The sequence below is a fragment of the Equus przewalskii genome, chromosome 2, assembly GCF_037783145.1.
Source record: "Equus przewalskii isolate Varuska chromosome 2, EquPr2, whole genome shotgun sequence".
In the NCBI taxonomy this organism is placed as follows: Eukaryota; Metazoa; Chordata; class Mammalia; order Perissodactyla; family Equidae; genus Equus; species Equus przewalskii.
Genome location: NC_091832.1, coordinates 120,076,967 through 120,149,055, shown reverse-complemented (window position 1 = coordinate 120,149,055; position 72,089 = coordinate 120,076,967).

Below are 72,089 nucleotides of genomic sequence, written 5' to 3'. Positions count from 1 at the left end.
GCAGCAACATAATCTCCAGCCTGAACAGTAGCTGCCTAAGGACCCCTGGCCATGTCTTCCCAAGTGGAGTAGTAACTTTTAAATCCCCAGAGGTGAGGCTACATGAGTCTCCGAAGAATTTTTTCCTTTCCGGTATGACCAATGCATGTTTAGGATATACTTAATAGATGCTAGCTGACATACAAAATTTCCAGGAGGATATGCTAATCTTCATATTTTCAATTTGATGTACACAGACTTGTAAATAGATCTCAATGTTCCTTAGTCCACACGATTCTGGTCAGCCTGCCAAATTGTTCTTGGTTCACTCACGTTTCTCAGTGTCTCAAACTCTACGCTTAACTGATCGCCCTTTGTGCTCTTCTTTAAATCATCGGAGTAACGTCAATTCTCTAGCAGTCCATGACTTTATTTCTTTTTAACAACATAGGGAGTTGAGTTAAAGCATTACAATGCATTGGTCTGAAATATGCTTGTATGGTATTTTGTCTTGAATCCCTCAGTTTCATATTAATTGATCACTCATTCATTGATCCAACGTAAGTAATCTGACTTTTATGATGCAATGTTTAAATTTCAGGAAAGCAGTTTCCATTAAGGAACCAATTGTATGAGTCTTACAATATAAACAATGCAGTAAACCCCCTGTGTTTTAGATTTACTTTTGAATTTTGGTGTTAATCTGAAAGGTGCCAAGCCAGTCAAAGTCACAGGACTGAGTTGTGAAATCAGTGTCTCACTGGTGAGCCCTAAGACTTGAACACATTCAGAAGATTGTTTATACTCACAATGAAGAAGAATTTGAATAAAAAAGTCAAAAATGGAAAAAAAAGTACATACTTGTGTGTAGTTATAGGGATGTTAGATGCTGTGATCTTATGTAATCACGTTTCATCCTTAATTGTTACAAATTGATGAAGCATCTTTTAATCAGTGGATCTCAGCATCAGTGAAAGATGGTACCAACTTTCTCGAGAGCTGTAATAAGAGTCATAGGTCATGGTGCCTGAGCCACAGCAGGCAGACCCACTGTTAGCTCCACGTGAATTATTCCCTGAAAAACAGGAAATTGCCTTTTCTCTCTAAACACATAGAGTCTAACGGTACAGACGGACATGTCTTAGGGTCTCTCCCTTCAGGAAACCAGACACTTGTTTGCATCAGACTTACTAGAACTCTCCAGTTACAACTAGGAAGCAGCACTGTGCAGATGCGACAGCGAGCTCAGTTCACCCCCAGGGCACTCTGGGGCTGAGCGCCCCTTCAGAGCTCTCCTCACTTGGAGCAAATGGCCAGGCCTTTGTGCTCCTGCACAGTCACTGGATGTGACTTCCCTGGGGAAAAGGGCAAGGTGGTTTCGCTCAGCTGAGAGCCGTTCTCGGAGGGGACGGGTGTAAGGAGTGAGCAGGCAAACCCTCCGCCAACTGGAGGAACCAGCGTCTCGTCCCGACAGGTGTGCACACAGTGCACGACAGAGGCCACTGCACACGCTTGCAGCCGCTGTCGACACACTCACGCCACCAGGAGAGCGGAGCAAATACTTACCGTGGAAACCCAGAGGAGAGAATGTCTGAATTTGTGGAGTGGGGGAAGGAAATGCTTCAGGAAGGGGCGATATTTGAGGCTGATTTTGAGTCCAGTTAGCAGAATTAGAACACACATGCATTTCCAAAAGGGCGACAAGCCTTGGGTCTTTAATCGTAATCAAGCGCTGTTCCTTTTTCTCCAAGAGCAGGACAGCTCGCGTTTTCACTGCTGGGGGTCACGTGAGCTGGGACTGAGACGACACTTCCCAAGCTCTCCTACTCCTTTGCTTACAGTTTACCTATAGCTTCACTGTGAGGAACACCTTTTACAGGAATTCTGTTTCTCTTCAAATTACCTATGAGCTCCTCAACATGGATCAAAACCAGTGTGTTTCCTATCCAGCTGGCTGATCACCTGCTGACGTCTAATTTATGCCCCAGTTTCTTCTGCTGCAATGTCCTTCGTCCTTCTGCACCACACAGATTATCATCACCGTTAAGTGCACACACTCGGACCCTGTCCTACTTGGACTCAAACGCGGGCCCAGCCACTCACAAGTGGTGCGGCTTTGGATAATATGCTTGGTGTCTCCACTGCCTGGAGTGACAGGAACAGTACCCACTTTGTGGGTTGTTCTTGGACTTAAGTGAGTCAATATGCATACTGTGCTTGAAGGAGCGCCCGGCATGTGGGAGGAATGCTCACTGTCACCCTCACTTTTTATTCTATTCTCTTTTAGGTGTCACTTCTGTCTTTTAAAGCAGATGAAAACCCAGCTCCTGGGTCCCTTGTCAGGTCTCGTTGGACTAATATAAGGCCTCTACATGGATCACATCCTTCCGGTTTATTCCATATACACTCAGCATCATGGTCCCTCTCTCGTCACATATCCCAGAAGGGAACTTCCTGTCAGTCCCAAGGTCATTCTGGCCATTTGTGCTGAATGGTGTGTCGTCAGCTTGGCTCCACTGCTCCCATCTAAAGTTGAGAGCCACAGGTTTAGGTTAGTGTCCAAGAGAGCAACTCACAAGAGACATGGAAGGTGGAGGGGAGCAGGAGCCAGCACCGCAGAGGTTTGGGCCATCACACACAGAACCACAGGCCCGGCCGAGCTCAGCAGGACCCGGCTTTCTCTCACTCTCCTCATGCTCCTCGTCCAGCTCATCTTCCAGGTTGCTGGTCCAGACAACCCACAGCAGCCCAAAGCCCACCATCCCCGCTTGACTCCAGCCATACATCCGTGACCTGCTCCAACAAAAGGAGGCCAAAAGGCTCCTAGATTAGTACCCTGGATGGCCTGTGCCTCCCTCCAAGATACCAGCATGCAGTCCTCAGGCGCACGACTGTAAACATCTCTCCATCTATTTAGATTCTGGAAGGCAACTGGCTACGGTGAAGATTTGGCTCCACACACACGAGGTTTGTGTGTGATCTTCATTAGCATGCATTTATGGTAGTTTTTACACCAGGGCTGGTTTCGTTCTCCTGCCAGGGACGGACACTGCTGAGATCTGTCCTGAATGCTCCCAGTATTGGGGGAAGACTTCATTCTGGCCGACTGTGACTTGAAAATCCCAGACTGTGCAATCTCTGGGTCACTGTTCAGGTCCCAGCTCTCCAGTCTTTCTGTGCTGCGGCTACGTGTGTATGGCCTCACGTTCGGCGACATCTTCAACCCCACACAGATTTCCCCAGCCCTCTCTGCGTGCCACCTTCCCTCCCTATTTGCTGCACAGTTCCAGCCGCCTCCGTCCTCCTGAAGCCCAGCTGCTCTCAGCTCCTCGTGGTCTCCCATCCTCGTGGGCAGTGTCGCAAGGCAGAAAGCCCGCAGAATTGTTGAGACTGCCTGGTTCATATCCCTTTTCTCGGGAACGACAGCCCTGTGACACCTATTGCTCAACGTTTGACAACAATTGCTTTATACATTTTACCCAGGTTTTCAGTTGTTTATGGCAGAGAGGTTAAGTCTTGTAGGTCCCACCCAGTTAGTGTGTTGTGGACAGAAGCAGAGGAGCTCCCATCCTCTCTTGAACCAAATCGCAGTGTCCTGACTGTTAGCTCTCTGTCCTCACTTACTCCCCTGGTTGTGACACAGTCGCTAAATCTCAACTTTGTGAAACACGCCCCTGGCCTGTGGACGCCGCTCTCCCTCTGCTTCCCTGCTTCCCTGGACACGCATTCTACTTCTCCAGTGGGCATCACGCATCTCCAGAGCCTCAAACATTCACGTTCCCAGGGGCCAGGTATTTGGTCAACGTTATTCCAGTGTCTCTGCAAAGGTGCTTTGGGATGAGATCAACGTTTGAATCTGCAGATGAGTGAAGCCTGGACGCTCCAGTAAAGCATCCAGTCAAGCAAAGACCTGCCTGACTAGAACCCCAAGGCCGAGGAAGAGGGTTAGGACAACTGTTGAGCTGGAAGTTGGTCCTTTCTGGCCTTTGGACTGGATAAAAACAGTGGCTCTTCCTTTGTCTCAAGCCTGTCGACTTTCAGAGTGGAACTCACATCACTGGCCCTCCTTGACCGCAGGCCTTTGAGCTCAGACCGTAACTCCACGGAGACTCTCCCGGGCCGCCAGCCTGCCAGCCTCAGATCTCGGGAATCCTCAGCCTCCATAGTCAAGTGAGCCAATTCTGTAAATAAATCCCTTTCTATATATACACACATATACACGTCTGGAGGTGTACACACACACGTCCTCCTGGTTCTGGCTCTCTGGAGACCCTAATACAATAGGAACCCTGGACGTTTTATCTTAAGTCTGGACTTCTCAAGAGGCCCCCTAGCTGCTGACTTGTCTGCATTTGAAGATGTAATTTGTATCTCCAAATTAACATGATTGAATCTCTTTTCCCAAATTCAACCTGCTCCTCCTCCAGTCCTCACCATCTCAATAAATGGCAACTCCATTTTTCCATTTACTCAAGGAGATGAAGACAAAAACCAAATCACTGGAGAAATTCAGCATATGCTACCAAAAAAAAAGCCATCGATGGCCAAGAGATGTTAAAAGTCTAAAAATTATATCTGACATCCACTGGCATAAAATACTTTCTCTTTTCCTCAATATTTTAAACTTACTTTTAATTTTTTTGATCTTTCAATCACTTGGAATAAAAAAGTAATTATAATTCACATATATTATATATAAATACAGTTATTTATTGTTTATGTATATTATTACTTAGCTATGAATATATATCGCTATTTATATCCAACATATTTAAGCTCCTTCAAGTAGAAGAAACACCGTAATGACAGCAAACGTCAATGTCAGCCGTGAATCTTTCAACAGGGTTAGACTGAAGTTATTAGCTTAGATGAGACCAGGGTGTGGGAACGTGGTGTGCGTGCCTGTTCTTTGGAGGATGAGGTGAGCAAAGAGGTGGCAGAGGTCTACACAGGAATTATACATTAAGAAAGATGGATTGGGGGCTGGCCCCGTGGTCTAGTGGTTAAGATCAGCGTGCTCTGCTTTGATGGCCCAGATTGGGTTCCTGGGTGTGGACCTACGCCACTTGTCAATGGCCATGCTGTGGTGGCATCCCACATACAAAATAGAGGGAGATTGGCACAGGTGTTAGGTCAGGGACAATCTTCCTCAGCAAAAAAAAAAGGGGGAAAAATTCACTAAACAAAAGAAAAGGTGGACTGGTACTTTGAGAAAGGTTTGTTTTCGTGTCTCCTTCCCACCTGGAGGAGTGGATGGAAGTGCTGAGGGTGAGGGAGGAGGCGCAGCCTCCACACTCAACATCTCTGCCCCTCTTCAACCCCTCGCTCAGTCCCCTGCCTTTGCCTGCCGGCTCCTCTACTTGTCTCCCTTCTTTGTTCTTTGTGGTGTTGACTCCTTCCTCACCTCCATCTAGCGACTTCTAGATAGGAATTAAATAAGCAGTTAGAAGAGGCTTTTACTCATGGTTGAAGATAATTATTTTTCTGGAAAAGATGTTCTTTGCTGTAGGGTGTCCTATAAAAAGAGGAAAGTATGTGAGATCTCTGTCAATCAATTTAATGCATCCCCTGTGAACTTCACAGGTCTTTCTGTCTTATTTTTCCCTTGCGCTTCTTGAGACCAGCTCTTGGGGCCATGCTCATTTCCTTCGTGAGACTGCATTCCCAGACACAGATGCACGTTACCAGGTTTCTTGAGATTTGCACTAAGCATTTTGCATATGTTACTCATTGATTCCTCATCAGAACCCCATGGAGTAGGTATTATTACCCTAATTACAAATTACTCCAGATCAAGAATGGACAGGGTTTTCTCTTGGATAGGAACACGCAGGAACGCTGGATATCAAATGCCGCAGGTACGTAGCTTACAGATCACATTATCCTAGTGGAAAAGCTGTGTCTGAACAAGGCAGGTTATCTGAAGTTGTGCTGACGATTTTCTGTAACTGTTTTTACCACGTTGTTCCTACATGAGTTTAGATTGCAAAACTTATCAAACACGAGGCAGGTGGAAGTCTGAGTGCCTGACAATTCATCGCTGCAAACTTCGATCTTGAAAGCATCCTTCAAAGTGATCGGAGCAAATATTTTGAGATAAAAATGAAACATAGGCAATAACAATAATTATAAAACGTACCCTTGGACAAGGGTTTATGGCATCTCTCACAAGCACATGTATTACCTTATCTCATTTGAATCTCACAGGATCTCTGAAGAAGGGCTTATTACAACCTCTTCTTCACAGATGAAGAAAATGACGTTCAGACCAGATAAAGGACCTAAACCCACTCAGCAAGTAGCCAAGCTGAATCTTACGTCAAACTTGTCTGACTCCAAGTTGTATATGATTGTTTATTGTGTGTTTATTGTAGAGAGAGAGGAGGTATGGACTGATTCTAGCCTTTGAGCTCCCAGCCCTAACCGTGTGCTCTGGTGGTTTGGGTTGCTATAAAATGTATATGTTTGATTTTGAAAAGTCGAGCCTACATTCAGTACTAGATGAATGACAATAAATAACGCCATCTTTAGGTAAAACATCCCCAATCTTCACGCAGTTCTGAGATCTATACGGGCTCTGCTGCTGCTGCTAAGAAGTAACATCTATACCTTTGCATTGTCCCCTGAAATGCAATGCTTCCTTTGTGTAAATGTGATGCATTCTCATCAGTAAAAGGAAAATCAAAGTCAAGATGGGTAGATACGCTTGGATATTCATGAGACAGCTCACACTAGGTAGTAATTCATAAGGACCTGATGCCTTGAAATAAGCCATGATAATCCCTCGTGCCAGCTCCCTGTGTTCTCCTTGGGCAGACAAATGCTATCTTGACCACTAGTAGTGATCACAGAGAGAGTTTGAATCTTTGCAGACATCAGACTTACTGGAAGCAGGAAGATCTAGGGCAGAGCTGGATGGCTGGACAGCAGCGAATTCTGAATAATGCCTTTCAGTCTGCCATATTAAAAATGCAGTATGTGTCAGTCACGCAAAACCCGGTTTTCACAGAGGGATCCTTTTCCATTCTCCACTGTGACTTACAACAGGCAGAGAAATTTTTCACAAATTAAAGCTGAAATTCATAATATTCCCCTCCTCTCTTTCCAACTTCCTGGCAAAGATTTAAATTAGGTACTTAGTTTAGTGTATTAATTGAGGGTGTCTGAAATACTGCATGTGCTGAAGCTCATGAGTGCATTTGTATGTGTGTGCTGACTGTAGAGGTGAGCTAATGTTAGCAGGGGAAGACAAGAAGGGAAACAACCAGCTCATCTGTGTACACAGGCTCTGCCTCGCTCCCTGTTTAACCTTAGCAATATAGACCAGAAATTAAGCATTATAGATGCATTTCTTTAAGAGACCGATGTTTAGGAAAAGAAGAGAGTGAATGGTAGAAATTCTAGCTTACACTGTTCCTATCTTTCTTGAAAATGCATGCACAGAAATCAGAACTAAGGTCCAGAAAGCAGCAGTAGATTTAAATATATTCAATTTAGAACCTGCCACAAGAGTGAGCATCCTCTTCTCTAAGAGCTATTCCTGCAGGCGGGCGTTTTCCTGTCACTTGACTGCAAACAGAAATGCTGCTGGCTCCTCAGAGTCCAGGGCTGCCTCTGTCCACACCGTCCGCTCCCTTGCTCTGCCTTGTCGACCATTCTGATCTGCAGTGGCCGGCTGTCTCCCTCCCTCCCCTTCTGGGTGCGTTTCTCCGAGTTGCTTCCCTGCTCTGAGCAGGCAACCAGATTACTCTCACTTTGTGGTACTTAACAAATTGTTTGTGATTTTTTTCCAGATTGTTTCTTTGGCCACAGCAAAGTGAGGGAAACAGAATGAAGAGAATCAAAGATTTTTCTGAAAAAGAGTGTTCCAGTGGAAACACTGAAGACAAATGTCGATTCCTCACTGCCTTGTAAAGTGGGGAGTGGTATTTTGGCAGAGAATTCCTTTAATTGTGAGGGGCTTTTTGCCACTAAGCTCCTCTTCTAAAAAGAAGGATTTTCTCCATGTGCTTGCAGGAAAGTGTCCCTGTTTACACGGGCTTCACCTGACACGTTTTGCCAGTCTTCTTGGAGAGTGCATCCATTTTTGATGATCAGATGAAGCATCACTTAATTTATAGAATATTTTATAACTGTCCCATGAAGAATTTTGAGACCTCTTTTTTAATCTCCTACTCTACCTCATTCTCGCATTTATCATAACGTTTACAATACTCATCTTTATTAGGTATGCGATAGCCCAGACTAAGTATCCTAAAGTATAAACTTCTTAAACACAGAACCGTATTTGATTCTTCTCTTCATGCCAAGAGCCAACAACACTGTCAGGCCCCTAGAAGGGGCTGCATAAATGTTTGTTGTTTAAAGACTGACAAGAAGGAAAAATATTTTAAAATTGGAGTGAACAAAGATATAGAGAGCTTCCTGGAGAAGACTTAGGAGCCAGATGAAAAGGTTATTGGGTTAGGAAAATTAAGAAGAGAGTAAAAATGGCAGTTAAAACTTGCATACTTGCATTTTCTCATCCACCATTAAAGATCAAAAACTGTATGTGTGGACTGGATCGAAACGTAGGTTACCACAGCATTCTTCTCAGCTCTAAGTGCACGAAGTAGTAACAAAAATAAGTATAACTTTTACTGAGTTTTTTCCAAATAAATTTATGACATGGGAGAACCACCATGGTCCTCACTTTACGGACAAGCAAAGTGAGGCTCAGAAAGTTGAAGGAACTGACCCACAGGCACTAAGTGACAGGGCTTGGAATAGAAACCAGGTGTTCCTGTCTCAGAGTTTGGATTCTCAGCCCGGTGGTCCTGCCCCTCGAAAGCTACCAAGAGATGGGGTGCAGGTGATGTGGATTAAGGCTGCCCCAGCTAGAGAAGCCCAAGGTGACCTGGGCTGCATGCTGAACTATATGACCCCGTGGATTTTTATGGTATGAATTAGGACTGCCCCAGGGAGAGAAGCCCAGGGCATCCTCACCTATGTGCCGATCTATATGACCAGATTCATATCTAAAGTTATATCACCACACAATAACCAGACCCCATCTGCACTGAAATCATATAATGGCTTTATACATCATGTTTTCTTTTTCCAGTAAAAATAAGTCACGTACCCATGCCTTATAAATTTAGCCCTAACCCTCAACTCGGGGCAGCAGCAGGAGCTCTGACTGCCCATGGGTCCTGTCCCCATGCAGCAGCAGCACAAGCTCTTCACTGCCCATGGGTCCTGTCCCCATGCTATTCTGTACTATTCTCTAAATAAAAGAGCACCACTGCCAGACTTTGAGAGTCCAAGAAATCTTTCTTTCGACTCCTCGGCTCACCAGCCCTGCATCACAGGGACCTCGAGATCTGTGTCCAACTCAAGCGAGACACCTGTGTTTATAACTCGAATTTCTGTCCATCCCCTCACAGGACCTGTGGAATGCACGGAAGAGGTGTAAGGGTATAATCTCAGATTAAAGACACTGGTCACCAGGAAAACAAAATCTAGAATTGGGCCTTATCAGTAATATATTCCAAATAACTGAATATGTCCCTAGCAACAACTATTTGATCCCATTTGAAGGTATAAAATGCACATTGTTATTTAGACCAACCCTTCTTAAACTGAAGGACTGGTTTTGACCTCCCCACCCCCATTCTGCATGGACTGAAACAAACTTCTCCTATGTACACCGATCATACAGCTTTGACCACACACACATGGTCACGAGTTTGGCGTCAGCACAGCCAGTCTGCATCCTGCGTAAGACGACTGGTTCACTCGCCACATGTTTGGATGTGTCTGCGGTGTCAGACTGTAAGGATTTCTGATCACCCCATTGCTGGGCTTTGCCTCCAGAGACAGTCGCAAGCAGTTTGGGGCTGGCCTTGCTCCAGATGGCACCGTGAGCCCCGCTGACTTAGACAGTGGAACACACACTGGCGAGGTCTGGGGACGCCGATACTGGGAGTGAAATGAACCCCAACCTGGTGTGGTCCCTAATAAATGCTTTCAGAAAACCCTCCCAAACGGAAGGCCAAATGACGGCGTTACTACCGTTTGCCAATGTTAGTGATTTATAGGTAAAACTTTAGGACACACGATGGAGTAATGTGAAGAAATACTACTTCAATTGATGTCACGGACATCTATTTTAGAGCCCAGATTTTCTTTGCTTAAAATAATACCTTGTTAGGCTTCTTTGTGCAGAGAAGCTAAGACAGAAGAAATATTTACAGAACTGAGGACTGAGCGTCTCTGCCAGAGAAATGAGAGGAAACACGTGGTGAGTGAGAGGAAGAAGGAGCAGCTACACTCCTGGGAACAGGGGAGACCAGCCACCCCAGAAGCACCCTGTCCACAGAACACTAAATGAAACTAGGGGAGACAGGGATTTTTTTTTCTGCTTTATCTCCCCAAGCCCCCCCACCCCTGTACATAGTTGTATATCTTAGTTGTGGGTCCTTCTAGTTGTGGCATGTGGGACGCCGCCTCAACACAACCTAACGAGCAGTGCCAAGTCCGCGCCCAGGATCCGAACCCTGGGCCGCTGCAGCGGAGAACACGAACCCAACCACTTGGCCACGGGGCCGGCCCCAGAGACAGGGATTTTTAATTTTCTTAAATTCGTGTCTGAGCTGACAGAAGACAAAAACGAGTGAAAGCCTGAATCCATGCGTCAAAGCAGGCACTAGAGCTGGCCACGACTTGCCACCAATTCCTGTGTGTGATTCAGAGTCTTGGGGGTTTTGGTGAGGAAGATTGTCCCTGAGCTAACTAACGTCTGTGCCCATCCTCCTCTATTTTATATGAGGGATGCCACCACAGATGGGTTGAGGAGCAGTGTCTAGGTCGGCGCCCAGGATCCAAACCTGTGAACCCCCGGCCACAGAAGCGGAGTGCACAAACTTAACCACTGCGCCACCGGGCCGGCCCCCAGAGTCTTGGGTTTAAAAAGACACACGCAGAAAAGGGCACATGATCTTGGACCCAGGCACAGTGAGGAGTTGGACTAAGATGCCAATAAAAAGCCAAAGCATTTAAAGTGAAAAGGTGGACCTGAAAATCGTCTCCCACCAAGGGAGATCCAGGGAAACTGGCTAGCTCAGCCTCATGTTTGAGTGTGTGAAAATAATCTATCTTCTGAGAATTAGGAGTGTGGGTTTCAGATTCTCACAAATCTCATGACCGGGAAAAGTCCATTTTAAGATTTCATTTAAAATGGTCGTGGAGTGATGGCCCCTCAACGCCAACCATAAGAACATCATCTTGAAAGGGCACATTTAAAACCCAGTTCATAGAGTTACATCACGTATAACATGTGTTCACAATAAAACAAAACACCCGAGGAAAGAAAAACTGGGGAGAGGCAGAGTGCAAGGGAACTTAGTGGCCAATTATGTGGCTACAGTCTGCAGAGGAAGTCTGCCAGCGAGAAATTGCAGTGACCCGTGTCCAAAGAATTTTAAGAACAAAGATGACTGCTATTTAATATTAAGGAGTTTGAATTTTTATGATTAAAATCCCCCTGCCAACTTTCAACAAGCTCTACCTTCACGCAAAGCCTGGAGTGAATGATTTTTCAGGAGAAAATTTAGGAAAAGGGGTCTAGATCCAAACGTAGTTCACTGTTGAGCGGAGATGGGAACAGCAGTGGGAGGTCAATTCAAGGGAGAGAACCCGATGGAGCAGACACTCAGATGATCGATTCTAAACCACGGGTTCTGGGTTTCTCCAGAGCTCCCCAAAACTGATTATCTGTTTTCAGTGTTCATTTGCTTGGGTTAGGTCTACACCATGCGTTTCTCATTTAGTAGAATATCTACCTTAATTATAGAATCCATCAGGAAAAGGTCAACAGGGAAGGCTGGGAGCTGTGGGGAGGCGTCTCCAGGGGCCCCCAGCTCTGCAAGGACCAGAAGCCACGTTTCTGTGACATGAGCTGGGGATGATGCTGGCAGCATCCTTGAGTTTATATTAACATGTCAGACTTGGAGGGTTTTAAATATGTGTAAAATGCATACATTATAGCGTTATTTTCTACAATTGCAACATCAACCTCAACAGATTCTTGAGCCTCTGGTTCATTTGATGGGTGCTGGGATGGCGAGACTAACTCATGCCCTTACAGAAGGGACTTTGGCTTTTTTATTTAAAATTATGTCTCAAAGATAAACACAAAAACAAAAAAAAAGAAGACTTTTGTTACAACAGTCAGTGCTCTTTTGTTCCCACATCTCCTGCCCGAATCGCCGAGGGCTGACTCCTTGGATGGCTGTGTGTTTGGGTGGTGTGAGGGAAGGGTATATTCGCTGGCCTCTGTCTGACGGGTCGTCCTCGTCCTGATCAACCTCGCTTCTCCCTTGGCTGGTGTAATTAAAGTGCTCTTGTCTCTTTGTGGAACAGTCGTGGTCTTCCTCTCAGAGGCTTCAGACAAGTCCCCACCTTGTACTCTGTCTGGTCGCACTGCTGACCTCTTGACACCCATCCAACCACGTCCTTCTCCGGGTCTTACCAGTTGCCTTCTATGCCCTCCCACCTTTGTAAATCTTTGTATTTCTGCAAAGAAAATCCCCTCTCATGGGTGTCCTTCCACTTCTAAGCAAGCAGCTATTTGGGGATCTGGTGCAAAGGTCTTGTTTTGTCTGGGCATTTTTTTCTTTTTTATTTCTTGACATTATCCCTTCTCCCTACTCATCCTGGGGCTCTCTTCCCTTCAGATCAATGACATTTGTTTTGTCAGAGAGAAGATATAGATAGCATAGAACAAAGAGACCACTTCTAGAAAACAGCCTGAGACCTAGGGAGGAGCAAAGCCCTTTATGATCTGTTAAGGAGAAGCTGGATAAACACATGGTAGGTGAGACCAGAGTGAGCGCACTGCCGAGTCACTGAGAAAGGAGCCGGTGTGTCGGTGCTGTCATCCTGTAAGCCCAAGGTCTGGGGAGGACTAGATGATAAAACCTCAGGTCAGCTGAGGGGAAAACAAAAGTAGGGAAACTGAGATGCTCTTCCACTTTGGGATTTTGGAAAGAAACGCCTTGCAGGTTGTCGTTTGCCAGAGGTCAGTGGACAGGGTAGAATAAAAATAGTAGTGTGATGTATTTAGGTAAAGAAACATCTGAAACAAACTTCACACACATCACCTCCAGATTTCCTCATAAAAATCACATGACGTTGGGGAAGATCTAGAATTTGCAAAAAGATCTTATGAGGGACTCGGTGCTGAGAGTGCTGGCGAAAGAGACTGGACGGGAAGCGGTTCCAAGGTAAGGAAGGGGCTGTGTGCTCTTGGCAGGGGGAGGACATAGGGGAACTGAGGACATTGGCAGTGAAAGCCCCAACACCCTAGCAGGGCGGAGGCCAGGACACACCATGGAGGCCAGGAAGGATTCAGCTACGCCCCTACGGCAGAAGGAGGTGGGGTGCAGACACCTGTTCCCAAATCCTGGATGAAACCTGCACATCCTGCTGTGCCTGGAGGACAGCTGGGGGCAAGTGAAGAAAAGGGTACCAGACAGGAAACCCTTAATGCCAGAAATAACTGAAAAGAGATTATTTCTTGAACTGGGCCACTAAGTTCAAATCTTGAATTCCTAAATGTTGAGCCACAAGAGGGGATTTCCTGAGCAAATTCAGTTCAGTTAAATAAAACAAATTCACATTTTTGCACCTCCCTGTCACATTGTGTGTTCAACCTTATGATGATTTGTTTCCATCCATAGAGAATTTTGCCTGTACTTGTGTACCTGAAATTGAAGAAGAAATGTTGGTACAGTTTTGATTAAAATCTTGATAGCTAAAGTCAAGAAAAAAATCTACTATGTCCTAAAATTTTACATAATTGTGCAATTTTTAACTTTATATTTCATATGTGGATATGACGCAAATAGAGTATATTGACAGCTTTCCCATAAAAAGTGTCAGTGTGTCCTTTAAACAATGATTATCTGGCCAAAGAAGACAGAGCCACAAAAGTAGTGAACTGTGAAATGCTGCCTTTTTCTGGAGGTGAGCAGCATTAGAGAATTCCAGCATGTTCTCTTACTATTAAATTAATGCCACAAGCACTGCCAAGTCTGACCTGAACAAGAGACATACAACCTGTGCGAGAAATCCTTGCTCAGAAAGGGCAGTGCAGAACATGAGAATAAGACAAATTGTCTTTCTGCCGTGGAGTAGTACCCTTTGTGAGCTCTACAACATCTGCCTGTGTTCTTTCCAAACAGGAGAATTCTCGAAAATTGCATCTGTCCATCATTGTCTTTGAGCCTCCTTAGCCTTGACCAGGTTGCCTTTTTGCAGTCGAGAAGAATTTGAAATTCTTCTTCACTACGTGTGGCAGAGGTTGTAGTTTATTATCCCACAAATATATACAATAGAGTAGTAGCTGGCTGAATTAATGCATAATAATATGGAACAGGAAGAAGGAGACGTGGCTTTAGTCTCTGACTGTCTTTGCTTCACTCTGATTGTAAAAAACCATATCAATGCACCTGTCAAGGCAGTAGTTTAGTCTAGCAGAACACGCCCTGAGACCACTCTGCTTAGTACATTGGTCACCACTAGTCACATGTGGCAACTGGCCACTTGAAATGTGGAACACAGGACTAATCAATTGAAATGTAGATTTTAATTAGTTTAAATTTAAATTAAAAATGGAAGCAGTGTAAAATGCTTTCCCATTAAATGTAATTTTGTTATTTTTGTTGGACTACATTTCACTTAAACATTGCATCATTTAAGACATCACTGTTGTATCATAGTGTTAGGAGTCTCTATCTTTTCTCATATTACCTATATCCAGATGATTTCTAGTACTAGACATAAACAGATCAGCCATCTAGTTGGTGTCCACTGATTGATTCAGTTCAAATCATTATTTGTAGACATTGATGTAACATTATTAAAATAGCAAGAGTAATATATCTATTTTAACATGTTATTCAGACAATATAAGTTATAGTCATACTTACATAAATGCAAACCATTATACTAGATATCTGTTGCTGTGTAACAAGTTACTCCAAAATTTAGTGGATTAAAACAACAGCTACTTACTATCTCACAGGTGGTGTGGCTTGGCGGGGTGCCTGTGACTTGGGGTCACTCACAAGGCTGCCAACAAGGTGTTGGTTAGGGTTGAAGCCTCTTGATTCTTGATGGGAGGAGGATTTACTTCTTCTAAGTTCACTCGAGTAAATATCATCGGGTGTCAAGTCCTGGCTGGGTCTGTTGGCCCGAGACAAAAGATCCTGGCTACGTGGGGCCTTTCCATCTGTGGAGAGCTTGATTCTTTCAGAAGCGGGGCCCCAAGACAAAGAGGCAGACAGAGTCATACCAAGTCCAATAGTATCAGAAATATAAAATAGGACAAGTTGACACAAAAGGTATACAAGACCTGTGCACTGGGAGAGAGTTTACGGAAGACCCAAGTCAATGGAGAGAGACAGTGTGTTTATGAACTAGAGGGCTCAATATTCTGAAGATGTTAACTCTGCCTACATTGATCTATAGATTGAATGCAATACCAATCAAAATCCCAGTGGGTTTTTTGTACATATTGACCAGCTACTTCTAAAATACTTATGGAAATGCCAAGGACCTAGATTATCCTGGATAACATTGAAAAATGAGAACACCAAACAATGTTGGAAGACTTTATCACACAGATACAGTGTGCTATTGATGCACAGCTGGACAGACAGTTCAATGGAAGAGAACGTCGATTCTGGAAACAGACCTACACGGCCATGGACAAGTATGAGAAGGGAGGGTCAGGCTGAGGAGGGGTGAGTGAGGCACCAGGACTCTTCCCAGGAGACAGCATCCCAGCTGAAGGAGAGGCTGTGATAGAGGTCGGGGGAAGTGTCTTTCCCAGGGTGGCTCTTACTGGCTCAGGTAGTGAGCGAATTCTGGAAGGCAGCAGGAAGTAGAATGTGAAGAACTTTCCTGCTGTGCTGGCATGCTGAGCCAGAATAACTTTAATAGGCTGTCAGCTTTAAATCTCTTGGGAGCTGCTGAATGTGGTAGCCCCATGTGCTGGGAGTGAAGACTCACCAGGTAGGATATGAATGACTGACTCCTGCCTGAAAAATGCCCTACACGCCCCAGAAGCCATATCGACAAGTTGCACCATACAGTGAAACTGACCACACTGCCCAGACTGCAGCGTCGGGAGCCTGAATTTCCTCATCAGGCCACACCTCAGGGGGTGTGAACGTAAAGTCCTGCTCCAGAAAAGCATAGAGTCCTCTAGTTTCCATTCAATGTGAACAAGTTTTTCAATTGTCGAGTGTCTTCTTCTTCTTTAGCTGTTCAGGTGACACATAGAACAAAACAGCAAGTAGGAGACTTAATCGTTCCTGTGTCTTACATGAGATTCAGGAGTAAGAATAATTGAAAGTTGGGTTCTTCAGTGAAATAGGAACAAAACAATATGTGACCTATTTGTTGATGGTGTTCTTACCATTAGATCACATTGGATCAATTGGAAGTTGGTTAGGTTTCGTAAAAATGTGTCAGCAATGATATAAATGACTTAATTTAATAAATAATGATAAAAGTTTTGTTCTGGAATGATGCTAATTTTCTATATAATTCAAGCTAAAACGATTACAATTCTATCAAATTATATATACCATAGATTTATTCTCACATATTTATTTTTTTAACTTCTACGTTACAAGATTGTGCGTATATTAAAAAGTATAAAGAAAAAAGATAAAAAGAGAGAAATAGAGTAAAACTGATATTCTAGATTTTATATGAAATCTTGGATTTATATGAAACCTCCTTGTAAGGAAATGTGAGCATTCCTCCCACAGCAAGGCTGTGACCTCTACGGTTATCTCTGACCTCCATTATCTGAAAAAGTAAACTTAGTCCTGTGTCCTGAAGTTGAAAAAACAGACATTGATGCATGAGTATGTGGTGACATTTAAAAAATATGCAATGACTCTTGGGAAATATCCTCCCTCCATTAGAGAGAAGAAATGAGAGAGGGGGAGAGCCCAACATCCCTCTCTGCTCCGTGAGTTGTCAGTGCACAGCTGAGTCGTCGCAGTGTTCCCTGTGACAATGGCTTAGCCGCTTTCTATTTTCAGTCCTACTGTGCCTCTGAAACAGACGGGCTGCTCCTCTGTGAGAGTGTTCTCCTCACCTCTTCTACAACCTGGACAGCCGCTTAAGCAAGCTCTCGACTGTTGGTAACAATTAACATTTTCTCAGTTTTAAGTGTATAAAATTCAGTCACTGTCTCTCAACAAACACACAAAAAAATCTTCAAAGGCAAATCACTTCCCAGCTCCCGTGTGTCATGAAATGTAGACTGCACTGAGCGGCCTATACTTGCAGCTATGGATATTTTCCCATTGCCAGCAGACTTCCTCCTGAAAGTCACCTTTTATTCTCATCTAAGGTGCCCAGTCACAATCACAGAGACCTCTCTAACCTGGGAGCTAATGACCCGCCCTGCTGGAATGAATGCACTGGGTTTTCAGGTAAGGATAGGGCTCCAGGATAGACCAGAAGCTCAGGGACCTGTACACAGGTTTTGTTAGGTTCACGTAGTGTTTCTTTGTTCATTAAATTCGGCCAATATTTTTAAAACAGATGATTTAATATGAAAATATACATTTCTGGTTTCTCCTCAAAAATAGAAAGTCTCACAGCTGTGAGCCAGAATCCTGTCTGGGAATCATTAACGGAGTCCGGGAGGTGCTTCCATCTTCTTATAAGTGAGACTCCCTCACTGTCGCTCTTCTTTCGTGGAGTAGCTTCATTCACTGTGCTCTTTACCCTACTCCTAGTGGCCGTGGCTTCTGGAATCTCTAGAGAAACTCTCCAGAATGACTGAGAATTAGAGCTAATAAATCAGGTGCTGCTCCCCCTCCTGAACTCATAAGCCATTGAAAAAGAAAGAATTCAGAAGCAAAAGATCAAAACACCAGCTTTAGTTTTAATAAAAACTGATTAAAAGGTGTGGTTTGCAAATGTGCCCACTGCCATCAATCCCACCTCCAAGTATGGACTATGTGACACCCACTCAAGGGTCTGACGAACAGACTCAGACAAGATCTTTGCCTCGTGTTGGTCTCAGGCCGAGAGGGAAGAAAAGAATACTAATCTACAGGGAGTTCATTTTCTTTTTAGATTAGCTCTGTCCAAAAAAGAAACTTGGACAATGAATGTCAGACTTTTGCCAACCACCAATTAGCAATTCATTCCTTCCTCAAAGAGTGGGAATGGTGTGAAGAGAGGCCATGTGGAGAGGGCGCTCCATATGGAAACACAAGTCAAGGAGAATGGTTTCTCTCCTAAAATTAGTATTTCCTAGTAGAACAATAAATGGGATATAAATCTTCATACAGGGACACGATAATATTGGGTAGTGAGTGAAATAAATTTGAAAGCGCAATGGCAGTGACTTGAAAAGGTAGTGGCAGAAACTTCTGGATGTCTATCTAATATCCTTTTTCCAATTCTCTGACAAATTAAATGATCTTGATTTAGCTGGGCACGTTGCCACACGAGTAAAGGACCAACTTCCCTTTCAACAAGGTTTGATCAGGTGAGTAAGCTTGGTCACTGAGGTATAAGTGGATATGTGATGTGGAACTTCCAAGAAGTCTTCTTACAGGGATGGAAGAAGTAAATCCTTTTTAACCTTTGTTTCATTTCCTCTTGCTTGAAACAGAGACGTCAGGCTGAAGCTTCAACATCTTGGACCAAGATGGCAAAGCAGTGAGATGGAAAGAATCCCAGGTGCTTGATGTTCATGGACCCATCATGTCAGTGCTGGCGTGACCTACAGAATTATTTTACATAATAATTAGGGAGAGAGGGAGGGAGAAATAAACATCTATCTTGTTCAAGCCATTATTACCTAAGATTCTGTTTTCGAAGCTGAACTTAAACCAAACTGACAGAGTTCAGTTTGAAACAAATTATTCCAATGGCAGCAATCATGAATGACAAGATAAAGAAGTTCCACGTCTTGTCTCTATGTATAGTGCAAATCATTGGACCACTAAGGTAACTGCAATTATACAGTTGATTATTTCACATCAGGTAACAAAGTATACCACAGAAAGCATTTTAGATACTGTTATTAACTTCCCTGCCTGTGGGCTGTGCCCTGTCCTGTCTTCTCCCATTCTGTCCTCAATAAGGCATGGAGCAATCTTACTAACAAAAACTCTGATCCCATCACTCTCTTGCTCAAAATATGTTGATGGCAGATCTCATGTCTAGCATAAGGTCAAAGCCCTTTAGTATGCCATACAACCTCCTTTATGACCGGACCCTAGATCACCTCTTTAACCTCATTCCCTGCCCTCCCACCTCATCTTATGCTATAGGTGCCATTCTGTTTCTTAACTCTGTGCATTTGTACACGTTTTTCCTTCCATTGGAAGTACTGTCTACTTTTACACATGTGTTGTAGAGAATGGCTAGTCACTCCACAATTTCATTTTCTCTTCCTTCTAATTATTTCTCAGCCTCCTCTCTTGCATGAGCATTGGATCATGTGATGAGTCTAGGACAAAGAATTTTGGTCAAAGTGCTGTACACAACTTTCAGATCTAGCTGAAAACACATTGCCCCATCTTTCCATCTTGCTATCCCCACTTCACACAACTGGAAGGAAAATAGGGAGCCACATTATTGAAGGAAATCAGATTCTTGAGAGGAGAGCTACCCTGAAGAGCCATCACCTCTCATCATAATGTATAAACACAACTTTATTGTCTTGAGCTGCTTTATTTGTTACCACAGCACAGCCTGACCTACTCTGACTAGTGAAATCTGCCTGATATTTCTGAAGCGTAAGTGTTTAAATCAAGCATCTCTTCCTCATGGAAGCTTTCCCTAATAAACTTCCAACTTCTCAGTTTATGTTCTATCTCTCATCTCAATACTTCTGAATCTTCTGTGCATTTCTGTGTCAACAACTGTGGAAAGAATGAGAAGGAAGTGGAACTGGACAGAAGTCAAGCTATGACTCAGCCTCAAAGGCAGCTTTTGCTGACTCCATGACCCTTCAGAATTGTCTTGATTTGGGCCAAGATGGACAGATCTTTAAACTCACATGTCAGCCATCGGATGCAGGCTAACCAGGGAAGGACTCTGGCCTTGGTCAAGATGGTTTCCTACAGGTGAGGCAATCCCTACAGGCGCTGACAGCCAAGGGCAGTCTGTGACAGCACGCCCAGAGCATGCACAGGATCTCCCATGGATGGAGACCAGGGCTGCATGCCCAGTTCCTGCCACAGCAGACTGCTGTCAGTTCCACAGATGGGCCACTGCCCTGGCACCATACCCCCTTTGCACAGCCTCCAGTTTTGTCCTCCTTTCTCAGGTGAATGAAAGATTAATATTATAGGAAAAGAAGAGTGTGTTTTGCAACACACATAAAAGGAAATATTTAATTCAATTGTTTATAGTTATAGGAAAACAGGTAAAGGAAATCAAATGTACAAAGTAACAGTAGAACTAAACTACTCTAGAGACTTACAGAGAATGTAGGCTGATTGTTTTAAAAAAGATCTAGTTAAGTAAAGGAACACAGGAAATAACCACTGTGTCTTTGGCTGCTTCTGGATCTCTGCTTCCCCTCCCTCAATTTTTAACTCAGAACTTACTAAACAGTGAGCGTTTACAAATGGAGATTGAATAACTGAGAAAGAACTGTAAGGCCAAAAGGAAAAAGGGAAAAGTTAACTGATTAAAAGGATGCAAAGGGTAGCAAAAATTGAAGAATAAAGAGAGCAATATTTGCTAATCTCGTTACAGGCCATCAAACAACAAAGAAAGACTGACCTGTACGCTGGCTCAGACGATGCTGTGTTCTCAAGGATGGATGCAAAAAGTTGGTGTTGGAAGGTAGTGACTAAAATTAATAAACTTTAATAAACTGAAAATGCTATTGCTGGAAAGAATTCATGTTATATCTGAAGGCATCCTGAAGAGAGACAGATGATTCTCCCTAAGGTTTGCAGGTTTTTCGGCAAAATAGTTTTTTAGGTTTTATAGTTCTCCTACTGTGAGTTGGATACAGATGTGATTTTAGACCCACTTAAGAATATTTAATGAGTAGCCATATTTTCCAAGAAAGTTCTAAGAGCCGGAGTTCTAGCAGTTAAAAAAATACTACCCCAGCAGAGCTTGTATTGTACTGGGGACAATAAGACAATGAGTAAGATAACAAGTAAAAAATAACGTGTTATGGAGAAAAATGAAGTAGAGAAGGGAAACTGGGAAGGTTTAGGGGTGCAATTTTAAATAGGTTTCTTTTGAAAAGACTCTCTGAGAAAATATTGAATAAAGACCTAATGGAGACAAGGGAGCATGTCGTGTGGACTCCTGCGGGAAGAGGAAATGGCATGTCCGAAGAAGCTCAGGTGGACACACACCGGAGGGTTCAGGGACACTAAGGAAGCCACCTGGATAAAATGTGGAGCACAGGGAAGGCAGTGGGACGGGGTCAGGGAGGGAGACAGGGCAGACAGGACGCGCTCTCATGAAGGCCTCAGACAAGTGCAAGCAATTTGACTTTTACACTAAGTGAAACAGGTTTTGAAAAAAATAATCCCTGAGAAATAAGAGAAGATATTGAATCTATGAATTAAGAACAGGAGATGATTTAAAAAGAAGAATTCACAGGCAAAAAAAATAATTTGGGGAAATTAAAAATATGATTGAAATCATAAATGCAGTCAAAAGTGTGGAAGTTAAATTTGAATACATCTTCCAAGACGTAGAGCAAAAAGTTAAGAGATGTAAAATTGGAAAGAAAGGATAAATAAACAAACAAACAGAAGTCATTCTAGGAAGTCTAGCAGATAATTAAGTGTACATCCAGAGAGATGTGACAGAAAATAATTAAAGAGAAAGCACAGGAAATGAATGACAGGAGTCTTCATATTGAAGTGGCCTACAGATTGCCCTGAGTAAGGAATAAAAAGGACTCATAAAAATATATAAGAAGGATGAAACGAAGACTGATTAGGTCATATCCGAAAGCTCAGGCATCAGAAGAGCATTAGACCTCTCACCTGAAAATTTTGGAGCTAGAAGACAATGGAATATGTCTTCGCCAAGGTAGGCTGATTTCTGTAACGAACTACTCTGAAATGCCAGTGGCTCAACCAAATGAGCTTCCATGCTCTCCCGTGACGCAGCCCTGTCTGTGATGGTCCTGAGGAGCCCAGGTCCTCTCACACAGCCTCTGCTGTCATCTCAGGACTCAGAATTCCCCACCACACCCTCTGCACTGGCTTCAATCCAAGGGAAGAGGGAAAGCGCGGCAGCTCGTGAGGAGGCTGTAAGGACGGGGCTGGGAAGGGCAGGCGCCACTTCATCCCAGGCATCCTCCTAACTGCAAAGGAGGGTTAGAGGAATGTGAAACAGTGTGTGTCTCTGCCACACAACCCCTCCGCAATTCTAAGGGAATATCGTTTCCAACCTAGAACCCGTCAGCTATCAATCAATTCTGAAAGCAGATCAAAGGGTTCTTCAGACATGCAAGATCTCAAACTGACCATCCTTGTGCAATTTCTCAGGAAACTAGTGAAAGAAAGTCTAACAAAATGGATAAGTTAATTGAGAAATAGAAATCAAACTGTGATGGGGGCCGGTCCCATGACTGAGTGGTTAAGTTCACACACCCCACCTTGGCGGCCCAGGGTTCGCTGGTTGAGATCCTGGGCTTGGACCTAAACACCACTCATCAAGCCATGTTGTAGTGTCATCCCACATAGAAGAACTAGAATGACTTACAACTAGCATACTATGTATATAGTGGGGCTATGGGGAGAAAAAACAAAAAGAGAAAGATTGACAACAGTTGTTAGCTCAGGGCCAATCTTCCTCACCAAAGAAAGAAAGAAAGAAAGGAAGGAAGGAAGAAAACCAAAATGTGTAAAGGAGAAGAATATTGAAGAGAGGCCCTGGACTCACAGGGAAGGGAGATCTCAAGATGACAGGTGTGTGTCAGGCTCAGACAGCAACCAGTGTGTATCGGAGAACAAGGGCTTAAAGAGGTATGTATTTGAATCAGAAAATAAAATCAAAAGATCAGTAAAGTATTTAAATTTCTTGACAGGGAATTTTTTTTCCTATGGGCAAAGAGCTTGGGGATATATTGGTGATGTTTCCGTGAAAACTAAGCAAAAAAAAAAAGAGGACCAATATTAATTGTACAGAAAACAAAACTTGTGCAAAAAAGGCACAATTATAGTAAAATATATAGCTTAGCTATGAATTAAAATTCTACACTCAGCATTGGCATAAGCGCACATTGTGCTGTAACCTCAATGGGAGGAAGAGCAGGTGCAGACATGGGGAGGCGTTGAGAGCTGGATCATTACAGCTGAAAACCAGTATTGGTAAACATAGACCAAGTGAAAATACAAAGGCAACTGTCAGAAGAAACACTGAACTTCGTGACCTCTGAGGAGTAGGATGTAGGTTTCTGGAGAGGGAGGGAGGAAGCTGCTGGATTTTCTCAAGAGCCTCGTGAAACCACCGTCACAGGAAGGGAAAGTCATCCCCCACTGCCAAGCGCGTGCCATCCCTGCTTACAGCTACATAATTCAGGGTAAATACAAAAAAGATTGATATTGTAATTAAATTGGGAAAGGATACTTGGGAGGAAATTATTTGGCTTTAGATTTTATTTACAACTGTGTGAGTCAATACTGAACACATAAAACCACGGAGTGAGCAGAGCTGTATTTCATTTAGCAGATTACTAGATTTCATTACTAGGATCACCAAAGAGAGAGAAAACCATAAAGGCCTGACACATACACAGAACCTGACAAACGCAAGTGGAAACACTCATGAAGGACCAGTCCTGTGACCCCGTAAGAAGACTGACCTTAGGCAGTGACAGCAGCTGCACGGAGCTGAGAGGGTCTGGGCAGCCTGGGGTGGGCGTGGGCACGGCGGCGAGCAGTGATGGACCAGCGACTCCCATGGGCATCCTGTGCTTGCTGGCCCTTGGCAATTCTTAGGATTTGCTGTTGTCCACTCTGCCCTTTGTCATCTCTTCCATTATCGTCCTCAAACCGAGTTTCTTGGGAGAAACTCTTTACAATAATGTCTAAGGTTTACTGCTTGCTGTGGTTCCGTGTCCTGAAGAATGCGACTACTAACTCCACTTAGTCTTCTCGTTGGCAACACGAACGACAGTGCTGGGCCTTCCTGGGTGATGGTGTGTGGTTCTTCTGTTCGCTGTATTCTCTGCGGTAACTGTTTCTATTGTTATTCACGCCCAGCAGTCGAAAGAGAGGTAAGTCTGCAAGCTTACAGGGGAGGGGCTCCACGGAGAGGCAGGGTGCCTCTGTGAGAAGGTCAAGGATCCTCCTCAGGAGAGGAGTCAGCTCGTGTGGCTGGGGTGCCCTGTGGACATCCTGGTTCCTTGGCCCAGTGATACCTCACCACAAACCTGACTGACTCTCAGATACACGTGACTTTCACTGTGCGCTCTTTCCTTCTGTCTCTACACCTGTGGAATCGCTGCCACCAGCATCTCCTAGAGATTAGGACCGGTGGCGGAGGGCTGGAGTCACTCAGGGTCGTGGCAGAGGGCTGGAGTCATTCAGGGTCGAAGATCAGTAACATGGGGAATATCCTCTCTCCCACCAACTCAGCTCAGCCTACAGAAAATCCTTTTGTAAATCCTCAGGGCTCATGTCATTGACCATCAAAAAAATGAACCTCTAGCGTCCAGAAAGTCAGAACTCACTTCTGCTCTTTCTTTACTTTAAAAGCACCCGAGAAATCACCGTCTCGTATGGGAAGAGGGTTTCTCTCGGTGTTGAAGGCTGGCATGTTCTGGACACCAGGATCTAAGGTCCTGAGTTCTGCCCATTTCTCACCCGGAATCTCTCTCTAGCTCGTGGAAACCTCCAATGTCCCTCGTGTCTCAAGCCGCTTCCTGGGCACAGACGGAGTTAACTGACGAAAAGCTGTGAATTATTTCTGGTCTCTGGCTTCTTTTCCCAGCTCTGGTTTATATCCTCAGATAAATGTAACCCAAGCTCTCTCCTGACGCCTTTCTCCTCGGCGCTGACTGATTTCCTTCCAGTCAGACTGGCCCGTGGACCTGCCGGGTGCTGGATTAGCCGCCCTCACTCCGTCACTGGCTGGGACGGCCATGCAGCTCTCTTGTTTTGCTGCTGCTGTTGATTTCCATTTCTCCTGTACAGTCATTTCCACTGTTACTTATAATATTATTTTATCATACATAGACTTATGTAGAAAATAATATGATATTAACCGAGAAATTCCTGGGCAGGCACAAGTGATCCAACAGTCATAGTAATAACCCAAACTTTATTGACTCATTGCCCCCACCTCCTAATGCAGGACCTCAGCTCCCAGGTCACAACCTGTTTCGGTTCTTTCTGGAAGTATATGCAGTGAAGACAAATAATGTATTTTATTAATGTTTGCACATAGTAAGTCATCAAACCGCTGGGTCCAGCACACATGCTCAGGGATAAATTCATTTCAGTTTTTCACTGATATTCACCACCAGGAACCCAGGTAAGGGAGGCAACTTGGTCCCTGCAGAGCTGCCAGTGATCTCCAGCAATCCACAGAACGTTCGCCAGAGAGGCTCTCCTCAAACCACCAGTGCAGAAGAAGCGGTTTCTCCCCGAATCTGATGCAAAACCAATACCTTTGTAAAATACAGTGAAAATGAATTTCTGGAAAAACAGCATATTCTTGAATGCCACAGCAAGCTCAAATCACTATCAAAGTTTCTGAACTCTTATTCTCAGTCTCTGTGCCAAGAGTTCATGGATTAGGACCAAACGTAGACCCCACTTTGAGAGCACGGCCTTGTATGCCTTCTCCTAATGACCCCCAGGCTGCCACATCTTCACAGGACAGCTGCCCTTCAGTCTGCAGCCAGAGGGCGTATCATGGAAAAGTCAGCAGAAGCTCGCGTCTCCGAATCTGTGTGGCACTTTGTCATCCGGGCCCCAGAAGTAACGTCATCTGTGCACGAGTATCTTACAGCCCTTATGAAGAAATCTCACGTCAAGTGTCACCCTTCTTCCACAGACCCAGACCCAGGCCTGGAGAGCAGGCCCAATGAGAAAAGTCACCATGCTGTCACACCCCGCTCTTCAGTCCCCTCTTGTCCTCCTCTGGGACCCTCCCCCAGATCAGGCTTCCCTCCCGTGCGGCTCCTGGAAACACACAGCTGGGGAGCCACAACCCTTCGGCCCGTTGGGATTTGGTGTTCGGCTGAGACTGTCTTCACGTGGTTCCAAGCCAGCACACGGTGCCTCGGCCCCCTCGTCGGTCTCTGCATGAAGCAGCACACACGCCGTCATTCTGTCACTTTTCCACTTGGAAAAGGACTCAAGTGTGTCTTTCCTGAGGGCCGAGCTCTGCACTAAGCTCCTTAAATCCTCAGGCGGCTGCGTGAGATGCCACAGGCTCCGTCACTTCACAGACGGCACGCCGGGCGCTCAGAGAACTCCAGGAACCAGGCTGAGGGCACTTGACCCAGGTCAGTAGCAACAGTTGTTGGCACAGGTGCCAATCTTTAAAAGAAAAAAAAAGAGGCTGCTCAATAGATGTTTGTTAATGATGGTTTAGCAGAGAAAATTTTAGAAGTTTTCTTAGAAACACACAGTACTCTAAAGCAAATTTAGTCCTTTGTCTTTTATGCATTAACCATGTTTGCCTACTGCCAACTGGATGTAGGACATCTCTGTAGAGTTTTTTTTATTGTTTTATGGAACAGTAAGCCCAAACAATTTAAAGGCAGCGACTGAAATCACTGTGGAGGAGATTCAATCTTGTAAAGGAATTGTCAGAGCTGCTCAGGGGAGATAGGACATTTCAGGGTAAAATCTTGCCAAAGGTCAACATGTGGGGAAAAAAGGAGAGATGCAAAATCACCTCATATGAGGTCACTGCTCAAGGATAAGAGATTTGGAGGATGGAGGCATGAAAGATATTGGAAACCTACAATTTAAGATGGTTGACTGTAAGGAAAGGATTTTAAACTGTTGGCAACAGAGGATAAAGAACTGACTGTGATCAATAAGGTAGTGATCAATTAAGCCTGTTTAGAATAGACACACTGTGATTATTTTAGAAGCAGGATTAACACTATTATGAAAAAAAATGCCAGAAAAGACAAAATATGCAATCATGACACAAAGTTAAGTGTGAAATAACTCAGGAGAAGGGCACACTTTGCTCACAATTCCTCCTTCACACTGGTTTTGAAGTGTAACATTTGAGGGCCAAACAGAAGATAACTGACCACGAGCAGCTGTGTTCAGACTGATAATGCATAAGCAGAATGAAACATGGGCGTTTTAAAACACAGGTAGTACGTCTGTCAGCCATTTTGACGTCTTCTTTGGAAAAATGTCTAATTAGTTCTTCTGCTTGTTTTTTAAGCAGGTTTTTTATTATTATTGAGTGGACTGAGTTCTTTATACATTTTGGATGTAAACCCCTTATCCAACACATGGCTTGCAAAAGTTTTCTCCCATTGTAGGTTGTCTTTTCATTTTGTCGATTGCTTCTTTTGCTGTGCAGAAGCTTTGGGTTTGATGTACTCCCATTGGTTGATTTTTTCTTCTGTTGTTCGTACTTTTGGCATCATGTTCAAAAAATCATTTCCAAGACGAATATCTATGTGGTTCCTCCCTACATTTTCTTCTGGGAGTTTTAGGCAATCAAGTCTCATGTTTAAGTCTTTGATCCACTTCCACTTTATTTTTGTGAGTGGTGTCAGGTAGAAACCCAATTTCATTGTTCGGCTTGTGATTCTCCAGTTTTCCCAGCACCGTTTGTTGACAAAACCATCCTTTCCCCATTGGGTGTTCTTAGTTCCCTTGTCAAATATTACTAATTATCAGGGAAATACAAATCAAAACCACAATGAGATATCACCTCAGACCTGTTTGATTGGCTGTCATCATATGGAGAAAAAGAAACTCATACATTGTTGGTAGGAATGTAAACTGGTCCAATCACTATGCAAAACAATATGGAGGTTCCTCAAAAAATTAAAAATAAATCTACTATAAGATCCAGCAATCCCACTTCTGGATATATACCCAAAGGAAGTGAAAACGGGATTTCAAAGAGATATATGCATATGTACTCCCATGTTTACCACAGCATTATGCACAATAGCCAAGATATGGAAACAACCCAGATGCCATCAGCAGATGAATTGATAAAAAAGATGTGGTACATGCGCAATGGACTATTATTCAGTCATGAGAAAGGGGAATATTCTGCCCTTTGTGACAGCATAGATGGACCTTGAGCACGTTATGCTAAGCAATACATCAGACAGAGAAAGACAAGTACTATATGATATCACTTATATGTAAACTCTAAAAAATTTAAACCTGTAAAAAACAGACAGTAAAATGGTGGTTACCAGGAGATAGGCGGGCGGTTAAGGATGACAGTATTTAAAGGCACAAACCTATAATGAGTAGTAAATAAGCCATATAGATCTAATGCACAGTACAATGAATATAGACAATAATAGTGTATAATAATGATGCAATGTGATAAATATCGCTAGCTGGCAATCATATTCCAATATATAAATGTTTCAAAGTAACACTTTGTACACGTTAAATGTATACAATGTTACAAGTCAATTTAGTCAATAAAAATAAATTAAAAAAAGAATAAGCGACAGGTTTTATTTTTCTATGCCACGTCAAAAAATATACTAATAAACTGTGTCTGTATATGCAAGGAGATAAAGTAGCAGAAGCTCTTTGGAAAGCACTGTATGATTACTCTTCAAAGTCTTTGTGTTGCAAGATGCTTGTTCATACAAAAACGATGTCTCACTTTCAGTAGTTTCCCTTTTTTTCTCTTTTTTGGGGATGGGTGAGTAGTATTTGAAAGAATTAAAATGAGAGTTATAAATATCGTCCATACCTGAGTACACATTTTTGAGCAGCACTGTTCAAAAATGGCTAAAATCAAGTAATCAAGAATGGCATAGAAAGGAATAAAAACCTCAAAAAGAAAAAGTCAGTGAATAAAAGATGTAAATAAAAGGATTTTCAATATTTCATACCCACTACTGAGTTAAAACCAAAAGCTTACAGATATATTATAGGTTATAGAATATCTCAGAAAATGTGGGATTGAATTTTTCAATAATTCATGATCGTCTACCCTAATATCTTTATACATCACCTGTATTGCATAATGGATCCCAGATAATATCTTTGGTCCACAGGTGAAGGTGCAGTCTACAGCACTAGGAGCACACTTTTCAATTATGACTTGAATCCTGACGGCTCTACCCATGTTGCAACACTGATGTGGAGGATGAGGTGAATCATTCTGTGAAGGATTGTAAACCAACCATACAAGCATTCAAAAGAGTGGAGAGTGGGAGCAACAGAAGGGGGTCATTGTGAACCTGCAAGGAGGTATATTTGAAAAAGCGTATTCACAGCTACTTCTGGCCATCTTTGTATGTGGTAGGTCAAGTGATGGTTCATTTTCTGAAACAAAGTAAAGGAGGGACGTGAGATTGTTACTTTCACTGAAAGGGCATGTTGAAAGGAAGTATTTAAATATCTCTCGCAAGTCTGCTTCTAGACAGGCAGGATGCTACCTGCAGGAGAGACAAGATTGGAGAAACGTAGCATTTACTCTCCTGAGTGTCTGGGTACTTGGTCTGCTCGGGCTGCCGCAACAAAATGCCGTAGATTAGGGGCTTAAACAACAGAAATTTACTGTCACTGCCTCCTTCACAGTTCTGGAGGCTGGGAGTCCAAAGTGCCAGCTGATTCGCTTCCTGGTAAGGGCTCTCTTCCTGGCTTGTGGACGGCCACCTCTGGCTGTGTCCTCACAAGGCCTTTCGTCTGTGCTTAAACAGAGAGAGAGAGGAGATAGTGAGCTCCCTGCTGTCTCTTCTTCTAAGACAGTGATCCCACTGGACCAGGGCCCCACTCTCAGGACCTCATCCCACCTAATAAATCCCAAATGACCCACCTCCAAATACCATCATTTTGGGTATTAGGGTTTCAACACAGGAGCTGAGGGGAACACAAATCAGTCCATAAGATGGGCTAAAGAAGATAAAGATTGTGATTTCACAGACTGGTGAATCTTCACAGGGTGGACGTACTAGTAAAACGCGCTAGGTCAGGAAATAAAAACCTCAGTAGTCCCACTGTGCCCCTTCCTGTCATAGCCACACTGCTCACCCAAAGGCAGCTATTAGCCTGGTGTCTAACATGATTAATTAGCTTTTAATGTTAATGTCCAGTGTAAATAGTTTTGCCTATTTTGAAAATTTATATAATGGAATTATATAGTGCTATAGTGCATATTATTTTGTGTCTGGGTTTCTTCACTCACAATAATAGCCTGAGATTCATCTATATTGTTGGCATAGCAATATTTCATTTATTTTCATAGCTGTATAGTAGTCTATTTTGTGAAAATAGCACAATTCATTTATCTATTTTATTTTTGGAGATCATTCATTTTCTCCCACTTTTGACTATGACACGTAATGAAATTTGTAGACATTTTTGTATAAACGCTTTGGGATGCAGACAAGTGCCTTTCTGATGGGTACATGCCTGGCAGAGGAAGTGCTGAGCGGGAGTGTATGTGAGTAGTCAGACTTGCAGAGGGTACTGCAGCGTCCCTGCGCAGTGCTACAGTTTAAAACCTCCAACTGCACGGCGTGAGAGTGCCAGCTACGCTACACCCTTGCCACAATATGCTGGTGTTAGTCTAATTCATCTTAGCCCTTCTGGTATGCGAGCCGTAGTATCTAATTGTGATTTTAATTTGCGTTTCCCTGAATGCTTTTTCAAGTATTTTTTGCCAACTTTTGTATTTGGTTACCTGGAGGATTTTTCTCATTGGTTTTTAGGAGTTCTTATATAGTCTGCATATACAGAATTTGTCAGTTATATATGTTGCAAATATATTCTCCCATGCAGTGGCTTCTTTTTCACTCTTTTAATAGTAACTTTTAATAGACAGAATACCTTAATTCCGATATATTTAAATTATCAATCTTTTCCTTTAAGGCTAGGAATAATGGTTTCCTGTGAAACATTCACCTACAACAAAGTCACAAATATGTTCCATATGTTATCTTCTAAGAGCTTTATGCTTTATTTTTGTATAGAAATATAATTTAATAATAATGATTTATAAAAATAATGATAATAATATACTCCACCTGGAGGTGGGTTTTGTTCATGGTGTGAGAGAAGGTGAAAATTTACTATTTCCTCAAAAGGATGTCCAAATGAACCAGCACCATTTACTGAATAGACAATATTTTTCTACTTCTCTAAAACATCACTTTGTCATGAGTCAAGGGGCTTTATATGTTTTGGTCTATTTATGGACTCCTGTCTGTGTCAGAGGCCTGTTTATCCATATTTGCACCCATACCCTAACTGTCTTAATTACTATGGCTTAATAACAATTCTTAACAGCTCATAGTATAAGTGTCTTAAAACTTCATTCTACTTCAAGCTTGTCTTGGCTATTCTTGGCTGTTTGCACTTCCATACAAATTTTAGAATCTTGTCAATTTCTGCAGAAGAAAACTTCTGGAATTTTCATTGCTATTACATTGAATTTATGAATAAATCTGAGGAAAATTTGCATTTTTATTCATGAACACAATATTCCGTTTCTCATATTTAGGCTTTCTTTAATCTCTTAAAAATATTTTGTAGTTTTCTGTGTGGTGTTTTTGTGTGACTTTTGTGAGATTCTTTATTAGGTGTCCAATGGTTTTTGATGCTATTGCAAACAATAACAGTTTTCTTATTTTCACTTTATAAGTGTGTGTGATTGGTACACAGAAATACAATTGATTTTGTTTACTGACTTTATGTCCAAAGACCGTCTTAAATTTAAATACTAATTCCAATAGTTTCTCCATAGATGCTTTGGGACTTTCTATATGCATACAATATAACTGGAAAAGACATTTTTGTTTCTGACTTTTAAATTCTTGCATCATTGTTTTTCATGATATGTTGCACTGGCTACAATCTTGAGTACATATTTGAATATAAGTGATGACAGTGGGTACAGTTATCCTATTCTTGATTTCAGATGGAAATCTTGATATAAGTACTTTTGTAGGTATTCTTTATCCAAAAAAAGAATTTCTTCTATTTCTAGTTTACTAATAGTTTTTTTGATAGCTACCTTTTTCTGCATCTTTTGAGAAAATCAGGTGATTTTTTTCTCCTTTATTCTGTTAATGGATGCATTACATTGATTGGTCAACAGTTATCTACCCCACTTTGCATTCACAGAGTAAGTGAAACTTGGTTATGAAGTATTTTTCCCTAGAGGTCACTGTATTTTCTTTGCTTTTTTCTTTAAGAACTTAATAGAGATTGGTGTATCTTTTCCCATGCTTCTGAAAAAAATGCTGACCTATAAAAGAAATTGGAAAGTGTTTCCTCTTTGCTTTTCTCAGGAATACTTCATAAATGATTATGTTATATCTTATAAATTATTTGCAAAATTCACTATTGAACAAAACAAAGTCTGAGCTTCTTTGACAGAAGGTCCTGTTTGGAGACGCAGCGATTTTAATAGATATAGGGTCATTTCTCTAATTTTTAAGATTCTTGTGTCAGTTTTGGAATATTGTTGGGGGTTTCTCAGGAAACTTTGACAATTTCATCTAAGTTTTCTGTTTCTTTAGAATAAAGTTCTTTTCAACTTGTTCTTGTCATATTGAAATCTGTAGTTATTCTTAGTGGTATAATATCTATAGTTAGAAGCTTAGTGCTGTGATATGTACAATTAGACGGTTAGTGGCCAAATATCCACAGATAGAGTCTTACTGGTGCCATAAACATGGTTAGAGTCTTAGCAGTGTGATCACTGCTGTTCGACTCTTAGTAGTGTATATTATCTACAGTTAGAGACTTAGTGGTATGATCTCTATGGTGACAGTCTGTGTGTTGTGGTATCTACATTTAGAGTCTTAATAGTGGGATATCTGCAGTCAGAGTCTTAGTGGTGCAATATCTGCAGTCAGAGTATTGGTGGTAGGAAATCTACAGTCAGAGTCTTGGTGGTGGGATATCTACAGTCTTTGTCTTGGTGGTGGGTATTCTGCAGTCAGAGTCTTGGTGGTAGGAAATCTACAGTCAGAGTCTTGGTGGTGGGATATCTGCAGTCAGAGTCTTGGTGGTAGGAAATCTACAGTCAGAGTCTTGGTGGTGGGATATCTACAGTCTTTGTCTTGGTGGTGGGATATCTGCAGTCAGAGTCTTGGTGGTAGGAAATCTACAGTCAGAGTCTTGGTGGTAGGAAATCTACAGTCAGAGTCTTGGTGGTGGGATATCTGCAGTCTTTGTCTTGGTGGTGTGATATCTGCAGTCTTTGTCTTGGTGGTGCAATATCTGCAGTCAGAGTCTTGGTGGTGGGATATCTGCAGTCAGAGTCTTGGTGGTGGGATATCTGCAGTCATTGTCTTGGTGGTGGGATATCTGCAGTCTTTGTCTTGGTGGTGCAATATCTGCAGTCATTGTTTTGGTGGTGGGATATGTACAGTCATTGTCTTGGTGGTAGGATATCTGCAGTCTTTGTCTTGGTGCTGCAATATTTGCAGTCAGAGTCTTGGTGGTGGGATATCTGCAGTCAGAGTCTTGGTGGTGGGATATCTGCAGTCAGAGTCCTGGTGGTGGGATATCTACAGTCAGAGTCTTGGTGGTGCGCTATCTGCAGTCTTTGTCTTGGTGTTGTGATATCTGCAGTCAGAGTCTTGGTGGGGGGGATATCTGCAGTCAGAGTCCTGGTGGTGGGATATCTGTAGTCTCAGTCTTGCTGGTGGGATATCTGCAGTCAGAGTCCTGGTGGTGGGATATGTGCAGTCAGAGTCCTGGTGATGGGATATCTGCAGTCTGAGTTTTGGCAGTATTATATCTTAAGTTAGATATTTAGTGGTGTAAAAGTACTCTTAGAGTCTTATTGATGTCATTTTTATTTCTGACAGACTAATTTGTTCTCACCCCACCTTCTTGGTTCAGATAAACATGTTTATCAGTTCTATTGACTTTTCGTAGAGCCAATTCCCTGTGATTTCCATTCTTTGATATTTGTTGAAACTTGCTTTGTTGGTAGTACATAGATAGATAGATAGATAGATAGATAGATAGATAGATAGATAGACAGCCAACATCAATTAGTTGGTTTATAATTGTGAGGTTCACTTCTTCCTTTGTTCCTTATTTACTGATAGAAATGTTTGTTCCATCAGTTAATCATTGTGGTGTTAAAATAAGTATTTATAAAGTTTCCCCTTTAGGTCTGTCACTTTGGGATTTACACATATTGTTATACTATTAGGTACATAAAAGTTTATTATTTCCTTCTCGAGTTTTTCCTTTCTTATCATGAAATAGCCTGTGTTATTTCAAGTAATGCTTCTTACCTTAAGGTCTATTTGTCTGATATTTGTGTCATCCCACCATCTTTCTTCTGGTTAGTGCTTGTGCAGTATGTCTTTTTTCTATCTTTCTACTTTCAATCTTCTTTTATATTTATATAACACAACATATTTATATCTATATTTTATTTACTTACCTATTTATTTACTTATAGAATTTTTAAATGCTATAATATTTTCCCCTAAATCTAGTTTGATAATCTCTGTCTTTTGAAGCAGGGGTTGTGAAACTTTTCCTGTAGAAGGTTGGCGAGTAAATATTTTAGGCTTTGTGGGCCACGTGCCGTGTGTGTCACAGTTACTCAGCTCTGCCATTATGGCACAGAAGCATCCATAGACAAGACAAAAATAAACAAGTGTGACTGTGCACCAATAAAACTTTATCTACAATGACACAGCAGCAAGCCAGTTTCAGCCTGCAGACTGCAGCATTCCAACTGTTATTTAAAGTATTAACTGAATTCATATTGATTGTTTTATCTGACAGTTGGGATTTCAGTTTCCCATCTTATTTGTTTTCTCTTTTTCCTTCTTCTTATTCCTTTTTTGCTTTCATTTATTCCTTTATTTGATTAATTAAGCACTTTTTTCATCATTCACTTTTTCCACTGTACATTTTTTACTATTCTTCAAATGATTTTACTGGAAATTATAGCGTGCATCCTGAAACTTATTGGGGTCTTACGTAAATTAGTTCTTTGTCACTTCCTAGACGTCTTAGAGCTCTCTTCACATGCTTCCTGCCTCCTGTGCTGTTTATTGTCACATGTATTAATTCTATCTATTTTTTCTCCATGAGACATTATTATTTTCACGCATCCATAGTTCAGGTTTAATCACAGCATTTCATTTCATACCTCTTCTCTACATTCCTTCATGAAAATCTATGCTTCTGTGTTGGAAAACTTTCTTTTTGCCCAAATAGTATTTTTAGTTTTGTGTGCATGTTGCTGGGAAGGAGGGAGTGGTATCTGAGACTAACGAATTTGCCCAGTTTTTTTTTAATCTAAAATTATGAGAGCTACCTCAGTTAATTTTCCTTCTCTCTAGGATCATTATCTCTCAATTTCTGTCTAATGATGGCTTTAAATAGATTTCGTTTTTCAAATTTTGCTAAAATTTTATGCTGTGTTTTTGTTTTTGGCTGGTTTTTGCTGTGTTGTTGATCTGCAGCTAATACGGCATGACTAAGGGAATCTTTGTTTTTTCCCTTTGTATGTCCATATAATCTCCCTCTGCCCGCTAAACACTGATGGGGAAAAAGAGATTTACAAGAACATATTCTCTCCTATGTCCTGAAAACACTGAAATTAGTCAAAGAAAACATACATTTCAGGTTATTTTTGTTCGTATTTTGATACCAGCAGGACCCTGGAACCGCGTTCATGGTCAGGTCTTGAAGTTTCCGTGTGAGTTCTCCTGGTCTCCTCCCACTGCAGCCTCGTAGGCTCCTGTGCACTGTTTCCCTTCCCACCGCCACGCCCCTTCACACAGCAGGCACCTTGACCAGACACCTTACTAATGGGTTCCTGGATCGCCCGTCTCGCCACTTAGTCATGATTTCAAATGCCTGTAACTTCACTTTGCAAAACAGACCAAATTACTTCAACCGCAATTTATCAGAATAAGTCCACATATTCTGCCGGGAAGTCTTTCAACTACAAGACATTAAGAAAGAGCTCTTTTCTCCATCTCATGTTTTCCATGAAGCATCTTGATATTTTTATTTAGTAAAGACATTTTTATAACTGGTACATATTTCCTAGCTATGTGATTTCTTTTATTTTATTCTTTAATTTCATAATTGGTCACGAAAATTTCTTTTGTATAAAGTCAAACAAAGAAATAGTAAATTTCTTTGTAATTTACCTCTCATCATTGAATACAATTTTAAAGTCATCTATGATCAATTTTATTCAAAAATGTAAGTAAAACTAGAAGGCAAAGAAATAGGACATTGCATGAGTGTTACCAATATCGCAATGCAAACATTCCCGAGGCCTTTGCCATGCTGACATAGTAAACATGTAAACAGAGGCACCAGGAAGGTGACGCAACTTGCCTAGGGCCGTGTAGAGCAGGCCATGCAACACAGCTAGAGCGCAGATCAACCAGTTCCTCTGTTAATCAACGCGCCCCGTGTCTGACACTGGTTGGGATAGTGACTCTGAACCAGGAGAGTGCATCAGATTCTCTTGCGACAGTTTTTAAACAAATGCATTCAGGGACCTCATCCCTAAGGGACAGCTATTGGGAATGAGATACAAATGATTGGGATGCACTGTCCTACTTGAGAAACACTGCTATAGTCACTGGAGGATAAAAAGAATGGGCTTTGATTTGGGGAAGCCGGAAAAAAACCAGAAACACTTAAAAATACATAAAATAACATGCAATTAAAAATTGAATTTTCTAGCACAGCGTGAGTTAGAAAAACTTCAATAGGAAGATTAGAATTGATCTGCACCTTCAAGGATTGGTTGGATTTGCAGAGGTGGTAGGAAGACATGGCAAGGGGAAAAAAATGTAATATGAGCAAGAGCACAGAGTCAGAAATAATCACTGTTTGGGCATCAGTGTGAAGAAGAAGCTGGTCACCTCAGAGTAGAAAGTGTTTCTGACCTGTTCACTGCTTACACACAATATCATCACCTGTTGAACAAACAAGAATAAATGAATGAACCAATCAATCTGTCAATAATGAGATAGAGGGGCATGCTCTTATGATGGAGTAGTGGAAATAGGTGTGCATATTTAGAACAAGGTCAAACTATGGATAACGTTGGAAGCCAGCAAAGGAGTCAAAGCAGGGACCAATTTAAAAGAAGAATATTTGAGCTAGATTCATGAGGAGGTCACAAACCACATGCACTGGAGAGTCCACACGTGAAGAGAAGCCAGCTTGAATGGGCGCCGGGACACAGGTGTGCAACAGTCAGGGTCTTTGCTATTCTCATTAAATAAAATCAAGCATACCTAGCCAACGAAGAGGGCATGAGTGCTGCTAAAGGATCCTCCAAAGCAGATTTCATATATCCTATAATATTATTTGATCGTTCAATTTAATATCGCATTTTAGCTAATTTGGTAATTTCTTGCCTTAAATTGCATTTGTGCTCCAAGTCGTTTCTCACCTACTGCTTTTATTCATTGTCTCATACCTATCCCCTTATTATTGAACTTTTGCTCCTTAAATATATTTAGCTAAAAATGTTAAATACTAGAAAATTCTGGTTGCTGAAATTTTGATTATAATTGGCTATATTCTATTTGCATAATACTTAAAAAACTCAATGTAGGCTTTGATATTTTAGAATTGGTTTACCTTAGAATGAAGATGGAAGAATAAAAATGAAATGTCAAAAAGTTGCTTAAAAAAAAGACAAGGATGCTAATGTTCTCAGATGTTCATTTTAGTGTATAATGTACATAGTTAAGGTCATTCAGGTAAATGCCAGAAATGCATGGTCTGTTATTTGAAACTTTTTTAAAAGAAGTCTGGGGAACATTTCACAACTTTTCTCTTCAGATGTCATATTTTACAGACCATTACCTTCTTCACCCCTGCCTTATCAGTTTTCATAAAAACCAACTAAGCAATACGATTTAATGTGCATATTTGCAGAAATAGAGGTATTTCATAAGCTGAGAATCTGTGAAATAATGATCATACAGTTATATTATACAGAATTTACAGTATATAGAATGAAAGCTATGAGTCTGAAGCTAAAAAGACATAATTAGCAGAACTTTGATTGCTGGGAGTTTAAAAGAAAGAAAGAGATCTAAGCTTCAGAATACCCCAGCCCCACAGCTACCTGAAGCGCGACTGAGAAAATTCCAAGAGGAGAAAACAAAACACACGTCCATCTCCATGGATAATTAGATATTCAAAGGAGCCACATTTACTCTTTTGGGCCAGTGGGGGAATGATAGACTAATTCAGGGAATTGCTGTTCATCCTAATGGACTAAGTGGGTGTGGGGAGAATACGTTTCCTCTGCTTCATATTACCAAGAAGTTTTAGCTACAATGAAAATCTATTCCGCAAGAGAACAGAGAACTTGTATCATTACGGTTTAAGTAGGCTACAAGCAACAAGAAGAATTTATTTCTGAATAAGGCAAAAAAAAGATGTCAAATGCAAAAATTATTGGTGGATTTTAGTGCGCTGAGATGGCGTTAAGAAGGAAAAATTAAGTTTCCAATGGACCAAAATGTCTACTCTAAGAAGCCGTACTCTACCAGTGCTCACTGCACCCGCTCCCCGACCACCACTCCTCACTACGCTTGTTTTGACACCATCCACGGATTAAACCATTGACCTTTGAAAACCCATGGTTATTTGAAAGCCGTGGCTCCTGTCTTACTAGTGCCAATTTGCCTCTTCTTAGATGAGACGGGAAAAAAAATTGGTTTTGCATATAAAAGCTACATTAGCTTGGACGTCTGCATGTTTGAGTATAGGCATCTATCAAGAATTCAAAAAGTGGCACAAGGAGAGTGTTTAAATCATGCATGGATCTTAGAGACAGAGAGACATCTACTGGTTCATCTATTACAATCCCCAGCACCTCCCCCTCCACTGTAATTAATGTAACATTTTCTCTCTTTACAGCTGACAGCCAAGAGCATAATTAGAGTCTAATAAAACACGGAAAAGTCACAAATGCAAAGTGGGATAAACAGTAAACAGCGAGGGAAGAGAGGATCCGGGAGTGTGACGGCTGGGTAATGCCTTAGATAAACTGTGTGCACATTGACACTGTCACGCTCTCGGCAGCCCCAAGTGTGCTGGTAGCCTAGTGCAGACAGACAGCTTGAATTAATCCCAGGAGGAGCGCGTGACAGGCGAGTGAAGCAGACAATTAGAATGAAGGAGGAAATTGGAAATGGCAAAGGTGTGAACATATGTCAAATTACAACTAAATGATAAATTACAATTCTGTCATCGGAATAAGCGGTAATTAAGAAAGATTTCAGCTATCCCTCTTGAAAAAAATAAGAGAGAATCACATTTTTTCCCAGTTTAGATTTGTTTACTGAGTCGTTTCCATCCGTCTCACACATGGGACTGGATCCTCCTGACTTTGGGGCTGCATTATTTGTGTACATTAAGGATAATTCTTTTCTTTCCTCTTCCCCATTTCCCAGACTGGCAGAATGATAGTGTCAAAATGAACAGGAAGCTGATAGTATCTGATATAAAAACCTGCACTGAGGTTTAAAAAAAAGGAGGTTTTCTGCTGAAGCTGCTGCTATACTCTAATTATTTTAAACAAGCCCAGCACAGTCCAGCTGACAATTAGGAAACTCTGCTTCATGGCTTGGGGGATTCATAGGGAACCCCGTAATCACTGTACACATGTCCCTTCCGTTTAGACAGTAATGAATGGGGGTGGGGTTTCTTGGCAGTTTTCGGCCACTTAACCACGATTTAAAACAGCTGTGTAATTATCGGGAGTTTTTGAATCCAACATCCAATTCCAGTTGAGAGTTCATAACACCTGTGGTTTGTTACCACGGCCAGGACCAGGGCAGAGGAGCGACAGAAGCGAAAGTGCAGCGTTGGCAAAAGCAGCTGGAGAGGATCCTCGTCCCACGGGGCCGCCTCGGTCGAGATGCAGGAGGAGGGGTCTTCACAGAGGAAGCCCACACATAAAGGTGAGGCACTGTATGCAGAGATGTTCTTCAGCAGAGTCAAGACAGCGCAGACTGGTCTTCAATTCCTTGAAAAAGCACACAGATCCCTGACTTACAGAACCCTTACAAACTCTATAACAAAAGAAAAACAATAACATGCTAATGGAAAGGTCCATCTGGGTCCTGCATCCAAGGTGACAATCTAAAGCACATCTCACAACAGAGAGAATTTCATTTGATGATCATTTTCCACCTATTATTTGGTGAATACATGAGCATTAATTTTAGAAATGTAACCACAACCTTAACAATAGTAATAATAGTAATTTATGTGAGGATGTGGACCAAAGTAAAATTTCTTAACAAGTAAGCAAAACATCCACCACGTTTATTCCAACATTATAAGATAAGCTAACTAAATTTTCTGTGCATTGTATATGCTTTGACGAGTTCTTGTAACGTTAAATAGCTATAGTCCTACATTCACAGAATAATGACGAAGTTCAATTACCTAGTGTCTAAACAAGAAGATTGAAATAGTGTAAGCTCCTCTTAGAACATATGCAAATATTTACATCATTTCTTTTTTTTTTTTTTTTAAGGATGGGCACCTGGGCTAACAACTGTTGCCAATCTTTTTTTTTTTTTCTTTCTGCTTTATCTCCCCAAAACCCCCTGTACGCAGTTGTATATCTTAGTTGCATGTCCTCCTAGTTGTGGGATGTGGGACGCTGCCTCAATGTGGCCTGACGAGCGGTGCCATGTCCGCGCCCAGGATCCGAACCCTGGACCGCCGCAGCGGAGCGCGCGAACTTAACCACTCGGCCTCGGAGCCGGCCCCTACATCATTTCTTTCTCATCCTCCTCTAGGGCCAAAAAGAGACAGATATACAAAAAGCTAAATAAAATTCTCCAACAGAGAGGTCAGAAGCTGCCGTGGTCCTCCAAGATAAATAGATATCCAGGAGCTGTGCCCAGATATTACAGTTCACGGCCTTGAGAGCTGACCTGGGCAGCGGGTTAAACGTCAAGGGGACAGAGTCACGTTAGTTACGTGAAGTTTTCCTTGTAGAGAATCCGCCTCACAGGACGGCACCCGCCCGCTTTCTTAGGTGGGGAATGCTCCTCCCCCAAATTCTATAATTGGACGAGGTTTATTTACAGCCTTCTGGATGCTTCCTGAGGAATAGAGCCTGACGTGTTCACTTACTACATTCTCAGGAGTTTGGGTGAAGGAGCCTCAGGTGCTGGGCGCCAGAATTTCAGAAGGGTCGAAATCGGCAGCAAAGTAAGAGCTGGTTTCAATCCTTCCTTCTCCTGAGAAGTAAGCAACGAGAAAGAAATGACTTATAGTTGTTGCTCTAATACTGTTTCTTCCCAGAAACAGAAGTTCTCTTATGGCAACGCGAATATAGGAGAATAGACATAAAAAATCGTGGATCAGGGGAAAGTGTTCAGAAAATATAATCTGATAAAAGTATCATTAATTATTCATTAAATATAACCTAAGAACTTAATTAATAGTCTATATAATAAAAGCTGAATGGAGAATGATGCCAGTCTTCAGACTCTATACTTTGTAAATATAAAGGCAAATCTTAATATCAAAAATAATTTTTCCAACCGTATCATGTTCCAGATTCAATTTATGTTCAACATGCCTTTATTATGGGTCTATTAAAGCTAAAGAAGTTAAATAACTTTCTCCAAAGTTAATGGTAGAGCACAAATTTCTTCCAAGAAATAATATAGTGTATAAAGTTGGCTTCTGGATATGATGTTCTTTTAATAGCTGTCTAAATCCTCGTATTTGCCATACCTGTTAACTTTCCAAAGACAAGAGTTTGTTTTAATAACCATAAGGGGCTATGAGAATTACTTTGTTGCCAAAGGACATTGTTATACTATGTGTGGATTTAATGCAGACTTTACATATGGATCTTATATTAGAGAGCACTTTTTCAAAAGATTCTCAAGCTTGAGGATACGTCAGATCTGGGTTGGCACAGAAATCTGCATTTTGGATTAGCATTCCTGGTAGCTTTGTACAAACTTGGACTCTTGACACAAAGCTTCCACTTTGCTCAGGTCCTGGAAAGTCATGGATATTAGATCTAACACTAGAGCAAGACAGCGGGGGGCTACGGCCAGTCTTCTCACCTGCTGTCAAGTTCTCGTCTATGAAATTATATCCTTGGAGGCCGGCCCGGTGGTGCAGCAGTTAAGTGCACACGTTCTGCTTCGGCGGCCCATGGTTCGCCGGTTCTGATCCCGGGTGCGGACATGGCACCTCGTGGCAAGCCATTCTGTGGTAGGCGTCCCACGTATAAAGTAGAGAAAGATGGGCACGGATGTTAGCTCAGGGCCAGTCTTCCTCAGCAAAAAGAGGAGGATTGGCAGATGTTAGCTCAATCTTCCTCAAAAAATTAAAAATTATATTATTGGACAGATTACTGGGATACAAATTAAAGCGACCAAATCATGTTTCTAATTTCTATGTTCAATTCTATGTTTGAAATGAGAAAACTTTGACCAAGATGATAATCTAAGTACAATATTTTCACTATAGGTTTCAATGCTGGGACTTCACCATTTAGAGACACATAGAGGGAGTCACAGCCCAACAATGACTGATTTTAGTGCATATGGGATACTGCAGAGTAGAAAACTACGGAATTATGTAAAGAAATCTTATTGAGATTTAGGTGAAACTGTCTATAGTTCATAATGTATTCATTCAAACACACGGTTTTCCTAAAATATTAACCCCTTTCAATTTTTAAACTTTCTAAAATTCACATAATGAATACAGTTGTGTATTTAATGCTTATACATTCAGGTAATGATATTTCAGATATAAATGCACCCTGAATGCATTTTGAATCTCGTGGCAAAATATTATTCAGTGGCCAACAGCCAATGACATAAATATGGTGCCGCATTTCACAAGTCTGATCTCAGGAGATCTGACTAGAGTCTTATTCAGAAATTTAAGAGTGTGTGTGATAGTAGCCAGTACGTATATTGATCTCTGTCCCTGGTTCCTGGCACAGAGCTCTTAAATCCCTTGGGATTTCCAGGTGACAGGAACATCTTTTGTTCTAATGAGGTGTGTCTAGGTGCGGTCCTGGATGGGAACCAGTCATCAGAAAGACCATGCCATGATTAGAAGCTTGGGACGTTATGCCCCACCCTCCATTCTGCAGAGAAGGGAGAGGGGCTGAAATGGAGCTAATGATCTATCACGCCTACATGAAGAGGCCTCCGTAAAAATCCCAGAAGTGTAGACTGGGAGAGCTCCTGGCTGGTGAGCAGGCAGAGGTGCTGGGAGGCTGGCAGGCCCAGAGAGGGCACTGAAGCTCTGTGCCGCTTCCCACTTATCCTGCCCTACGCGTCTCCTCCACCTGGATGTTCCTCTGAGGTCTTTATCATATCTTTTTATAATAGACTGGTAAACAGTAAATAAACAGTTTTCCTGAGTTCTGAGATCCGCTCTAGCAAATTAATCAAACCCAAGGAGCAGGTCATCGGAACCTCCAACCTATAACCAGTCGGTCAGAAGCGCAGGTAACAACCGGGACTGGCGAGTGACACGTGAAGTGGGGCCGTCCTGAGGCACTGAGCCCTTAACCTGTGGGATCCGAGGCCATCTCCAATAGATAGTGTCAGAAGTGAGTTAAATTGCAGGACACCCAGCTGGTGTCGCAGAATTGCCTGAGGTGGGAAAATCCCCACACGTCTGGGGTCAGGGGTGTGGAGAGTGTGGTGTGCGAGCAGAGACACAGGTGACTGTAGCTCCTCTAAGCGGAGAGCTTCGGCGAGAGGTTGATGAGTTTCCACTTTCAGTCTTGACAGAATAACTAGTGCCAGGTTTGCCATCTCACCAAAAGAAAAATGTATGAAACTGGAAAAAAATATAAGCAGCCACTATTTGCAGGCATTAAACAATAGAAACAGAAGACTGAGAACTCTGGGTAATTATTGCAATCAGCAGGCTTCTGTCGGGGGATATTTTACGGCTTCCGTGCACAGGGGTGTTGAGCCCACACTGAGTTACAGTGTTGTTGGCGGCAGGTTAGAGCTGACAGTTCAGGTCAGTCGAGTGGCTGGAACTTTCAGAGCGGAGCACTGGATAAGAAGGAGCAGAGAGTTGAGGACAGGCGTCCTCATGGGGTTCAGAACACAAGCTGTGGCTGGAGGCTGGCCTGAGTGAGCACAGAAAAAGCCTCCACAGCCCCAGAAGCAATCAGCTGACACCGGAAGTCATCACCTACCCGAGAGACCTTGTGGAGCCACTCCACCTCCGGGAGGGGACTGGAAAGCCCACACGCTGGATGTCAGAAAAACACCTAGATCTAAGTTAAAAACTGATTTAGAGCCATCAAAATAAGTAATAAGCAAAGACTGGCAGGACAAAATAGACTTGCCAGTTATCTCACTGCTGCCATAAAGAAGGGAATCAAGGCCCGGCCCGGCAGCCAAGTTGTGGAAGTTCCAGTGCTCCACTGCCCCGGCCTGGCTTCACAGGTTCAGACCCCAGGCGTGGACCTACTCCACTCACCAGCCGTGCTGTTGAGCTGTCCTACATATAAAAAGTAGAGCAAGACTGGCACAAATGTTAGCTCAGGGCTAGTCTTCCTCAAGCAAAAAAGGAGGAAGATTGTCCATGGATGTAAGCGCAGCGCAAATCTTCCTCAGCAAAACACAAACAAACAATATTTACAGTAAAAAGGCATATTCTAGAGAAGGTGTGAATAGATTGTGCCCCACAGGCATACCACTTGTTTTTGAAGATAAAGGTTATTAGAACACAGCCATGCCCATTTGTGTAAATAGTTCGTGTGGCTTCTTCCCCATGACAACAGCAGAGTTAGGTAGTTGTGGCAGGTACTGTCTACCCCAGAACCTAAAATAGTTAGTATCTGGCCTTTCCAGAAATGTCTGCCAGCCACAGATCGAGACTCACCACGGTGTATTACCATCACGTCTAGCACATAATAAAAAATTACTAGACATGCAAATATGCACGAATGTGACTGAAACTAAACAAAAAGGCAGTCAATCGAGAAAGACTCTGAGATGATCAGAGATTGGATTAGTCATTAAAATTTTCAAAGCAGTTACTATAGATATGTACCGAAGCTTGCAGGAAAGACTGTCATAATGGAGCTCAACAGATAAACGTAAACTATAAAAAAAAGCCAACTGGAAATTCTCATATTAAGCAGTACAATGTCTGAAATGTCATATCCACTAGGTAGGAAGCCTGAGGAAGACAGAATTCCTGAGCTTAAAGACGGATGAATTGAAATTCACCAACATGAAAAAAAGACAGAAAACAGATTGAAAAAAATTAAGAAAACTTCAGGGACCCAGGGCACAGGGTCGAGCAGCCTCACATACACGTAATTCAAATCCCAGTGGGAGATGAGACAATAGAGTAGAAAATAATCGTGTGAATTTCCCAAATCTTGGCAGAAAAAAAGAAAACATCAGTTTGCAGATGCAAGAATCTCCACAGAACCTAAGCAAGATAAAAACCTAGCCAAGCATATCTAGGAAAATTAGTAAAACCAATAGGAGCCGAAGATAAAGAGGAAAATCATAAAAGCAGTCCTGGGAAAAAGAGACATATTACACAAAAGGTAATGATGGTGCAATATGTATAAACATAGTTGGACTGTTAACACCAGTGTCTTTGTAATTGATAGAGGAAGTAAGCAACATCATTAATAGAGCTGAAGATTTGAACAATACTACCGACAACTTGACCTAATTGACATTTTGAAACATTGCAAGCAGCAAGTACAGAATACACCTATTTTTAAGTGATACATCATGTGCTGACTCATAAAGGAAGCATCATAAACTTAAACACACTGGAATCTTACGGATGTGTTCTCTTTCTAAAATGCAATTAAATTAGAAATAAGTAACAGCAAGGTATTTAGAAAACCTTAAATATTTGGAAGTTAAGCCACATACTAATAAATAACACGGATCAAAGAGGTAAATCAAAAACTCTCCACTAAGATCAAGAACAAGGCCACTTCCAACTCCACATGGAGGTCCTAGCCAGTGCAAAAAGACAAGAAAAGCAAATAAAAGGCATAAATATTGGAAAAGAAAAAGTAAAACTCTCTATTCACACACAATGGGATTATTGCAGAAAATATGGTACCCTAGCTTTGTAAGAAATGCTAAGAAACATACAAAAATGCTTCTAGAACTAATAAGTAAGTTTTTCAGGGTTTGAAGTACAAGATCAATGTTTGAAAATCACTTGTATTTGGAAAGTTAAATTTTAAACTTTGGTTTACCATAGAATCAAAAGACAGGTATGCAAGACCCCGCTACTGAAAGGGTTGTGAGACCTCAATTAAATGAGACCTAAATGAAAAGATAGACTATTTTTATGAATTGAAACACTTAATATTGTTAAGATATCAATTTTCTTCAAGTTGATTTGTAGATTGAATGCAATCTCCATCAAAATCCTCAAAAGTTTTTTTTGTGTGTGTAAATTGCCAAGTTATTTCTAAAATTCACATGGAAATGCAAAGGCCCTAAAATAGCCACAAAATCTTGAAAAGAATACAGTTGGAGCAAACCATCTCTAATGTCAAGCCTTATTATAAAGCAGTTTCAACCAGCATGCTACTGATGTGAGGATACACAACCAGGTCAACGGACTAGAATACGGAGAACAGCTTGAGAGTCACATGCACAGAACTGGATTCATGTACACAGAACTGGATTCACGTACACAGAATTGGATTCACATACACAGAACTGGATTCACGTACACAGAACTAGATCTGCATATACAGAATTGGATCCTCATATACAGAGTTAGGTTCACATACATAGAATTAGATACACATAAATAGAATTGGATTTACATACAAGGTCCAAGGCAATTCCATGAGAAAAGGAAAATCTTTTTAACAAATGGTGAGAGAAAAAACAGATTCACGTATTGAAAATAGTGAGCATCAACACCTACCTTACCCCATACATAAAAATTAACTCAAAGTATCATGGACCTATATATAAAAGCTAAAACCAGTAGTAGAATATCTTTGTGACCTTGATATAGGCAGAGATTTCTTAAATAGGGCAAAAAATCATAAAGTAAAATAAAAATTGATACAATGGACTTCATCAAAAATTAAGACCTCTACTCACCAAAAAGAAATCACTGTTATGAAAAATAAAATTATTTGCTAAATATAAAACTAGCAAGAGATGTGTTCAGAGTATATAATGAACTTCTAAAAATCAATAATAAAAAGACAAACCACTAATTAAAAAAATACAAAACACCTTGAACAGGCACTTCTAAAAAGAAGAGATATGAATGGCCATCAGAAAATGAGAAAGATGCTCAATATCTTTAGTTGTCATCAGTTAAAACCAAAATGAGATGCTATTTCACATTCACTAGATTGGCTAGTATGAAAATAGACTCACAAACCTCATGTTGGGAGAATATAGAGCACCAGGAGCTTCATTCTCTGACGCTGGGAATTTGGATGCTGGTGGTTTCTCATATAGGTCCACATACACCTACTTCATCACCCAGAGTCAACTCTTAAATAATTACCCAAAAGAGGTGAAAGCACATACTCAAAAAAAAGACTTGTAAAGTGTGTTTAGAACAGCTTCATTCATAATATCAGGAAACTAGAAAAAGGGAAAAACAGGAAAAAGAAAACAAAATGTGGTATATTCATATATTGAAATACCACTCAGCAATCAAAAAGTATTGTTGATAACAACAAAATCATTTACATATTTCAAAAAGATTGTTGCACAAAAGAAGCCCCCTTAAAAAAAGTGCATGCTGTTTGATTCCATTTTTTATAAGTTCAAGAACAGCCAAGAGGAAGGTGGGCATTGATGTTAGCTCAGGGCCAGTCTTCCTCAGCAAAGAGAGGAGGATTGGCAGCAGATGTTAGCTCAGGGCTAATCTTCCTTAAAAAAGTAAAAATAAAAATAAAGGAACAGCCAAAACTTATCTTTGCTATGGGAAAACAAAACACTCGTTACGTTTCATCTGAAATAGGGGTTGTAGATCAAAGAGCATGAGGCCCCAGTGAACTGGGTGACACAAGTGTTTGCCTTGGTTGGCATGGTAGTCACAGAGCTTTATATGTTTGTAAAACCTTGTTGAATTATACCTCTAAGATCTACTCATTTCACCGTATATGAATTTTACCCCAAATTGTAACAACACTTGAACAGGCCATTGCTAATCAGAAAGTCTCTACCACATAGACGGAGTAGATAATGAGTCTGCTTCTTCCTGGAGTTTGAAATGTTTCCCTGAAAGCAGCCAGGCACTTTGGACAGAGTGATTAACTGTTTCTGATGACCGGGGTGCCGGTCAATGCATTGCTGTTGGTTTGTTCTGTCCTATCGCGTGCATACGGTACCGTGCTTGCCAACTGCTAGTCAGACTGCGGCTGCCACAAACAGAGAAGCAAGACATCCTCTTACATGGTAACGGTCATCACACCTGGAGCTGAAGGAGAACCCTGTTTTAATGAACACAAGATAGTATGGACCTTTTTTATATACATAACAACCCACTTCAACACCCCAGCCAGCGGCACTTACCTGTTCTGCTTTTCTGATGTACGTATTAAAGAAAACCATCACATGATACCTTTTACAAAAGATAACTTGTTTGGCAAGAAAATTCTCTACAGCACCACTACCGAAATGAATTTATAAATGATAGGTATTTTGATAAACATTTCACTTGTTTTGCTTACCTTATCAGGACACAGAGAAGACTATTGATCATTAACTGAATTAAATTAAATAGTATTGTATGAAGAGAGAAATAAATATAAATATGAGTGAGAGGCAGAGCAAGAGAGAGGGAGGGGCTGCAAGGAGATACGTGAGTTCTAAATGTCCTCAACGCTGGGTTGTAAAATGTGTCTTGATTTAGAATGTTTCTAAGAAACGTTCTTAAAATGTTTATTCTTTAAAATGTTTAAAAATGGTTTTTAAAATTCTGCACTTAGGTCATCTCAGAATTGTAATAGAGGGAGAAATGATATTAGCTGGTTTGTGTATCTTTAAGAAAGATAAAGATGTATCAAAATCACCTACAGCAGAAAAGTATAATAGTATTTTTCAAGAAATAGTTGTAGCAGTCTTAAAAATAAGAATATTTCAAACATTCTAAAAACCAGTATTGTTTGTTATTACCAAATAAAATTTAAATTCTATTTACAAATAAAAGGGCAATAAACAATATAGAGTTCAACAATACAGTTATTTTTTTCATTTTAATGATTTCTGGATTAAGATATAACAATTTTTATGTCTTTGAGCTCCTTAAAATAGAAATATACCTTCATATATCTTTCTCTTTAATTAGTAGACCAAATAAAGCAGTTTTACATTTACAGAAAAATTAAGCAGAAAGTACACAGACTCTGAAATAACCCCTCACCCACACAGAGTTTCCTATTCTCGCATTAATGGGGTACATTTCTTACTGTTGATGAACCAATACTGATATATATTTATTAACTAAAATCCGTGGTTTATATTAGGTTTACTTTTCGTGTTATACAGTTCTACGATTTTGACAAATGCACAATCTCACGTACCCATCATTACAGCGTCATGCAAAATAGTTTCACTGCCATAAAAATCAGTGCTCCGCCTACTTATCTCGCCCCTTCACCCTCCTTCCTCAACCCCCGGCAACCACTCATCTTTTCACCGTCTCTGTCGTTTTTCCTTTTCCGGAATATCATATACTTGGAATCATACAGTATGTAGCTTTTTCAGACTGGCTTCTTCTATTTGGCGATACGCATTTAAGTTTTTTCCATGTCTTTTTGTGGCCTAATAACTCCTTTCTTTTTATCACCAAATAACACTCCGCTTCATAGACGTCCCACAGTTTATCTACTAACCTACTGAAGGACATTTTGGTTGCTTCCAATTTTTTGGCAGTTATGAATAAAGCTACTATAAACATTCATGTTCAGGTTTTTGTGTGGACATAAATTTTCAACTCAATTGGGTTGCTACCAAGGGGCACAATTTCTGGATCATGTAATAGGACTATATTTAGCTTTGTAAAAAGCTGCCAGTCTTCCAAAGTGGCTGCACCATTTTGCATCTCTAACAGCAATGAATGAGTGTTCCTTTGTTCCACGTCCTAGCCAGCGTTCAGTGGTGTCCATGTTGTGGATCTTGGCCACCCTCATAGGTGTGTACAGGTATCTCCTTGATGTTTTAATTTACATTTCCCTAATGACATGATGCAGAGCACCTGTTCACATGCTTATTTGCCATCTGTATATCTTCTTTGGTGAGGTGTCTGTTCAGAACTTTTGCCCACTTTCTAATTCAGTTGATTGATTTCTTATTATTGAGTTTTAAGAAGTCTTTGTATATTTTGTATACCAGTGCTTTATTAGACAGCTGTTTTTCAAATATATTCTCTCAGTCAGTGGCTTGTCTCTTTATCCTTGTAACAGTGTCTTTTACACTTTCACAGAGCAGAAGTTTTTAATATTAATGAAAATTAACTTATGAATTTCTTCGTGCATTTGACGTCGTATCTAAAACTCATTGTCAAACCCAAGGGCATCTAGATTTTCTCCTGTGTTATCTTCTGCAGTTTCAATTTTTTAATTAAAAAGTTTTTCATTTTTAACTAAAGTCTATGATCCGTTTTGAATTAATTTTTGTAAAAGGCTTGAGATCAGTGTTTATATTCATTGTTTTCCATGTTTATGTCCCATTGTCCCAGCGCCTTCCCTTGAAAAGGCTATCCTTTCTTGGTGGAATGCCTGTGTTAGAATCGGTTGATTATATTTGTGTGGGTCTATTTCTGAGAGCTCTCTTCTGTTCCATTGGTCTATTTGTCTGTCTTTCACCAGTGCCACACTGTTTTGATTGCTGTCACTTCATAGTGAGTCTTGAAACCCAGTCTTGAAGTCTTGTCGCTCCTCTTCGACATTGTGTCGGCTCCTTTGAGTCTTTTGCCTTTATCCATATAAACTTTGTTGATAGTCACAAAGTAACTTGCTGGGGTTTTGATTGAGATTGCATTGAACTGATAGGTCCAGTTGAGAACAACTGTCTTAATATTGTTGTCTTCTTATCCATGAACATGAGATAGCTCTCCATTTATCCAGAGCTTCTCTAATTTCCTTCATCAAAGTTCTGTGGTTTTCCTCATATAGATCTTGTACATATGTTCTTAGATTTACACTAAAGTATTTCTTTTTATGTTCATGTAAACAGTGTTGTGTTTTTAATTTTCATTTCCAATTGTTTCAAATTCCAATTGCTCATTTCTGGTACATAGGACAGCAGTTGACTTTTATGTACTATCCTTGTATCCTGCAAACTTGATATAATCACTTATAAGTTCCGAGAGGTTTTTGTTGATTCTTTCAGATTTTCTACATAGCCAATCATGTCTTCTGTGAACAAAGACAGTTTTACTTCTTCCTTCTCAATCTATGTATCTTTTATTTCATTAGCTAGCACTTCCAGTACAATGTCGAGAAGGAGTGATGAGAGGCAACACTCTTGCCTGTTCCTGATCTTAGAGGGAAAGCTTCAAGTTTCTCACCATTAAGTATGATGTCAGCAGTAGGGTTTTGGTAGATGCTCTTTATGAGATTGAAGAAGTTCTGCTCCATCCCTGGTATGCTGAGAGTTTTTATCATAAATGGGTGTTGGATTTAGTCAAATGCTTTTTCTGCATCCATAGATATGATTGAGTGATTTTTTTCTTTTTTAGCCTGTTGTTGTGATGGAGTACATTAATTGATTTTCAAATATTGAACCAGCCTTGCACACCTGGGGTAAATTCTGTTTGGTCATGGTCCATAATCCTTTTTATGCATTGTTGGATTCAATTTACCAATATTTTGTTGAGGATTTTTGCATTTGTGCTCTTGAGACATATTAGTCTGTGGTATTCTTTTCTTATAATATCTTTGTCTGGTTTTAGTATTAGGGTATTGCTGGCCTCATATTATATTATACTTAAAAAGTATTCCCTCTGTTCCTATCCTCTCAAAGAGATTGTAGAGAATTAGTATAACTTCTTCCTTAAATGTTTGCTGGAATTCACCACTGAATCCATCTGGGCCTGGTGTTTTCTGTTTTGGAAAGTTATTAACTACTAACTCAATTTCTTTAATATATAGATCTATTTATTCTTGTGTGAGTTTCAGCAGATTGTGTCTTATTTGGGGGAAATCCTCAGTCATTACTGCTTCAAATGCTTCTGTTATTCCTATCTCTCTTTTGGCGTTCCCATTATGCATATATTAAACTTTTCATAACTATCGCACAGTTCTTGGATATTCTATCCCATTTCTTTCTGTTTCTTTTTGCTTTTTAGTTGGGAAGTTTCTATTGACATATATTCCAGCTCACTGATTCTGTGTATTTGCTTCTTTCTCCAGTTTTGTGGGTAGCAGTTTTCCCTGTGACCTCAATTCTCTGATGGCTCTAAGAAGAGCCGTTGATTGTCAGTTTGCTCACCTTTTGTCTTCCTTGTTGTAGGACGGAGTGACTACTTCCAAACTTTTTATGTTGGACCAGAAGTCAGATGTCTCCACATACCATTTTTTTCAGTTTTACTGAGGTATAACTGACAAATAAAATTATAAGATATATGAAGCATACAACATGATGACTCAACACACATGTACGCTGTGAAAGGATCCCCCAGTGGTGTTAATTAACATATCCATCACCTCGCATATTTACCTTTTATTTTTTCTGGTAAGAACATCTAAGAGTTACTCTCTTAGTAATTTCAATTATTGAGTACAGTGCCATCAATTATACTCACTGTGTTATACATTAGATCCTCACATCTCATTCATAGTATAGCTGAAAGTTTATGCCATTTTATCAACTTCTCCCTTTGTCTCCCACCCCTAGGCCCTGGCAACCACCATTCTGTGTTTCTATGAGACTGACGTTTTTATTTTAGACTCCACATATAGGAGACAGCGTGTAGTATTTGTCTTTCTCTGTCCGGCTCATTTCACTTAGCATAATGCCCTCCAGTTTCACCCATGTTGTCACAATAGCAGGATTTCTTTCTTTTTAAAGCAATAATATTCCATTGTGTATATATATATCACATTTTCTTTATCCATTCATCCATCGATGGATACTTAGGTTGTCTCCACACCTTGGCTATTGTGAATAATGCTCCTATGAACATGGGTGTACTGATATCTCCTTAAGATAATGGTTTTGCCTCCTTTGGATAAATATCTAGAAGTGGGATTGCTGGATCATATGGTAGTTTTGTTTTTAATTGTTTGAGGAATCTCCATATTGTTTTCCATAGTGGCTGCACCAGTTTGCATTCTCACCAGGTGTGAACAAGGCTTCACTTTTCCCCACATTCTTGCCAGCATTCGTTATCTCTTGTCCGTTTGATAAAGCCTAACACCTAATGAGGTGATATGTCACTGTGGTTTCAATTTGCATGTTCCTGAGAGTGATGTTCAGCACCTGCTGGCCAATTTACATGTCTTCTCTGGGAAAAATGTCTGTTCAGATCCTTTGCCCATTTTAATTTGTATTTATTTATTTTGTATACAATATATTTATGAATCTAATATCCAATATGTCCAAACATTTTTAAAAAATTCTATTTCTTCAATAAGAGAAGAATGATTAAATCACAGAATAGTATATAGATATTAAAGTGGTATTTTGAAAGATTTTATGAACATGGAAATAATCAAATAGTCTACTGTCTTCATTATTTGTTTGGTAACTCACTAATTTACATTTTATTTCTGGTGTAGGGAACATTTACATGTGGTGAAACTCACAGATCTTAAGAGTAAAATACAGTGAGTGTTTTTTTTTTATTGCAGTAATGTTGGTTTATAACGTTATGTAAATTTCAGGTGCACATCATTATATTTCGAGTCCTGTGCAGATTACATCATGTTCACCACCCACAGACCAACTACAATTGATCACCATACATGTGTGCCTAGTCACCCCTTTCGCCTTCCTCCCTCACCCCTTCCTCTCTGGTAACCACCAATCCAATCCAAAAACACCAGTCTCTACGTGTTTGTTGTTATCTTTACCTTCTATTTATGAGTGAGATCATATGGTATTTGACTTTCTCCTTCTGACATTTCACTTAGTATAATACCCTCAGGGTACACACACGTTGTCACAAATGGCAGGATTTCATTGTTTCTTATGGCTGAGTAGTATTCCATTGTATATATATACCACATCTTCTTTATCCATTCATCAGTCAATGGGCACTTGGGTTGCTTCCACATCTTGGCTATTGTGAATAGTGCTGTAGAGAACACAGGAGTGCATAAGTCTCTTTGAATTGTTAATTTCAGTTCCTTTGGATAGATACCCAGTAGTGGGATAGCTGGATCATATGGTATTTCTATTTTTAGTTTTTTGAGAAATTGCCACACTGTTTTCCACAGTGGCTGAAGCAGTTTGCATTCCCACCAGCAGTGTATGAGGGTTCCCTTTTCTCCACAACCTCTCCAACATTTGTTATTTTTTATCTTGGTTATTGTAGCCATTGTAATGGATGTAACATGATATCTTAGTGTAGTTTTGATTTGTATTTCCCTGATAATCAGTGATGTTGAGCATCTTTTCATGTGCCTATTGGTCACCTGTGTATCTTCTTTGGAGAAATGTCTGTTCATATCCTCTGCCCATTTTTTAATTGAGTTGTTTGATTTTTAGGAAGCATGGACATTTTGACTATGTTAATTCTTCCAATCCAAGAGCATGGAATATCTTTCCATTTCTTAGTGTCTTCTTCAATTTATTTCAATAATGTTACGTAGTTTTCAGTGTATAGATCTTTCACCTCTTTGGTTAAATTTATTCCTAAGTATTTTATTCCTTTTGCTGCAATTTTAAATGGGATTGTATTCTTAATTTTTCATTCTGCTACTTAATTGTTAGTGTAGAGAAATGCAACTGGTTTTTCTACATTGATTTTGAATCTTGCAACTTTTCCATATTCAGTTATTATTTCTGAAAGTTTTTTGGTGGATTCTTTAGAGTTCCCTACATGTAGAATCATGTCATCTGCAAATAGTGATGGCTTCACTTCTTCCTTTCCAGTGTGGATCCCTTTTATTTCTTTTTCTTGACTGATTGCTCTGGCTAGGACTTCCAATACTATGTTAAATAAGAGTGGAGAAAGTGGGCATCCTTGTGTGGTTCCTGTTCTTAGAGGAATAGCTTTCAGTTTTTCTCCACTGAGAATGATATTAACTGTGGGTTTGTCATATATGGCCTTTATTGTATTGAGGTACTTTCTTTCTATACCCATTTTATTCTCAGTGTTTATCATTAGTGGGTGCTGTATCTTGTCAAATGCTTTCTACGCATCTATTGAGATGATCATGTGATTTTTATTCTTCAGTTTGTTAATGTGGTGTATCACGTTGATTGATTTGTGGATGTTGAGCCATCCCTGCATCCCTGGATTGAAACCCACTTGATGATAATATATGATGTTTTTAATGTACTATTATATTCAATTTGCTAGTGTTTTCTTGAGGATTTTTCATTGATGTTCATCAGAGATATTGGTCTGTAATTTTCTTTTTTTGTGTTGTCTTTGTCTGGTTTTGGTATCAGGGTAATGTTGGCTTTATAGAATGAGTTAGGAAGCTTCTTCTCCTCTTCAATATTTTGGAAGACCTTGGAGAAGGGTAGGTATTAAGTGTTCTTTGAATGTTTGGTAAAATTCACCAGGGAAGCCATATGGTTCTGAATTTTTATTTTTTGGGAGGTTTTTGATTACTGTTTTGACCTCCTTACTGGTGATGGGTCTATTCAAGTTCTCTATTTCTTCTTGATTTACTTTTGGAGGGTTGTATGATTCTGAGAATTTATTCGTTTCTTCTAGATTATCGAATTTGTTGACATATAGCTTTTCATAGTATTCTCTTATAATCTTTTGTATTTCTGAGGTGTCCATTGTAATTTCTCCTTAATTTCTGATTTTATTTATTTGAGCCCTCTCTCTTTTTTTCCTGGTGAGTCCAGCTAAAGGTTGCTAATTTTGTTTATCTTTTCAAACAACCAGTTCATGGTTTCATTGATTTTGTCTATTGCTTTTTTGTTCTCTGTTTCATTTATTTCTGCTCTGATTTTTATTATTTCCTTCCTTCTAATGATTTTGGGTTTGTTCTTCTTTTTACAGTTCCTTTAGGTGCACTGTGAGATTGTTTATTTGAGATTTTTCTTGTTTGTTTACGTAGGCCTGTATTGCCATAAACTTCTCTCAGAACCGCTTTTGCTGTATCCAATAAATTTTGACATGTCAGATTTTCATTTTCATTTGTCTCCAGATATTTTTTTTATTTCTCATTTGACTTCTTCATTGATTCACTTGTTGTTAGTTAGCATTTTGTTTAATCTACGCATATTTTTTGCTTTTCTGATTTTCTTCTTGTAGTTGATTTCTAGTTTCACACTGTTGTGGTTAGAAAAGTTGCTTGATATTATTTCAGTCTTCTTAAGTTTATTGAGACTTAGTTTGTGGCCTAATATGTGATCTATCCTGGAGAATGTTCCATGTAAATTTGATAGGAATTATATTCTGTGATTTGGGAATGGAATGTTCTGTATATATCTACTAAGTCCATCTGGTCTAATGTGTCATTTAAGGCCAATGTTTCCTTATTGATCTTCTGTTTGGATGATCTATCCATTGGTGTAAATGGAGTGTTAAAGCCTCTCCTATTTTTGTGTTACTGTCTATTTCTGTTTTTATGTCTGTTAATAATTGCTTTATATATTTGCCTGCTCCTATGTTCGGTGCATAGATATTTACAAGCATTATATCCTTTTGTTGGATTGTTCCCTTTATTATTATCTTGCTCTTCTTTGTCTGTTTTTACAGTTTTTGTTTTAAAGTCTATTTACTAGTATAAGTATTGCTACCCATGCTTTCCTTTCATTGCCATTTGCATGGAGTATCTTTTTCCAGCCCTTCACTTTCAGTTTGTGAGTGTCTTTAGGTCTGAAGTGTGTCTCTTATATGCAGCATATATATGAGTCTTATTTTTTCATACAGTCAGCCACCCTATACCTTTTTTTTTAAGTTTTTTTTTTCCTTTTTCTCCCCAAAGCCCCCCAGTACATAGTTGTATATTCTTCGTGTGGGTCCTTCTAGTTGTGGCATGTGGGACACTGCCTCAGCATGGTTTGATGAGCAGTGCCATGTCCGCGCCCAGGATTCGCACCAATGAAACACTGGGCCGCCTGCAGCAGAGTGTGTGAACTTAACCACTCGGCCACAGGGCCAGCCCCCCACCCTATGCTGTTTTATTGGAGCATTTAATGTAGCTATTGATAAGAATGTACTTAGTGTCATTTTGTCACTTTTTTTTCTGGGTGTTTTAGTAGTTCTTTGTTCCTTTCTTCTCTTGTTCTCTTCCTTTGTGGTTGATGGCTTTCTTTAGTATTATGTTTGGGTTCCTCTCTGTTAATTTTTTGTGTGTTTATTATAGGTTTCTGGTTTGTGATTACCATGTGGTTCATATATAATAACCTATGTATATAACAATCTATATTAAGATGATAGTCTCTTCGGTTTGACCTGTTTCTAAAAGCTCTACTCTTTTAATCCCCTCCTCTCACATTTTATGTTTTAATATCATATCTAAATGTGTGTGTGTATTCATTACCTTCTTATTATGGAAATAGGAAATTTTAGTACTTTTGTCTTTTGAACCTCATATTATCTTCATAGGTGGTTGATCTGCTACCTTTACTATATTTTTGCCTTTACCAGTGATTTTATTGCCTTTTTTTGAATAATTTTCTTATTCTTATTTGTGGTCTTCTCTTTCCCACTTAAATAAGCCCCTTTAGCTTTTCTTGTAAGACTGTTTTCTTGGTGATAAACTGCTTTAGTTTTCACGTGTCTGGGAAGCTCTTTATCTCTCCTTCTGAATGATAACCTTGCTGTGTAGAGTATTCTTGGCTGTAGCTTTCTTCCTTTCAGCATGTTAAATATATTGTGCCACTCCCTTCTAGCCAGTAAGGTTTCTGCTGAGAAGTCAGCTGATAGCCTTATGGGGTTTCATCTCTATGTCACTTGCTGCCTTTCTGTTGCAGCCTTTAGGATTCTCTATCTTTAATTCTTGACATTTTAGTTATAGTGTGTCTTGGTGTGGGCCTCTTTGGGTTTCTCCTGTTTGGTGCTCTCTGTGCTTCCTGTACTTGGATGTCTGTTTCCTTCCTTAGGTTAGGAACGTTTTCAGCAATTATTTCTTCAAATAGATTCTCTGCCACTTTGTCTCTTTCTTCTCCTTCTGGGATACCTATAAGACGAATGTTAGTGCACTTGGTGTTTTCCCCAGAATTCCCTCAGACTGTTCTCATTCTTTTTTCTTTTATCTCTTTAGCTTGGGTGATTTCCCTTAGTCTTTCATCCAGCTCTCTGATCTGTTCTTCTGTATCATCTACTCTGCTATTGAGTCCTTCTAATGAATTTTTCATTTCCAGTATTGTATTCTTCATTTCTGTTTTGTTAGTTTTTATATTTTCCAACTCTTTGTTGAAATTCTCACTGAGTTCATCCCTTCTTCTCCCAAGAGTAGTGAGCATCCTTATTACTTTTTGTTTGAACTCTTTGTCAGGTAGATTGTTTATTTCTGTTTCATTTAGTTCTTTTTCTGGAGTTTTGTCCTGTTCCCTTACTTGGAATGTATTCCTTTGCCTCTTTCTTTGTGCTTATATCTATGTATTGGGTGGGTCATCTATATCTCCTGATCTTGGAGAGCTGGCCATATTTAAGACATGTCTTATGAGACCCAATAGTGTTCCTTCCTCTCATTACTAGTGCAAATGTTCCAGAAGTGACCCCTGTGTGAGCTATGTGTCTCCTTCTGTTGTGCCTTTGCCCATTTTTAAATTGGGTTATTTATTTTTTGCTATTGAGTTGTATAAATTCCTTGAACATTTTGGATATTAATCTCTTGTCAGCTATGTGGTTTGCAAATATTTTCTCCTTTTCCATAGGTTGCCTTCCACATATTCTTGTTGATGTATAATTTTAATTTAAATTTTTGCTAACCAACTAATTTGCATGAAATACATTTACAAGAGTGATTTGTAAATTATTGGTGTCATTTGAGGCCTTGCAGATATCTAATATTGATGAGGCAGCACAAAAAACAGCCTGGGAACTCTGAGAAATCAGAAATTATGAAAGAAATATATAAAGAGCAAGTGTAAACTTACAATCATGAGACAATAGTGAGAGATTTGAAGGAATAAATGTAAACCAAAGATATAAGGTAAAGGAATGAATCACTGGTCGTGAAATAGAGCATTTATGCTTGTGGTGTTTTGCATATTCTTATCAAGTGGAGTATTTGGAGAATATTAGTTCAGAAAAATAGCATTAGTAGAACCTATAGCTTTTTCTATAATATATCTTTTCTATTTGTTGTTCTTCTTTGTCAAAGTTAGTTGATCCAACAGTTCTAGAGACATAATTACTAACTGGAAAAAATCCTAAATCAAAAATGAGCTTGATAATCCTACCAAATAACAATTTTAATTGGACTTGTTATAACGCTTAACAGCTTTGGCTCTGGATTCAAATGGATGTGGGTTTGAAACTCAGTTTGCACTGTCTTAGTTGGATACCTACTGGATTGCTGATAGAGTAAGAAAGAGGGAGAGCCCTGCATGCAACACGATAAGAAGACAGTGTTGACAGCTTTCAGGTGAAGCTCTGGGTGGGCTGCCCTAGTCTGGCGCTATGCTTTGACACTGCATCATGTTGCTTTGTCACACTCAGCACACAGCTTTCAGACATATGGCCAAGTGAGCTCCAGTCCTTTTAAAGTATGGTCCACTCAACATAAGCCAACAACATACTTTGGCTTAGAACTATTGACAAAAACGTAGTGTCACGTCTATAACTAACCATATAGGTTAGAAACCAAATAGGGTTTCTATTATTAAATGGAGAAGGGGAAAAGGGCGTTGGGTTCAACTGGTGGTCTCTAAAACCTTACTTGTTTGTTGTGTGAATGGAGGTAAGGTATTTAACCTCTGACTTCTTCCTCATCAGTAGAATATGAATGTTGATCAGTCACCACAGAGTTTTACTGGACACTGACTAGGTGTCAGGCAATGAGTTAGGTGCCGATGGATGTTGGTGATTATTATTAACGCATATTCTTCATTTGAAGAATAGTTAATAAGAGCCTTAGTGGAAATTTCCCTCCATCCTCCACTAATAATACAAGGTTGAGTGTTTTCTCAGGAGGTTTTCCAGGATTTTTGAGTTCATTGATGTATTTCTATAGACTTAAAAAGAGAGCCTTTAGCCAAGAATTGTGCTTGTTCACCAATACTTTAGACTGACCTTGCTCTTTCTGCTGGTTCTTATTAGCTAAATGTATACATTTGTGAACCTAAAGTACTTTTACTCGTGTGTTTATAAATGAATCTGTACATTCTACCTTTTTGCCTATAATTTAAAGATAATAGCACTTAGATCCAGCCTCTCTCGGATTCTGACATGTTCCCACAAAATATTTATGTAGAACCACCAAATAATCCTCATGCGAAAAATTTACACTAATTTTACTCAACATTTTAGAAAATTTAACATATGACCAAACTGTATGGAAGCTAAAGTTTATACTTTATATTTATATATACTACACACATATATTTTAAATTTTTTAATTTAACATTGGGATCAGTTAAATCACAATTTCCAGCAAGCATATTTAGCCCATAGAAACAAGTTTTCTTTCTTCTGGAAAACCATAATCATATTTAATTACTATTAATTTCATTACTACATTTAACATTAGGGTGGGGCACTAAAAATGTGCCACATATTTCAAATACAATTTTTGCTTGAGTGATGACTGTTGAAATCATCCCAACATAAGACTCAAACCACAACAATGTCATGTCTTCGATGACAATGATTCACTTACAGCGAATGCTCCCCGCACTCTGACAGGACTCATTATTCTAACTGCAGCAACAGTAACAGGTCCATATCAGATTACATCACTCTACAGAATATAAGCCATCTTTGCATGTTGTCTCAAACATTTGAGGTTATATCGGGTGCACCACATTGTGGAAAGCAAATCTATTAAATAAACCACAATTGATGCACAGTTTAATTTGTATATATAATTTCCAACTTAATTCAGAAATCTCCTTTTTCTGTAAAGCCCTTTCCTTTCCTCTCTGTCCATCATCCATTTTCTGGATATGACAATATATGAACTTAAAACCCAACACAGAAAATTATTTTACTTTCTAAATCTAGGTCTCACACTTAAAAAAACAAATCGTTGTGTCCGGTGTGAAAAATAAAGGTAAAAAGATTACATTTTCTGGGTTATAAATAAGCTAATGTATAACTGTGGCAAATGTGCTCCTTCTTCACTATAATTTGCTGTTCCTTACCTAGTGTAGAACCATTCTGCTTACAGCTGAGGAAAGCTCTGTGCCTGATAGTGACCTTTTAAAGAAACCAAGGACAATCTTTTTCACAGATTAAAAGACCATAAAAGTGCTAGTTCTGCCACAGCCAGAAGCACTAACTGAACCTCTAAAGAGAATTATTTGCCAAAAGAAAAAAAAAAAGTGGATCTAGACAAGTTTCTATAATATGCACCATCCTTAACAAGGGAGCTAGAAAAGAAAGCACATCAAATCAGCTATTAGGTAGCAGGAATTAACGAGAGAGGCTTGACGCCTTCTGCGCCCGACCACTGGCTTGTGTAATGGCATCACCTTAAAAAAATTCCCTCTGTGTCGTCAGCAGGCCTTTTAACTTTTAACAAGCTTCTCCAGCTAAGCTGCTCTGCTCGGCGCGCAAACAGCTGTCCACAGCTGCTGCAAATTGATTTATCCCCAGATAACGGCTGAGCTGATGACCAAAATGTCACTGTCAAACTGTTTAGCAATTCAAGGTGTGCTTGGCCTAATGTAACCTGATTTCAACCCTATTTTTAAATGTATTAGCATCAGCATAAATTCTTAAAGGAATGTTCAAGTTGTATTTAATATTCAACTTACATTTCCTCACCTCAGAGTGGTTGGAGATTTTTTTTTTTTTTTTCTGTAGCAAAGCTTAAGACATAGCCCTCTAAGTATTGTAGAAGCCACAGGAAAGATCCTACAGTATCTGGAGCTGAAAAGATCCAGGCAACAGACAGTGTCAGAGCAGGAGTCTGTGGAGAACAGCAATTCTGATCACGTCTGGAATTCAGCAAGGTTTACGTGGGTCCTCAGGGGACCAGTCAAACAGGCTGGTCACAGTGGATTTGGACTAAAGCGAAAAAACAAAAGAATTACCCCATTCTTTAAATAACCTTTAAACATGATGATTATATTGCAGACTTATGTGTATAGGAAATGTAAGGGGGTGGCAATCTGTGTATCAAATATTACATTTTTGAAAGTATGAACATATATATTACTATTTTCATTATTCACAAAGTAGAATATTTTCAGTTTGGGTTAGTCTCAGTATGGGTCTTTAGGAATCTTTACCAAGGAGATTTTTCTTAAACAGATTTTTCTTAAAAGATTTTTCTTGTTGTTTGTCACTCAGACCATTTCGGGTCTCAAGGAACCTGCTCGTGAGCTATTCTCGTGTGACTGACGGGCTCTCATGAGGGCTTTCTAAGTGAGATGTACCCTGGAATTGAGGATATTAACCCAACTTGGTGAGAGGGACATTCAACATAGACTTCAAAATTTCTCCATCCGAATTTCTGAAAACATATTTAGCACAACTCCTGCTTCTGTTTTTAAGCAATGATTTAAAGGCAACCATAAAAAATTTATCTATTAGTGATATCCAAAATATCAGACAAAGTTATAATATTACTAACAATCCATAAGATCACTAAACAACATTTAGTAATACATGCATTAAAGAAAAGAACTATATCTGATCCCTATGCATAAACCAACATTTTTTATTTCTTTAATGGCTTCTGGGTGTCCTTAAAATATTAGCGGCTGACCCAGTTTTATACATGGATTGAATTAAACCACTTTTAATGCTGAACCAATTTTATCAGAAAGATTGCTTTTGTCCAGAACCTTCCATTGTTTCATTTGTGCATGTTTATATTCTTCAAAAAATGAGGACAAGGGTATCCTCAAAACATTCTACTGTAGAAAAATTGTAGCAATTCTCCAAAAAGACTGAATTAATTGTTTCATAATTATTTAATATAGGCTGTGCCTATATAGAGAACGTCTCAAATGTAAGAGGAATGAGTTGCCAACTGATAAGATGTATAGAAACTCCTAATTCCCATAATAGTAAAAGATAACCCCAGCTTTCAGTCATTTCAGTAAATAAAAAATGTAAAAGGCAGGTATAAATGAAAGAAATATCTGCAATGATAGATATAAAGTAGAGAGAAAATTGGGTCACTAAATGGAGACATGTATAATGAATCATTCGGTGTCATACATTGAAGAGTGTTTGGTGTTTACTGAAAAATGATTTTTAAATGGATAGTTCATATACAAAGCATTAGTTTTAATCTGTGAAAAATAAGCGATTCTGTCATAATTAACACATTTACCTGAAGAGCAGATTGTAAGTCATTCGTCTGTTCATGACAATATTAACAAATATCCTGTCGTTAATCACAGGCTCTATATCACAGAAAGGTCACAATTCTGAAACTAATGGTCATCTCTAAGAATCAGACACATTTCAAAACACTGACAGTTGGACGTAAGAAACTCATACACTTGGGGAAAAAAGAATTTCTACAGATAATCTAAAGGTTTGCTTGTTGCTGCTTCCAGAGAGCTTGGAGGCCACAAAGACTTGTGATGGGTTCAACTGGGTCATTGCTTTGTTTGAATTTTAATATGTTGAGAACTAAATCAGCGTATGTTTTGGTATACCTAAGAAAAACTCTGTCTTTCCTTTAAGTCGTAAACTAACACCAGCCTCTCATCAATGAGTGATCAACACCTTTTACAGAAGGATAAATGTATTTAACTTTTTAAGCAATTAATTAATTTCAGTCTATAAAGATCATTTCACTTCATCATTTCAGATGCCAAGTCACTGAAATAAGGAAGTTGGTGAAATTTTGATCTATAAGTCACGGAAGTAAAAGAAAGATGTTTTTAATTCTTAACTTGGGATTATATGATTTCATCCCTTACCCAAGTAATGTTTAACTGAAGCAAATGGAAAGAAGTTTGCCTACAAGAAACAATACAGTCTCAACCGTGTTTTCCTGAATTGTTTTTTCCTCCTCTGGGTTATAAAAGTCAGGGCTAGAAAATCCCTTGTTTCCTGTTCATTTAACAGGCATGTTCACCTACAAAATGACCCCATCCCCCGCTCCCGTTGGTGCTTCCCAGGACGTGCAGTCCCTGCTCATGCGCGTCAGCCAGAGAGTGGCAGGCTGGTGTGTGTCTTCTTGGACGCAGGCTCCTGGTCACGAGGGAGCGGTGTGTAATGCTGTGCCGGTACCAGCCGAGTAATATGATGTGTGCCGTCAGGAACATTATTCATCGTTGATGAACACATACCTTTTCTAGTGAAACACATACATTTCAGAAAGAAATGCATAGATCATTTACTGAAGCACATTTATTACGGCAAAATGTGTACCTCAACTAATGAAACACATAGATCATAGAGTAAAATGATTATACTTATCTCGAGCAGATTTAACCATTTATGGATGTTTTGGGGACAAACCAGCTTTGGTTAGCAGGCCAAAACTGAATTTATAAGTAACAACCTAAACATTTTAAGGATTAAATCTTTATTATTATCATTATTATTTTGCATTTCACCTGCTGCTTAAACAAAGGAGTTCTGTGTGTGTTTAGCTCTCCAGTTTCTTCTGCAACTACTTAGGCACAATCGACAGAATAGATGTCTTTTAACACCCTTACCAGTGTGTTGACCAGCACTAAATGCGAGTAACAGCACGAAATTGAAATATGCTGTTTAGGGAAGGCAGGGCATGTTGGGGGTGTCAATTTATTGCTTCCCTTCAAATAAAATTTAGCACTTGCATTTTGACACAATTGTATCCCAGGACCAGCAGCACATCTTGACACAATCTACCCTTATCTGCAGTAAAAAATGCCGAGAAAAGCCAGAAATGGGATGTGAGTGAGTGCCCCTGGCCCTCCGGGTCAGCAATAAACCATCCATTCCCGCTGTGTAAATTAGCGGGCTCCGGCTCTCCGTGGCCCCGAGGAAGAGAGTGGGTCACACACTTTGTTTATGACTGAGGAGTCACCCAGTGCACCGAGCTCTGACCACAGCCCTGAGTCACCAGCACGGGACGGATGTGAACTCTGGGCTTGAGCTTCAGTGAGGACATAATTCACGGGACCAACACCCCACTGAGGAGGTCTGCAGACTGATCTGATGCGTCATCGTCCTGGGCTGTGTGTGAGCTGTCTTAGCCCGGGCTTCCCTTCAAGCCTGGCAGAAGGGCCTCAACCACCTCAGGACTTTTTTTAAAAAAGCAAAACAAAGTTAAAGAATTCTCTTCTCCATTTTGCTTTTCTTTCATCCTGTTAACACACGTGTGAGCGAAGGTGCAGAGAAGCAAAGGGGAAGAACAAAGCCAAACGTGAAAACTGGTTCCCAAGGGAAGCTCCCCACGAGACGACGTGAGTGGACGTTCTTGTTTTTCGTTATTTCACTTGCTGCATCAATTCAAATTTCAGTTGCTCATCAACATTCGGGGCAAGCCAAGCCTAACTGCATCTCTCCTCTCAGTTTAGGATCCCGTCCTTGAGATTCAAGACGTCCCTCCTTTAGAAGGAGAGAGCTCCTGCCCACCTGTGTGCTGACTTCAGAACTGCCCTTCTCTCCAGCTTTGACGTGAAGACTTGGCCACGGGCCGTCACCCTGTCCGAAGCTTGTACTTTTGAGTGTACTTACAGTTCACCATCATTCCATGTTGCATTTGCTGTTTGTCTGTTTATTCTCTTTCCCTCACGTTGTGCAACCTCAGTTTCTTGGCCCAAGAGGTGTAAGAGAGAAAATTGGATTAAATGGAATATTCCACGTAATGCACATGGGATCTCCACAGAGTCTCCACTTTTCCTTAAGGTGCAGAACCACTTTTCCATTTCATTGTTCAGTGAACCCGCCAGTGACCCAGGATTTCACTGTATAATTTATGTTTCCTGATACAATTCAACAGTGTAATCTTATGATTTATGTGCTTCATTTATAATTTGATCATCTCAGTATAATGCATGTTTTTCTACATGATTTATGTGCTTTATCCCATAATATATGTGTTTCCCTGTATGATATATGCATTCATCAGCTCTGCATTACGGCCCTGGTGGTGCATCTTAGAAAGGGAGGTAGGGCCCCCAGCCTGGGGGAAAGTCCGGAGGTTAATTGCAATCAATCTGCTGCCGCACAATTACAGGCTCATCGGCAGGAGCTCGTGCAGCGAGCACATGCCACACGGAAGCAGGGAGCCAGGCGCCTGCTCCTTTTCTCCCAGATCCCAGGAAAAGCAAATTCCAGCCTCACATCAGGGGTCAGAGCTACACATTCCAGTTTTCTGAGAAAAACGTTTCAAGTGTCATTAACCATGTTTCCATCTTTATGATGTAACCTAAGTCAATCTGCAACAGAAACATTTACAGAAACACTGGTGACAAAAACTTTCATTTCGAATAATCAGTATTTAAAAATAATTTTTATTTAAGAATCATTGAGGGGCCAGCCTGGTGGCATAGTGGTTAAGTTTGTGTGCTGCACTTCAGCAGCCAGGGGCTCGTGGGTTCCGATCCTGGATGTGGACCTACACACTGCTCATCAAGCCATGCTGTGGTGGCATCCCACGTACAAAATAGAGGAAGATTGGCACAGAGGTTAGGTCAGCGACAATCTTCCTCAACAACAACAAAAAAGGATTATTGCAATAACTCATAGAAAATTTCCTTCCAAGCATTCTTTCAAAAGAACTTTCATTAAGCTCATTCATTCAACAAACATCCTTGGGTTCCAACTATGGCAGGCATTTCCATTTTCTGAAGTCTTCTTCTCTGTTACATCAACTCATCCATTCGTTTATGCAACAAATGTGTATCAGGCGCTTAATTTGTCCCAGGTAAATATAAAACAGATCCAAAGGCTGTCTCCATAAAGTTTGCGTTCTATGGCAAGGGACACCTAATAAGCAGAACAAGTAAGCCAAGTGGGTTAGACGGAGGTTTAGAATACGATGTGAGCCACGCAGCAGAATACAGCACGGAAGGAAGGAGAATCAGAACACCCAGCTGGGGTGGGTGTATTTTTTAAGTTATGTAAGACACTTAATAGACACCTCAGTGTGAATGAGACACTGGCCAGAGACTGGAGGGAGGAGAGGGGAGAGCTGTTTGCACGCCTAGGTAACCGCACATGCAAAGAGGAGCCCATGGGGGCAAAACATCACCGGTGTGACCTGGAGAGAAGGCTGCCAGTGCCGCTGCGAGAGTGAGCAGGGGAGGGGACCACGAGTGCGGGCAGCGTTAGCAACAGCAGACCACGCAGGACCTGCTGGACTATCGTAAGCATTTAGGATCCTTCTCTGAGCAAGGAAGAAGGACTGAAAAGGGAAACAGGCACAACTGGAGCTAGCTTCTCCTTTGAAAGGGTGGCTCTGGATTCTGCACAGGCGTGTCAACGGGCAAGACAGAAAAGATGGGATATAGGAGCTGGCACAGCTGCTGCAGGCATCCAGGCTGCAGACGACAGTGGGTGGGTTCAGGGTGACAGCAGCGGAGACGGCGAAAGTGGCCAGACTCCAGAAATTTCCAAGTTAAGCTATAGAATTTTCTGAGCAATGGAATATGGAGCATGAAAGACAGAATTCAACTTATCTACAAGCAAATGTTTGATGGATATATTTGCTTCACTTTTAAAATGAGTGAACGGAGAATGTACTGCATGTCATTCATATGGAAAGTGACACTGATAGTGGGAGGAGTTCTGACTAAGTCACCTGGTTCATCTTTTCTTGATACATATTCAAACCACCTGCAGTCATTTTCATGTCCTGGTTCAATGAGTTTCAAATGCTTTACCTTCCAATCTGATTTACTCTCCAGACAGGTTGATTTTTAAAAAATTTGCAGTTATTTTTAATTCAAGAATACAAGTAAACAAAAATACAATGGATAAAAATGAAAGTGTCTGTGATTATTTTTTTTTTTTTAAAGATTTTATTTTTTCCTCTTTCTCCCCAAAGCCCCCCAGTACATAGTTGTATATTCTTCGTTGTGGATCCTTCTAGTTGTGGCATGTGGGACGCTGCCTCAGCGTGGTCTGATGAGCAGTGCCATGTCCGCGCCCAGGATTCGAACCAACGAAACACTGGACCGCCTGCAGCGGAGCGCGCAAACTTAACCACTCGGCCACGGGGCCAGCCCCATGTCTGTGATTATTTTGACAGTTTGTCTGGAAAGTTGGAATTATTTGAAATAATTCTGTCCATGTTTGTGCTTTCATTTTATCAGCACATACCTCAAAGAGAAATAACTTACAATGTGAATAAGATTATATTCCATTCCTCACTGAGAGAGCAATAAGTAAAAAGACGTATAAAGGGAATTATGTTAATTTTTTCTACTTAAAGTAGAATGATGTTTACTTAAGAAATTAAAAATATTTTCAATATATTTGTATGCAGACACTTCTTAAACAATAAGCAACACTTATTTTTTTGGCCAAGAAATAAACTGCAACAATAACAAGATCTAATTTGATATTTTCATCCAAGGCAAATTTATTTTCAAGCCAATTATAAATTCCACTGTTGTGTCCTAAATCCTAAAGATGATGCAAAAATCAACCATTTCCTGAGTCTGAAAAAGTTAATTCTATAAGTGTTTCAAATCTGGACTTCAAGTATGAAATCCCTACCTTCAGGAAAGTCCATGCTCATCATTTCAGTATCGATGAATACGCTCGAGAAAAAGAAAGAGTGAGAAAAATCTTGGACCATGTTTCACTGAGTAGCAAAGTTAAACGGAACACATCTTGACTAAGACCATCCCTTCACTGAAACAGCCTTTACAAAGCAGGGTAACTCGTCACTGCTTTTTGAAGTAGTCTTTAAAAATATTGCTGCTTTGAATTCACATAAACCAATTTCCACGTTTCCAGTTATAAGAACAGATTACTTAAAATTATTGGAGTTGTGAATTTTGAAAGTAAAAAATATTATTAATGGGATTCCAAAAGTATTGCTCAACATTTAAGTAAAATGTTTATTCAAATCCAGTTATAAGCTATCCAAAGGATGATCACCATTTTAAAATAATTATTGAAGTTATACTATCTAGTATGTTTAAGGTGAAATAACAGTCCCTAGGTAAAAATATATTAAAACAGCTATTATTTCTCAGTTTGCCTCCTTTTGTCGCCCAATGTAAAAGTGTGGTTTAGTGTAATTGAAAGGACAGTTTCATAGCTTGTGTGTGTGTGTAAAACCATCCTAACTCAGGTTTCGAGGGTTCTCAGTGTTGCGGGATTCGAGCCCATAATTTCTGGGGTCCAGGCCCCCTCTGCCTGCTCTACGTGACCTGGGGCTCAGCACTCACCTTTCTGCTTCTCTACTTGTAAAATAACAGCAAATATCAAATGCGATCTCTGTGGACAAGTTGTGGTGTAGTGGAAAATCTCCGTGCTCCTTTGCTGGGGAAGAAAATTGGTAAAGCTGAAAAGAGAGTCGGGTACCCAGGTCTGCATTCAACAAACATAGTTGAGCGCTTACTGTTTGCTAACTTTTGTGCAGTTTTCAAGGGGTTCAAAAACGAGTAAGATTCCCTCACTGATGAGTAAGATTCACTTACAAGGGGATTTAGTTGTTGTAGGACAGACAGTGTGTTACGAGCTGTCACAGAAGAGTGGACAGGGTGCTGGAGAGACTGGAACAAAGGCACCCACCCAGCTTATCCTGTGGAGCAGAAGGAAGGCTTCCTGGAAGTGGCGGCCGGGGGCATCCAGCACAGACGGGCATGGTGCACTCAGAAGAGGCCCCACATAACCCAGAAAGCCCAAGAAAAGGAGAACATGGATGAGGCAGAACAGAAACTCCCCTCTCAGCCGGATCTCTCAGAGGGGTTTCTCCAGTTCTCTTGTGGTGAGAAACCGTGTGTTTACGTTCTACTTAATTAATGTTAGTTAACAAACACAAAGTATTTCCGAGGTTCCTACAGCTGTTCTAAGGTTTTTACAAATTTATTTACACCTCAAAACAACCCATTGAGGTAGGATCATTGGAGTCTATAATTATCCTGATTTCACAAATGAAGAAACTGGGATTCAGAGAGGTTAATAAAGGTTCCAAGGTCACACAGCCGTAAAGTGTTAGAGTCGAGCTTCACTCCAGTTCATTTGGCTCCAGAATCTGTGACCTTAACAACCATGCTGTGCTGTCTCCCAGATCTCCCGACTCCATTCTGTGGTGACGACATAATGTAACATAGCGCCACATAGGACCATGGCAAAACATAGTAGATGTTACATAATTTCACACACGTATGTGTATATGTACAAATTGTATAGTTTTCATTTCCTAATGTTGATTCCATCTTTTTGCTCCCAACAATCCATTTTCCACATAGCAATAGAGAATGCTTCCTAAAACAATAAGAATAATACAGATCACACGTTACTTTGTAGGAAATCCTTCAGAGGCTTCCCATGCTCTTGAAATAAAACCACAGTTGCTGCCATGGTCCACGAGATGATGCAGGCCATCCGCCGTCTCCCTCCCGGGGTCATAACACCCTCTCGCTCTTGACTCACAGAGCCCCAGGTCACGGGTTCCTCCCTCCTCCACTGTCTGCGGCGACTGGCCCCTCATCATTCAGATCGCCCCTCTGATGCCGTCGCTCGGAGAACTCTCGGCTGACCAGCCTACCTGAGCCAGATCTTCTCCAGACCTTTCGTGATGGCATCTTGTTTAACGCCTCCAAAGTGTTTATCATTCTCTCAAACAATCTGTTTTTTGATTGGTTTACTTTTTTGTCATTTATCTCCATGTCCACAGTAGAATATTAACACAATGAAGGCAGACACTTTCATGCTGTTCACTTAGATTTAAAGCATGCCGATATCTAAAACAGTGTGATATTACCCAGAGGATTGGTGCTCTGTACTTTTTGAATAAATAAATGAATGGATTATCCAAGGAAATAGATGAGCTAAAAGCTTCCATTCAGTCAATGATAAAATTCTGTTTACCTTCTAAGGAAAACTCACTTTAACGGCTAGCATAAAATGGATGATTTATGAAATTTCCTGATCTTTAGAGAATCAATGTAACATAACACACAGAACTTTGAAGTCAAACAGACCTGCTTTGAATCCTGACGTTATAATCATAACCTTTAGGAATTTGGGTAAATCATCTAATCTAGTTATGCCAGAGTCTCTTCAAATTTAAAATTAGGATAGTTATACTGTTACCACATACACCATGTGCAGACTAAAGAAAATGACATAGAACCTGGTACACAATAAATGTTAGCTATTATTGTTACCATTACAAAGAAATTAAAATCCTCCTTTTCACATTGAATCAATGGATGATAAATGCATAGCCAGCACTGAAAATTTCAAAATAAAGATAAATATATACCTTAATCATTCACTTATTTCTCTAAAACATTTTTCTTTATTATTTTGGTTAAGATAACAGAATAAAAAATGGTTTGCCATGCTGTCACTTGACGTCTTCTCTGAAAATGTGGGAATAAAAACATAATATCCCAGTCTCAAATAATGAGAATTAGAATCCAACTAGATTATAATTTTTTGGACAATGCTAGAATGAGAAAAAAAGTGAATTTAGTACTTTCTATATTCATTTAACAATAAACATGTAAAAATTAATCAACATTTTATTTTGGCAAAAACTGT